Source organism: Azolla caroliniana, unplaced genomic scaffold (genome assembly GCF_043228905.1).
Source record: "Azolla caroliniana isolate FFs.n. ecotype wild unplaced genomic scaffold, voAzoCaro1.0.p SCAF_20, whole genome shotgun sequence".
NCBI classification, from domain to species: domain Eukaryota; kingdom Viridiplantae; phylum Streptophyta; class Polypodiopsida; order Salviniales; family Salviniaceae; genus Azolla; species Azolla caroliniana.
This window is the reverse complement of record NW_028230455.1, coordinates 1888054-1959906: the sequence shown is the minus strand read 5'-3', so window position 1 is coordinate 1959906 and position 71853 is coordinate 1888054. Positions and strand designations below refer to the sequence as shown.

Here is a 71853-nt window from a genome sequence, read left to right as displayed (position 1 = left end):
CGGCAATGTACACATCAGGATGATGGCTTGCATTGCATCCTCCAACGGAAACTTGATCGCCGCAAGCTGGTTCACGAATCCCATGAACGTGCTTACGTGTTCCACCATACTCTCGCCGTCCCGGTACTTGAGGTTCACTATCTTCCTCATCAGGGAGGTCCGGTTCAACGCATTCTTCCTCTCGTAGAGGCCCGACAGCTTCCGCCACATCTCATATGCGTTGGTGTCGTTCGCCACGTGTTGTAGAACGCTCACGTCGACGTATTGCCGAATGGTTGCAACGGCTTTCCGGTTCAGAAGCCTCCATTCCGTCTCAAGTACCCCCTTGGGTATTTCCGACCTGTCGATCGGTTCATACAGGTCCCGAACAATGAGCAGATCCTCCATCTTTATCTTCCAGTCGGCGTAGTTCTGCGCATTCAGCACCATCATCCCCGGCTGCCCGCTACTGCCGCCTTCCATTTTCTGTGTTACCGTCGCTCTGATACCAAATGTTGTACAACGGTGCTCGGCCACAACCGTGGAATAGGATTAACTCACAGAAAACAGGAAATACAAAATGCACGAAGACAATAGAGAGAAGGGTACACTGGATGTTTTACGTGGAAAACCCTAAATGGGAAAAACCACGGGAGTCCTCAAACTCCAACTAGCACTACAAACAGAGATGTACAATGGTGAAGCTACAAGGCAACAACCTTGAGCTCACTATCTTCGCCACAAGCGGCGGTAATACACAGAGGCAGCGACCTCTTCGTCTCTCTCTCTCACTCTCTCTCTCGGCTGCTCTCTTCACTCCCTCTAAGTGAAAACAGAAAAATGAGCAACAACCAAAACTGTTTGCCCTAAGTCATATTTATACACATATGACTTTCGGGCTATTTACAAATATAGCCTCAAGGGCCCTTGGCAAACATATTCACAAATATGTCCCCGCATCCGGATCTCTCTCCGGGTACATTCGTCATCCGGCTCCGTAGCCGGGGTCTTCATCATCTGGCTCCGTAACCGGGGTCTTCATCATCCGGCTCCGTAGCCGGGGTCTTCATCATCCGTAGCCGGGGTCTTCATCATCCGACTCCGTAGCCGGGGTCTTCATCATTCGGGTCTTCATTCCCGATTCCCGGACATCCGACCATCCCATCCGGAGGGACCGTAATCCCAACACGAAGAGCTGATGTAGTTGATCTCCTCATGTCGGCCACTCTTCTACTCGGCTCGTTGAGCCTTATCATTTTTGGCCTTGAGTGCACGGCAATCAGCTTTGATGTGTCTGGGTTTCTTGCAGTAGTTGCATACTCGATTATCCCGTGACTTGCTCCGACTTTGCTGGTTGTTCGACTGCCATGAAGAATCTCTTCCACAGTTGTTCAATCGGTCGGCCGAACCTTGTACTACGTAAGCGTTGTTTGCTGAATCGTTAGCAAATGATTTTCTCTGAGCCGCTTCAGTCAGCAAAGTACTTAATGGCAGTTGTTGACGCATTGCACACGGTTGTGACGAAAGTTTCCCACGAAGGAGGAAGACTACTCATAAGCAGCATTGCTTTTAGTTCATCCTCGATAATCGTCCCTTGGGCCGAAATTTGGGAGCTTAAGCTTTCATACTCGTTCAGGTGTGCCTGGACCGAGTCAGACTCTTTCATCCGAAGGTTATAAAAACGTTGAATGAGGTATATCTTGTTGGCGGCGACCTTCTTTTCGTAAGTGTCCAAAAGTGTCTTCCATAGTTGGAAGGCAATCGAACACGATTGCACCGTGAAGTACACGGACTCCGATAGGTGCATCCGAATGGTGGCTCGGACGATTCTGTCGAGCTTTTCCCATTCAAGCGACTTGTATCCTTCTGGAGGGTTTTCATTCTCAATGGAATCAATTTGCCCCTTGACTATTAAATAGTCTTGCATCTGCTCCTTCCAGAAGTTGAAGTTCGATCCGTTGAACTTCCTTAGACTCATCTCTGACGAGCCGGATGTTGAAGCCATCTGTGTTGGTATAATAGACTTTGTTTGGAGTTAGCTACGAACTGTGATGAAGTGCAGCAGCTTGGCTCACTCAATGTCATTCTAGCCGAAGTTGGACACAAGTCGTGTTGATTACGAATGTCGATGAATCCTATTCGGAGTGACTACTGTCAACTAACTTAGTCAACTTGAACCCGGATTTGATTGTTCGATTTTGAATGTCGATTTTCCGAGATTTCCCAGCACGAATTATGTGCGATTTTCCAAGCCGATCCTGTTTCGGGTAATTGCGACGATGAGAGGGGCGGAGCCTACTGGTCCTCCCGAATATCGTTCAACCGAATGAAACACAGATTGGGGTTGCCCCTAGAGTCGTGTTTTCTTCGAGTGGTTACAGCAAGTGAGAAGATAGCGTCATATGACCTATTCGATTTCTGCCTAACCGAGTGAGGCACGAATGTGGCCTGATCAAGAGAAGGGTCTCACTCTTAGCGATGACAATCACGGAGTCGAAGTACAATCGATTAACTTACTTCAAGGGTGATTTCGAACAGTGGAGTACTCTTACAAGATCGACACTCTTCTTCTATAAGCTCCTATAAGATCGTCAGTGGATACAAGATCGTAACCTTTTATAGCAGCAAAGACAAACAATATAACAAGTACAGTCGAAGAGAGAGAGAGAGAGAGACAGTTAGGCACAATGTAAAGAGTATATATTACAACTTAAAGCAACAACCACTAACTAGGTTACAAAGTCAATTTATATACTGACTGACTTAGGGCAACTGCCCTTCTCACTATTTTCAAAAATAGCCTAAGCCTAGTATGTACAAAAGGAGATGGTGTGAATACGTCCATTAGAAGCCCGTATTCGACACCTGCCTCATATTTATAGCCAAACCCACAAGCAAGTTCACATTTGGTTCGTAAAGGTTGTTTCAATCCCTACGATTAAAAGTAAACCTCCCTTTTGTACATTCTCAATTAACCTCACATTGTTATCCTCATGTGTAGAAAACTACTATCGAAACTACCATGGGATAAGTTATGGTTATGCCTGTAACATAATGCCTTCTCGTTCTTTGGTAAGAGTAACTCGAGATATGACTTTTCATTCTTTAGTCAGGGTAACTTTGGATTCATCTATTGATATGTCATCTTTGGACACTACATGTCCAGGTAGTCCCAACCTAATACTTGATGGGATTCAAGGACAATTGATATTACCTAAAGTAGACCAAATATAGTTCAACGTATCCCATGTGTTATCCCCACCCCCCTCAAGATGAGTTGTGGCATGACTCATCTATATATGATTCCACCTTGTTCTTGAGGTTAGAATTGATGATGTGGTTTGTCATTCGTTGGTACATGCGTAAAGTGCTTTGTGAGCCCAAAAGGCATTCTCTTGTTTTGTTTCTTATTTACTTATTAATTTATAGTATTTAATGGTTGAGTGCTCCAGTAAGGAAGTAACCATGCCTTTGACGATGAGAAATAAAGTGGGTCATGCCACAAGTTGAAATCAAGCCAAGTTTGGTGGTGGTTAGCTAACGCCAATTATTCGATAATCTTGTTTGGGTAGATTCAATGTGGTGTAGCCCAACGAGAGGCGGATTCCTTGTGGGTTCTAATGAGATTGATAGGCCTATTTACTAATTATTTTTGTCATAACATCAGGTACACTCTTTGTTGACCTTCAACACTTGTCCTTCATCCATTTATAACCTCCAAGCATAGTTCATGCAACGTGTATTATTATTTGGAACAACATACTTGGCCAATATATGCAACACATACATTTTTCTTGTATTGCATAGTCCCAAAATGTACTATCTATGTCGGATAATCCTATCCATATTTGCAAACTCACTATAGAGCCTTCTTTATTCCAATGTGTCCAACAAAAAGACTATATGCAGACTCGTTGTATTAGGCTCTTGATCACAAAAACCTATTATACATAAATTTCTCCTTGTTTCGTATGGATATGCACCATCACTAAAGCTATTGTACATCACCATGTCATTAACATGTCAATTATGGCATGGATCTCGTGTGTAGATCACTTTGCCAAAACATCCATGTCATTTAATCTATAGAAATGAAACAACAAGGTCATAATTGCTTGTCCCATAAAACTTTCAATAAACTATTTATATGCCTCCCACATTCTTACATGCAAGACCATAAATGATCATGAGATAGGTTTTCCGTAGTTTTTCTTAATCTTATGATGAGTACATGTGGGTTAATTCTGAAAGTAACAAGGGTATGAATTGTGTAATATTCAATTCTACGATGTGGGATAACTATTAAGTTTGTTATCACTTGACCACTTCACATAAAGTAGTGAAGTTTGAACACACTAGGGTCAAAGGTTTCTACCTATATAAGAAGGCTAGCTACCTTGTAATGAGAGAAGGCTTCACTTATGTTGCGACTATGAAACTATAGCTATGGCCCTTGTTAGCTAAGCATGTGCGATCCTCACAGGACCCATGTGCGACCGCCATCAACCTTCGATGGTATGGGACATCAAGGATGTTCGGGTCCATCTCAAGCTATTGTTAAGGGGTGGTCGGGTGGTTTGGCACCTTGCAACTTGGTCACTTATCAGCTAATATGTCTGATATGGGTCTTGGCACAAAGGTGTCACACCTCACCTTCGTCATGGGTCTTAGGTGTTGAGTCACATGCTATGTTGAATGTTGGAGTCACCAAGATAGAGCATTCGACATGTTCACTACTAGATAAGATTTCCATTCAAACAAAGTATTGTTTGCCATTGCTATATTTACCCGATTCTTGTTACAATTCATGAGTTAGTAAAACGTGGAGAAATGGTTGGACTTGCTTTACCATGAGAAACTATTGATAGCTCAAAATATTGATAGATTATCTATTCATTTTCTTAAAATCTCTAACCATTAGCATAACCAACTTCATGGAGCAATTCAACCTTTAGAGGGGATAATATATTGTTTTGTATAAAGGTTAGTATCTACCAATAGTTGATCATTCTCCACCATTTCAATGTCCATAGCAGCAATTGGTAAAACGTCAATCAAAATAATATTTCTCTACCACCAAATATACTCGATGACTTCCATCTAGATGGAAAAGAAAATTTCGAATTTGGATTCAATTGTATCAAAAATCTTGGCAATTGCACAAAGACTTCTTTTAGTGATACAAAAGGAGAGAATGGCCTTCATGATTATGTTGAGTCTTGACTAGTCTAAATTCATTTGTATAAGAAAGCTTGGCTTGGTAATTAAAGAAATGCTTAAATTTTTAAATGATAGAGATGGAGAGAATGGCCTTTAAGATTTGTAGACTTTGCTTCATATGCCTCCTAAGTGTTACTATATTTGGTGATAATCATCTACTTTGCCTATGTTCATCACCTCTATTTTGAAACTTGGGGTAGATAAACCATGGAAAGATTGGCTATGAGATTTTGAACCCTTGGTAGTATCCTTTTAAATGGAGAGAATGGCCTTCAAGATTTGTACACTATGTTTCATATGCCTCCTAAATGTTTCTATATTTGGTGATATAATCATCTACTTTGCCTATGTTCATCACTTCTATTTTGAAACTTGGGGTAGATAAACCATGGAAAGATTGGTTATGAGATTTTGAACGCTTGGTAGTACCATTTTAAGTTTTAAGCAAACACTCCCTCCAAAAAACAAACAAATCATTGTTAAGCTTGTGTAATGAAAAAATGAAAAATTACATGCTTTATGTTCTCTTTAACTTGTGCAACAAAAGAAATCAATAATCACGATGATCTTTCGAGATAAATCAACAAAACTTTAGGTCTTGGGTATCCTCTTCTAGAACTGCCAATTTCTTAAAAACAGTAGTATAACCATATTTGTGACTAGAAGAAGGAATGTAAAGGAGAATTCAATATGGATTTGCTAAGCGTAGTGGCACATTGTATGTTTATCAAGCTATGAATTTTAAAGTGGTGCCACAAACATCAGGATTTTGTGTTTGGAGCTCTTGGAAGCATTTATGAAAGATAGGGAAGATCAAATCATCAACAAGAGATGATTAGGGGAGTGTGACATATTATGCCATATAATTCCACCTTTTATCACAATTGAGTAATTAACTCTCCACACCATCGTAGTGGATGGGGGTATATTATGGAAACAGATTGTATTACATACACATAACCACGTACACATAACATGCTATAAAACTTCTTGAGACAGATAAAATAAAAGAACTACATACGTTATTTAGATGTAAAAGGATAAAATAACCATATTTCCAATTCTAACTTACATCGTAGTATAATATATTGGCATCCCAATATGTATGCAATTATAGGAAATGGGATGAGTCCATCGTGTGCTTTGTATAAAATAGTAGTAATTCAGGAGTGGGTGAGCGGATAACAAATAGACTAAAAGCTGCACTAGAGTCTACTCTTATATGCAATTAGAGGATGGAATTGCCTAATAAACTGAACTATGCCGAAACATACATATAAAAAGGAGAATGCAAACACTCCCTTTTGAAGCAAAGTCATGAGGAATTCTTTGATAACAAAACCTATTCTTCATGCATATATTATGAGCTTTGTCCTCAAGGAGGGAGGTATCCTTGATTCCTCTCAATCTGCACAGTAACATGACTGATATTGAATACTTGATCACAGTAAGCTAATACCTTTTTAAGAACAACGTCGGCATCAGCATCTGGATATATGTTCACATGGCAAGCTAATGATGTCTTTCCCATTGTAATCGCCCATATATGTAGCTCATGAATAGCTATCACTCCTTGTATTTCACATAGTTCTTTTTCAAGCTTCTTTACATCAATTTCTCGTGGTGTACTCTCCATCAATATCTCTACCGTATCCCTAAGTATTCTGATCGTGGTACCAAGAACAAGGACTGAAAATAAGAGACTACAGATCAAATCCACTACTTTCCATTCTGGTTTGATCCATATAATGACACCTCCAATCATCACTCCAATACTTTGAATAAGATCACCCAAAACATGTAACCAAGCTCCTCTTACATTGATATTTCCCGCATGCAAGTGTTGTTGCTTGGGCAAGACTAGTGTATCTATGCCAATATCTACAATGTAGCTTCTCTTTCTTCCAAGTTCATGTGGTGATGGCGTGCTTTTTTCTTCTTCTTCTTCTAGATTGTTCTGTTCATTGCTGCCTTTTTTTCTTCCAAGTTCTTGTGGTGAAGGTGTGCTTACTTCTCCTTCTAGATTTTGAGCACGTAGACCTTCATGAGCCTGATCATGGCTACAGACATCACCTTGTTCAACTTTTTCCTTATGGTCGCCATGGTTATGGCTATTCCTCTGATCCTCAGAATGGCTGTGATCTGAAAGAAAGCTTCTGAGTTGACCATGAGAATGATCATGCCCATGATGTCCTAGTAGAAAAACCATGATGATATTGACAAACAATCCAAAAGTAGCCACGAAAAACATAAGCCGACCATCAATCGATTCACTAGTATGCAGAATTCGATAGATAGCTTCATATACGATAATTCCAGTGAGAAGCCAAATAAGCTGGATGGAAAGAAGAGCACCTAGAATTTCTATACGATAAAATCCATATGTTTGTCGAGGCGTGGCTTCCCAACTTGATGCCCAAATCGCAAATAAAGAGATAGCAAATCCAGCTACATCTGAAAGGAGATGAGCGGCATCGGTCAGAATAGCGAGACTATTAGATATGATTCCACCAGTTATTTCTGCAGCGATGAACGCAAGGCAAAGTAATGAAGCCAGCATGAGCTTTTTCGCAGCAGTTGATCTCACAATTGCATCTTGTGCTTTGCTCTTCTCATCTGAAAATCCACAACCTACCCCACAGACTCGATCTTCAATTTCAAACATAAACCTTTGTTCAGCCAGAGATGTCTTCTCACTCTCCGGGATGAGCAAGTCTGAAGTGCTGACACTTTCCATTCTGCAATATAACTCATGATATAAGAGGGGGGACGGAGGGTAAATCAGAATCCATCTATTAGATGAGTGAGTGGAAGCTTCAGTGGAATGGATGGAATGACATGAATACACATTACTAAATCCAGACTTGTGGTTTGTGAAATGGATGGAATTTTATGAATACGCGATAGTATCAAGATATGCTTGTTTGTGAAATGAATGGAAAGACGTAAATATTCTTAATACAGATCAATTGTATGTGAAACGGATTGAATGGTCTGAATACAAAATACACATATCATATGTGAAACATACAGATCAATATGAACATTCCTCGTAAAATATATATAAATGTGCAAATGATTTGAATATGTGATTCTGATGTATTTATTATATGTTCATGAAACCGATAGATATAGGAAAAATATTTTGCAACATAATTATTTAACCCACATATAATGGCAAAGATACAATATTAGTGAGGATTTAAGGGAAAAAAAAGATCTTCTTTTCTGATTTTCCTTAAATTTTTGGAATTTCCTCCAAGCATCTATTCTTAGAAACACACAGATTCATACCTTGATATGTTAATTTCTCCCTTCGCGTATCTTTCCTAAACAAGTAAATGAAAATATGTTCAGGTGACATCTGATCATACAACGTACTAAAAAGTATCCATTTTCAGATCAACCATTTAAGGGACAAACGCAAATAAAGGATTTCATGAAGGAACAAAAGCCTAAAAACGTATTAAGAAATCCGTAGTAAATCAAGGATTTCATGTTACTAAAGCATTAAGGAGTACTCAGATAAGCAAAGATTTCATGGTACTGAAGCATCAAGAGATCCTTAGTAAATCAAGGATATCATGCTACTAAAGCATGATGGAATCCTACTAAATCAAGGACTGATGAAGTAATGAAACCCTACTAAACCATAAAGGGATTCTAGTAAATCGAGGATTTCATAAAGGAGTCCTTAAATTGCTAACTAAGTCACAGCTTTCAATAAGGAATATGGGAAACCAGACCGAAACTTCCAGCGGGCTTTAAATCTTCACTCGTGAACCACCAATTTAGCTCAATTTCAACACTGAAGGCATCTTAGATAAATATCCTTACGATTTTGGATTCATTAATACTTAATTTCACACCTCTGTTGGTTTCAGAGGCAGTCGCCCTTTTGCTACATCTTTATTGATAAAAAATAGGAGACAATACAATATGATAGCTGGTCCAAAACCTAGAAACATTGCATCCATCCAAGGCATTCTCCATTAACAATGACATCTGTGATGGGCATAGTAGAAAATACAGCAAGTAGAGGTGTTATGTGCAGATTTCAGCACTTGAAAATGACCATTAACTTGAACGATGAATTACAAGCTCCTGCTGTCAAGTGCTGCATCTTCAAAACCAATACCTTAGCCCACTTAGTTATTTCCATCAGTTTTGGAACCACACATTTCTTAACTGGCCTCACGTAGTGCCTAACCCAAGGCAATGTTATAAGCCACAAAATTGTTGAGAGTTCCAAGTAATACAATAGAAATAACATGAAACACAATTATCAAATAATGGCATTAATAATAATCGTCCTTCTGGTGACAGCATGAAATCCTACTAAAGCATTAAAGACCACCGAGAAGTTCAGGATAACATTACGTAATAAAATTCTACTAAAGCAGGAAGGAATTCCTTAACGAATCAAGGATTTCATGAAAGAAACAGACCAAAGCGTGGACAAATAGTCAACTAAAAAAATCAAAGTTTTGATGGAAGAAGCATACTGATGGTGACGAGAGGAGGGTCGCGGGTCCCACGAGAAAGAAGAAGAAGCAAAGGAAGACAAAACTTAATGGAATGGAATGTGGAACGGAATGGACTATGAACTATGGAGTCAAGAAGAGTCTGGACTATGGAATGGACTATAGATTGGAATGGAATGTGGAAAGGAATGCACTATAGAATGGTAAGGAATGTGGACTCAAATGGAATGGAATGGAATATAGACTCAAATGGGATGGAATGGAATATGGACTCAAATGGGATAGGATGGAATATGGAATGGAAGGTGGACTCAAATGAAATGGAATGGAATGTGAACTCAAATGGAATGGAAGGTGGACTCGAATGGAATGGAATGTAGACTCAAATGGAATGGAATGGAATATGGACTATGTAGTGTGATTCTTGTGCAGCGGAATAGACTAGAGATATGTGTTGTGAGTGTGAGTGTGTGTGTGTGTGTGTGTGTGTGTGTGTGTGTGTGTGTGTGAGAGAGAGAGAGAGAGAGAGAAACACAAAATAGATTTGAACAAGAATAGAATACTCAAGAGAAATGTATATTACAAAGGAGATTAACCTAACTATTACAAAGTAGGAGGAGGGAGAGTGCTTTATATAGTCACTCTCTCTCTCTCTTCATTAACTACCGAAGCTCATGGGTCATGGGGAATGTGAAAGCTCATTAGTTATGTGTCATAGAATATGATTCTATGACACATAGTTAATGTGTGGATAAGAGTGGTGACTTTTGACCTTTGAGTGCACACTCTCAAGGGTGTGTTCACACACTAGACTAGGTTGAGCTTGATTCTCAACAGACTCGAATGGGATGGAATCTGGAATGGAAAGGAATGTGGACTCAAATGGAATGGAATGTGAACTCGAACGGAATGGAATGTGGACTCAAATGGAATATGGACTTCAAATAGGATGGAATCTACAATGGAATGTGGAATGGAATGGATATGGACTCAAATGGGATGGAGTCTAGAATGGAAACCCTAAACCCTAATACTAGAAGCTTCTTACTTCCTAGTAGTAGTGGTTTGCAATAAGCCACGATGAATGCTTCGAGTAATATTGTTGAATCCTCGATTAACGATGACAAAGGATGTATTGTCCTTGAGGTATTGTTCCCTTACATGCACTTCTTGTTGAGATCTCAAGTATATTGAGAGAATCGATTCCTATAATGTAATATAGTATAATACAACGAAGTTTGATGTTCATCGATACACATATTCTTAAGTAACAAATGTTCATGTTCATGAAGGCATATTCTATTATAAGGAAATTCAACATGTGGAGACATATCTTGTGTATGAATTATGATGGCTCAAATCTTGTATAGGAATTATGATGGCTCAAATCTTGTGTAGGAATTATGGTGGCTAATTATTGAGTGTTTACCATGACTTAACATAGGCGTCGAACAACACCCTCTCAATTGGTGATATTTATTCTTTCTTCTCAGTTCCAACTAATTGATTACATGAGGATCAATTTATTTGCATTTGGGGTATCCATTGGGTATCGATGTTGGAAATATCCAACTAATTGACAAGATTGGTAGTAAATTGAAGGACAAATTTATGTACAAGAAGTCTGAATTATGGTCATTTCATTTACAACTCAAAGTGGTGCAATGTATCATGATACCCATGCTATTGTATTTTTTACCATTGCTTCCTTGGACTAAGAATGCATTACAAATATTGTTGCAACCTCTTTGGCTCATGTTGTGCCAAAAGGGAGAAACGATGGGAGTTACATGGATTTCATGGGACCATTTGGCTATTGTCAAACGGTTAAGTGGTGATGTAATGCTAGATTTTGAAATGCATTTGATAGCTCATAGATTTGCATAATTACAAGATATGTGTCAACAAGATAGACCATGGATATTTACGCTGCAATATTTTATTAAGTAAGGAGGATTGGTGCATGGAAAACTAAGATTCAAGCATTGTGGTGGATGTTGCTCAATGGATGCATTTCTCTAAAGATTCAACATTTTGTATGTGCATAACAATTGGTAAGGTCACAACAAGATGCGTGATCTTTTTTGGGGCATGCACCATCATATTATCGAGAACTTTGTAATTTATTACTAAAAATGGATTGCTCGTTTCTTTTTTATTGTTGCATTGGCATGGAAAAGAGAAATCGAGATCTCAATTTAATCATTTATTTTGATTGGGGGTTGTAGACTCAAGAGATGTAGTTGATAATGAATCTCAAATGTTTTCAGAGTTTGAAGATGCTAAACGATGGTTATGTATCCCCCCAAATTATGGATTTATTTGGGAGAAATTACAATATATACCATGGTTTCCATGGATCTTTGTTGATGAAAACAAATGTTGTGCCTTAGGTGGATCGGTTGTTAAAGGGTGTACACGCTTGTTACAAGTCACTACAAATGTATTGTATCATCATGTAACGATATCATTATCTTGGATATCATCTAAAGCAAAAAAAGTGCAGAATGTATGTGTCATGACCTAAAGCTTTGAAGAAGATGTCAATTTCGACGAAAATAAGTGTTGAGAGATCAAGCTCAATTAGAGTTAGTTATTTAGTCAACCATGTAACTTCGTAGTTACCTAGATAGAATCTAGTTAGAAGTGTTGACTATAACACCTTAAATAGGACCTTGTACTTAAGTGGGATATTCTAGATCCTCCACTCCTAAGTATAATTAATATAGGACTTACACTTTTGTACCTATATTATCCTCACACATGTGCACCCTTGCACATGAAATCTATATATACCTCATTGTAGGTATTTTTGTATTTGATGATGATAATGCTAATTTAATATACTTTTTCACTTCGGATTCATATGGACGAGTGGGCACGAAGGGTACTAGGATTTGCACCTACGATTGGTGGCTCCATATTATAAATTTTGTGTCTGTTGTTTTTAGCACAGATTTTGTTATAGAGTTGATGTTGTAACTATATTTTGGAATCCACACTAATTTTGTATAGCGAGAATCGACTCATTGTAAATCGCGAGTACTTATTAATGGAAAAGTTGTTTACAACAATTGTTTATCTCAAGTTGATTTGTTGTTTTAAACCAATCTCAAGTGTAAATCAATCTAAAGTTGGTTTGTTGTTTTAAACCAATCTCAAGTGTAAACGAATTGATTTGCAGTTTTAAGCCAATCTCTTCGAAAAACCTATTTTAAACCAATCGATCGCCCAACCCTTGTAAAAAACATAAATGGTAATAAACCAGGTTGCCCAAACCTCTTAAAATTAATCCTCTCATAATCTAGGTCGCCCAAACCTCTTAAACCTCATTCTCTCATAATCCAGGTCAACCAACCTGTTTAAATATGGAAAATAAGCAGGTCACCCAACCCTCGTAAAAAACATCGATGGTAATAAAGAAGGTCACCCAAACCTATTAAAAAACATTCTCTGTCCTAATCCAGGTCACCCAACCGTTTTAAAAAACAGTTCACGATCAAAATCCAGGTCGCCCAACCTCTTTTAATATGGTCACCCAACCATAAGCCAGGTCGCCCAACCTGTTAATCACATTCAGCCAAAAAAACGGTCATATTAACATTTAAATTAATCACATTTTAAGTCACATTAAACCCTTCACCGTCATTTTAATCAGAGCTGATTCCATCTCCAATTAATTACCTCTTAACATTAGAAATGAGAATGTAATACACCTTAAGGCATCGCCTCATCTTCAGGTTACGCACGTAGAGAAATGGAGGGAGATAGTACTGGCGTCACATTGTGGCGCATCGCACCATTCTTTGACGGGTACTCTGACAGATTGATGATACGCTCATAGATGTTCAATTGAGGTATCACACATGCTTCCGTATAGGGGCCACAAGGGGTGCACAGGTGACTAGGTATAATTGTCACCGATCCGGTGTGGCCAACAAGCAATATCCATGCACCCGACGTAGAAAGCATTCATCCTAATGTGGGTGTACTTTTCATGTGAACGCTCGAATGAATGACGAGGTTGACCATGGGACAATGACCCTTTCAATATATGGAACTCATACGGGTCATGTACTGGGAAGTAGACCAGATGCATACTATTTGCCGGTGGCTCCAAATGTTATAAGTTGTTGTAGATATGACCTTTTTGATGTTGGATGCGCACGACATGTGGCACGAATGAGCATGTGTAAGGAAGCATATCATAAGTCCAAGGCTAGTTCATTAGACCTTGTGAGTTATAGGTTCTTTATGATAACAAAGGAGGTTCATAACATGGCCAACAAGTTAAAATTTGGGAGTGCTATGTGTGAAGTTGATTGATCTTTGATGATGCAAGATGCCTATGCCCTCCGAGATCTTGGGAAGGTGGCTCATGTCCAACCCTACTTGCCTAGTGAACATGGATCTCCTGCAAGGCAACCATTCATCTTGGTGCTCCAAGATGAATGGATGTTAGAGATGTGTGAGGGATTGTCAATAAACAACTCTTGGGCAATCGACTCCACGTTTAAAACAAACCAATTTGGCTTGCCATTATATGCAACTATGGCCCCAAATGTCATGGGAGTTGGTATCCCATTATGGTACATGATATGTAGTTCTGATAAGGGGTCTAACCATGAGCAAGTAGCTTTAGAAACTTGCTTGAGGGTCATATTTGTTAAGAAAACGTGAAGAAGGCACTCGGGCTCTTCCTATGTGCGCGGCGGATCGTGGTGTGCTGGATCGTTTGGTGCGCAAACACAGAAGGGAAGGGGGAAGGAGACTTACCTCTGTAGCAGCCAAAACTTCTTCTATTTCATTACACGTAGAGCTCTACTTGCTCTCGTCTATTTCTCTCTTCTGTTCTCACTCTCTGAGTTCTTCCTCTCTATCCTCACTCTCTCTCTCAGAGTTCTACTTCATGTATATTTCTTACTTACCTACTCTCTTACTTTTTTACCTAAGTAATAAGTTACTTACATATGCAGCTAATTAGCTGTTAGTCGCTAAACAGCTGTCAGTAGCTAATTAGTTGTTTCTCCTTTATGTTCACAAGTAGCTAAATAGCTACTATAGCTTATTTCCCAATAAGCATCACATACCATGTTGAGCTTGCTTCTCAACACTCCCCCTCAAGCTCAACTTATCCTTTCTTGGGGTTATCTATCCACACTCAATCCCTTTGTGAGAATATCAACAACTTTCTGATTTGTATTCACATACACCATATCAACTTCTCCTTCAATCACTTTTTCTCTAATAAAGTGATAATGCACTTCAATGTGCTTTGTTGTTGCATGGAACACTGGGTTTTTTGCAAGCTGAATGCTACTCATATTGTCACACCAGATTGTGACAGTACCATCTATATACTCTCCCAAATCAGCAAGCAATCTTCTGATCCATACCTCTTCACAAGTGGCTATGGAGGCTCCTCTGTACTCAGCTTCAGTACTAGACAATGCAACAATAGCTTGTTTCTTGCTACTCCATGAAATACCTGCACTTCCCAATGTAAACATATATCCACTTGTGGATCTTCTATCTGTTTGGCTTCCAGCCCAATCAACATCTGTATATCCTTCCAGATTTATGTCCAAATCAGCCCTGTAAAACAATCCATAGTTCTGAGTAGCTTTTGTTAGGAAACAGGTCCCTCCGGATGGGAAGATATGGAGTACCCAACAACGGAAGACCCGGTGAGAACCGGATGACGAGTACCCGACAAGGAAGACCCGGTGAGAACCGGATGACGAGTACCCAGCAAGAAAGGCCCGGTGAGAACCAGATGACGTGTACCCGGCAAGAGCCGGATGGTGAAGGCTCAGTGAGAAGTGCTCACCGGATGAAGGGACATATTCATAAATATGTTTTCTGAGAGTCCATCGGTGCTATATTTGTAAATAGTCGAAAAGTCATATTAGTATAAAGATGACTTAGGGCAAAATTAGTATACATAGTAGTTGTCATTCTTGTTGGTGCAAGATTTGAGTGCGTAACTGTGTACAGAGAGAGAGAGAGAGAGAGAGGAAGAGGTCGTTGCCTCTGTTGTAACCGCCGCCTATGGCGAAGATAGCAAGCTCGAGGTCGTTGCCTCGGTGCTTTACTATTGTACATTGTGATATAGTGATAGTTTGCAGTCTGTGGGTTGCCGTGGTTTTTCCCCAGTTTGGGTTTTTTTTTTTCCATGTTAACATCATGTGTACTCTTCTCTTCATTGTGTCGTGCGTACATTACCCGTTTTCTGTGTTTGATCCTAGGCTCGGTTGTGGCCGAGCGTTGTTCATCGAGAGCGTGTATTCCTGTCAAACTAGTATCAGAGCGAAACGACACAGAAAAATGGACGATTCATTGGGAGGCATGTTCAAGCTCACTGGCTCCAACTATTCGGTGTGGAAGTCGAAGATGAGGGACATGCTCGTGGTTAAAGATCTTTGGTTGCCGGTTCAGTTTGGGGGCAAGAGACCGGACAAAATCAACGCCACGATATGGGAGGTGATGCACATGAAGACAACGGCGTACATACGGTGCTTCATCGACATGAGTCTATACAACAACTTCAATGAAGAGAGCAAGGCTCATGAGCTCTGGGAGAAGATCGGCATTATGTTTCAGAACAAAAATGTTGTTAATCAGGTTTTGGTATTTCGGAAGCTAGTAAGACTCTGGTACCAAGATGGTTCCAGCATGGTGGAGCACATGAATGCCTTCCAGGAGCTGATCCACTAGGCAACATCATTGGAAGTACCTCTCGCCGATGAGGTACTACCATTACTCCTGCTCGGTTCCCTCCAAGATAGCTGGGAGACGTTGGTTGTCACTTTGGGCAACGTCGGGCCGAAAGGAAAACGGTTATCCCTAGAAAGAGTGAAATCGAGCTTACTAGATGAGGAGGCGCGTCGGAAAGACAAGGATACGACCTCCGACTCCAAAGCGCTCATTACCGAATCGGAACGCGGAAGACAAAGCAACTGTAGTCCCCAAAACCTGGAGAAGTCGGGGACACGGTCAAAGTCAAGGGGGAGGCCTACCTGCTTCTATTGCGGCAAGCCGGGACACTTCCAGAAGAACTGTCAGCACTTCCGAAAAGACAAGGAAACCGACGGTACCGATTCGAAGCGGACACCGGACCAGAACGGTAAAGACCGGAGGGGAACGGACCGGAAGGGAATGACGGCAATCACGGCAAGTGAAGAAGAGTCGATGCTCATCACCGAGGAGAGTGAGATAAACCTTGCCGACGACGAGATGACCTGGGTGGTCGACTTCGGAGCGTCGTTCCACCTTACCCCGGACTGGAAATGCTTCTCATCCTACTCAGCTGGTGATCATGACTGTGTCCGGATGGGGAATGAAGGTACGTGCCGAATTGTCGGTATAGGAGACGTGTGGTTGACAACACCAACCGGATGCAAGCTGCTACTGAAGGATGTCTGACACATTCCGGAGGTTTGTCTGAACCTGATATCAGTCGGTCGGCTAGATGATGAAGGCTACACGAGTAGCATCCAGAACGGTGTTATGAAGTTAAGCAAAGGGAGCCTGATTGTGGCTCGGACCCGGAAGGTAAACACCTTGTACCTGATGAATGCCCGGTTATGCCCGGAAGAAGTGAACATGGCTTCCGACACTACCGGTGAGCTGCGGCACAAGAGGCTGTGTCACATGAGCGAGAATGGGATGAAGAGGCTTGCAAACGACAACCTCATTCCAGTGAAGAACGTGCACTTGGAGAAGTGCACTGATTGTCTGGCCGGTAAACAAAATCGGACCTCCTTCCGATCGAGGCCACCGATGAGACGTAATGCACCACTGGAGTTGGTGCATACTGATGTATGTCAAGTGGACACGAAGTCTCATGCCGGATCGCAGTACTTCATGACGTTCATAGATGACCACAGCCGGAAGCTGTGGGCCACACCTTTGAAGACGAAGGATCAGGTGTTATCCATCTTCAAAGAGCTCCACGCGAGAGTGGAAAGAGAAACCGGCTGGAAGCTGAAGGCGGTTCGAGCAGATAACAGAGGTGAATACCGGGGGCAGTTCGAGGAGTACTGTCGCTCGAAGGGAATCTGGCTCGAATTTACCGTGCCGAAGACGCCAGAACTAAACGGGCTGGCCGAGAGGATGAACCGGACCATAATGGAGAGGGTCCGGAGTATGCTGGCGCATGCAAAATTACCCAAGACGTTTTGGGTTGAGGCATTGTCAACAACGACGTATGTGATAAACAGATCACCCTCAGTGCCCTTGGATGGAGACACACTGCAGAAGGTGTGGACCGGTAAGGAAGTGTCCTACCGGCATCTGAAGGTGTTTGGGTGTCTCGTGTACGTGCATGTTGCTAAGGACCGGAGAGGAAATTTGGATCCAAAGACCCGACCATGCATATTCCTCGGATACGACGATGATGAGTTCGGCTACCGAGTGTGGGATTCGGTTGACAAGAAGGCTTTCCGGAGTCGAGATATTATCTTCATGGAGGACAAGACTCTTGCCGACTGGGAGTCGGAGAAGAAGATAATGAACTCCGATGAGATTCGGACACACCCGGCTAAGAGCCGGTTGAACTCGAGGAACCAGCCGGTTACGGTGAGGATACCGAACCGGCAGAAGAAGAAGTAGAGGAAGTTGAAATCGGAACCGACCAAGACCCCGAATCGGATTTGGATGAAGAACAAATAGTGGAGCCGGTTGCCGAAGGCCAAAGACGTAGATATCCTCTCAAAGAGAGAAGGCCCCCCCCGAGATTTCCGGATGCAGAGCATGTGCTGCTGACCGATGAGGGGGAGCCAGAAAGCTTCGAGGAAGCTAAAAGTGACGCCCACAGCCGCAAATGGTTAAGTGCCATGCAGGATGAGATGGATTCCTTGCATGAGAACCATACGTACGAATTGGTGGAGTTGCCGAAAGGAAAGCGAGCACTCTGAAACATGTGGGTGTACAAGTTGAAACCGGAAGATGCCGGCAAAACCCCGAGATACAAAGCCAGGATCTGGTGAAGGGGTTCCAGGAAAAGAAGGGCGTGGACTTCGACGAGATATTTGCCCCAGTAGTAAAGATGACCTCCATCCGGACGGTGCTGAGTATAGCGGCAAGCATGGACCTAGAGGTAGAGCAGCTGGACGTGAAGACGACATTCCTTCACGGTGACCTCGAAGCGGAGATCTACATGCAGCAACCGGAAGGATTCGTGGAGAAAGGGAAGGAGCACTTGGTTTTCTGGTTGAAGAAGAGCTTGTACGAACTGAAGCAGGCTCCCCGACAATGGTACCGAAAGTTCGACTCCTTCATGACCGATCAAGGGTACCACAAGACGCAGGCCGATCACTGCATGTTTGTGAAGAAGTTCGAAGGAGGTGGCTTCCTGATACTCCTTCTGTACGTGGACGGCATGTTGATCGTCGGACGGGACCAAGCCAAAATACGGATGCTGAAGAAGGCTCTCAACCGAACTTTCGCAATGAAAGACTTGGGTCCGGCAAGACAGATGCTGGGGATGCATATCATCCGGGACCGGCCAACGAAGCAATTGTGGCTGTCACAGGAGAAATACGTGACAAAGGTGCTTCAGCGGTTCAACATGTTAGAAGCAAAAACGGTCGGATCGACACTACCGGCAAACTGCAGCCTATCCGGTAAGCAAAGCCCGAAGATGAAAGCAGAGAAGGTTGATATGATGAAGGTTCCATATGCCTCTGCCGTCGGGAGCTTAATGTACGCAATGGTGTGTACCCGACCGGATATAGGATACGCAATCAGAGTGGTGAGCCGGTTTATGATCAATCCCGGCAAGGAGCACTGGAACATGGTCAAATGGATACTCCGGTACTTGAAGGGCACTTCGAATATGTGTCTTCGATTCGGCTCCGGTAAACCTCAACTTGACGGTTTTACTGATTCGGACATGTCGGCTGATGTGGATACCAGCTGGTCTACATCCGGGTATGTAATGACATATGCAGGGGGAGCTGTTTCGTGGTAGTCGAGGCTGTAGAAGACGGTTGCGTTGTCAACCACGGAAGCATAGTACATGGCGGTTGTGGAAGCCGGCAAGGAAATACTATGGATGAAGGACTTCATCGGAGAGCTCGGTATCCAGCAAGATGAATACCAACTCTATTGCGACAGTCAAAGTGCCATCCACCTTGCTAAGAACGCAACGTACCACTCCAGGACAAAGCACATCCAGCATAGGTATCACTGGATTCGGGAGCGAGTAGAAGATCGAGAGTTCGCGCTGACGAAGATCCACACGGCCGAGAACGGGTCAGATATGTTGACCAAAGTACTGATACCCGACAAGCTGGATGCATGTCAGAAGCGGATCGGACTAGTAAGACATCCCATGCCAGAGTGAAGGGGGAGTTTGTTAGGAAACAGGTCCCTTCGGATGGGAAGTGAGAAGAACAGTGTTGATGAGCAAACTCGGCCGAGACCGATAGGCCGAGGCCGAAACTGGATGTGGAGTACCCGGCAACGGAAGACCCGGTGAGAACCGGATGACGAGTACCCAGCAAGGAAGGCCCGGTGAGAACCGGATGACGAGTACCTGGCAAGAGCCGGATGGTGACGGCCCGGTGAGAAGTGCTCACCAGATGAAGGGACATATTCGTAAATATGTTTTTTGAGAGTCCATCGGGGCTATATTTGTAAATAGCCGAAAAGTCATATTAGTATAAAGATGACTTAGGGCAAACTTAGTATACATAGTAGTTGTCATTCTTGTTGGTGCAAGATTTGAGTGCGTAACTGTGTACAGAGAGAGAGAGAGAGAGAGAGAGGAAGAGGTCGTTGCCTCTGTTGTAACCGCCGCCTGTGGCGAAGATAGCAAGCTCGAGGTCGTTGCCTCGGTGCTTTACTATTGTACATTGTGATATAGTGATAGTTTGCAGTCTGTGGGCTGCCGTGGTTTTTCCCCAATTTGGGGTTTTTTTTTCCACGTTAACATCCTGTGTACTCTTCTCTTCATTGTGTCGTGCGTACATTACCCGTTTTCTGTGTTTGATCCTAGGCTCAGTTGTGGCCGAGCGTTGTTCATCGGGAGTGTGTATTCCTGTCAGCTTTTACATACCTCAAAATTCTTTTAATGCAGTCCAAATGCGGCTTTGTTGGCTGTTGCATAAATTGGCTGACTAATCCAACTGCATAACTCAAATCAGGTCTTGTTATGGTCAAATAAATAAGGTTGCCCACCATAGACCTGTACATGTTTACATCTTCTATTTTGGCTCCCAAATCAGCCCTCAATTTGCAGTTTTTATCTAGTGGTACTCCAATAGGTTTGCATCCAAGCATACCATACTTTTTCAACATAGTTGTTGCATATTGTCTTTGCAACACATATATACCACTTTCAAATCTGATGATTTCAATACCCAAAAAATATCTCAGATCTCCCAAATCTTTCATATGAAACTGGATTTCCAAATTCCTTTTCAGCTTACTTATTTCATCCATGGAATCACCTCCAATGATGAGATCATCAACATAAATCAGAATCACAACAATACAATCATCTTTCCTTTTAACATAAAATGATGAATCAGCCTTTGACATTTTGAAGTCAAGTTTTTTCAGATAATCTGAAAGTTCTTTGTGCCATGCTCTTGGTGCCTGTTTCAGTCCATAGAGAGCCTTTTTTAGCTTACATACATAATCTGGATGCTTCCTATCTTCAAAACCTGGTGATTGACACATATACACTTCTTCTTCGAACTTACTATGTAAAAAGGCATTTTTTACATCCATATGATGAAGAAACCATCTTCTGGCTGCACCTATAGCCAGTAATGTCCTCAATGTTGCCATCTTTGCAACCAGTGCAAATGTCTCATCATAATCAATTCCTTGCATTTGGGCATATCCCTTTGCAACCAATCTTGCATTATGTCTACTTACATTCCCACTGGAATCATGCTTTGTCTTGTAGACCCATTTGCAACCTACCATATTCTTTCCTTTTGGTAACTTCACCAAATCCCATGTTCTGTTTTCAGCCAATGCATCAATCTCTTCTTGCATTGCATCCACCCATTTCTTCTCAGTTTTAGCCTCATCAAAACTACTTGGATCAGGGATCTGTACCACCTTAGACATATATGCATAATGCATAGCCATATATGTATCATAACCAAATCTTTCAACAGTTTTTTTCTCTCTATCTGATCTTCTCAGTTTCTGATTTGCATCCTTCAATGCTTTTTCCATACCATGGAATTTCAATCCTCTTATACCAAGAAAATCATCCAATGACATATCTGAATCCTCATCTTCCATGTTTTTAGACAAGTCATCCAACATTTCATACTCTAGCATTTTCTGTTTTCCTTTTTTATCATCACATTTTTTGTGTCCTCCACTTTTTCCACTCCAAGAATTCGAATCAGATTTACCATCTGAGCTTTTTGATGGTCCAGAACATTCTGTTGATGTTGGACTTTGTTGTCCAACCTTGCTTCCATCTCTGCGGCAGACTTCTACATTTTCAGATTTGTCTCTGTCTTCAATCTCATTGTCTTCATCAGTCTCTGGATTCTGTTTTGGACTGTACTAGCTGGCTAACTCATCAAAGATTACATCCCTACTTGTCACAATCTTCTTTGTTACAGGGTTATAGCATCTATACCCTTTTTGTTCTTCTGAATAGCCAACAAAAATACATTTTTCTGCTTTTGGATCTAGCTTACTTCTTACTTTTGCAGACACATGTACATATGCAAGCCATCCAAACACTTTTAAGTGTTCTAAACTAGGTTTCCTTCCATAGAAACACTCTTCAGGAGTTGCTTCATGTACTCCCAATGTTATACATCTATTTAGAATATAATTGGTTGTATTTACAGCTTTTGCCCAATAGTACAATGGCATATTCTTCTCTGTCATCAAAGCCCTTGTAATGTTCACCAATGTTCTGTTTTTCCTCTCAGCAACTCCATTTTGCTGTGGAGTATATCTACAAGTGAAATGTCTTCTTATTCCCTGATTGCATAGAAAATCAGAAAATTCATTGGAGAAATACTCTCCTCCTCCATCAGATCTTAAACATTTTATTCTTGTACCAGCCTGCTTTTCTACTATGCATTTAAACTTACGAAAACATTCAAACACTTCACTTTTATCTTTCCTGAAGTACACCTATGTTTTCCTTGAGCAATCATCAATAAAAGTTACATAGAATCTGTAAAAAGTAATGTGCGGAAGCAAGTATGAAGACCGAACAGAAGGAAGAAAACTCAGGTTTAATGGAGAGCTTGAGCTTACGCAGTATACGCGGGAGAGACAGAGAGAGTGAGAGAGAAAACACAAGAACTATATATTCAACAAAAGATCTCTATTCACTACTCTATACATATGTGTGTTGCATGAACACTTTTATACAAGTCCTCGAAGGATTGACCGAAGTACTGACCGTACTTCAATGCTCTTTAAGAGCTCCTACACTAACTCCCAAATATATTCCTCACGGAATATCTTTCCTAACGGCCTCCCGGTTTACGCGCTCGGCCTAACCGATCGGTCCCAACCGATCCGGTCCTCGGCTTCTTCAGCCGATCTGGCCGATGTTGAGCTTGTCTCTCAACACTCCCCCTCAAGCTCAACTCGAGGCTCTTCGGGATCCTTGGGCTCACAGCTCCGGTTCCTACTGGCTTCACGCCTCGCTCGCGCTCCTCGACCAGTTCGACTCCGCGCGCTTCGACCCTTCCGGTCGGCTTGTCTGCTCATGCAGCCCTTATCAGCTCTTTTGTTGTTGCGGTGTTGACGCTTCTCCTACTGCCTTTTCTTCCGCTTGGGCCTCGGTTGATTCAGCGTATCTGAATCAAACATCCGAACCGACTCGGCTACCTCTGATCGGTTTTCGCTCCCGTCCGAGTTGGCTGTCTCCAACTCGTCTTCGGTCTTCTCGCCCTTGGTGGCGTCATCTTCCCCATGCGTGGTTGGATTCGGCTCTCTCCTTCGGCTGCTCCCCTTCTGTCCGCTTTCGGACTTTTCCGCGGGTCCGCCCTCGGCTTCTTCAGCCGATCCGAAGTCGAACTCGACAACCGAGTCAACAACCGAGTCAACCGACTCGGTGTCGCGGCCTCCGCTCCTTTCTTGCTGCTTTGCTTGGTCGTTCGGGACTGTTCTCCCCCTCAAGTTTGGCACGTCGAGGTGACGCAATCCGAGCACACCGGAGAATTGCCGTAACTTGTCTAGACCAAGGGGCTTCGTGAAGATGTCGGCAATCTGCCGATCCGTCGGAATGTACTGAAGTTCGACTTCACCGGAAAGGACACGCTCACAGAAGAAATGGTAGTGCACCTCAATGTGCTTGGTCCGTGCGTGGAAAAAGGGGTTTTTCGCGAGCTGGATGCTTTTGAGGTTGTCGCAGTAGATCTTCGTCGGATCTGACACCTCCTCTTGCAGGTCCTTAAGTAGCCGCTTCAACCATATGGCTTTGCATGTCGCGACAGCAGCTCCTCGGTACTCAGCTTCGGTGCTCGACAATGCAACTGTCGGCTGCTTCTTACTGCTCCACGCGATCGCGGCACTCCCGAGGGAGAACGCGTATCCGGACGTGGATCGGCGATCGGCGGCGTTGCCAGCCCAATCAGCATCGGTGTAGCCGACTAACTGCGCGGCTGCACCGGTCCGATATAGCAGTCCCCAGTCCTTAGTGTCGTTGACATACTGAAGTATGCGTTGCGCACACTGAAGGTGCTCCTCGGTAGGTCGCGCCATGAACTGACTGATCACTCCGACCGGATAACTGAGGTCGGGTCGGGTGATGGTCAAGTATATGAGGTTTCCGACAATTTGTAGGAACCTCGTAGGGTCGCATACCGTTCCCGTATCGGGACGAAGCTTGACGGTTCTATCCAGAGGAGTCGAAACTGACTTACAGTCGGCCATCCCGAATTTGAAGAGCATACTCAGCACGTAGTGACGTTGGCTGATCAATATGCCTTCGAGGGTACGGATCACTTCGATCCCGAGGAAGTAATGAAGGTCCCCCAGATCCTTCATGTCGAACGATGCTGCAAGCTGGAGCTTCATGCGGTCGATTTCACGTAGGTCGGCGCCGGTGATGACCAAGTCATCAACATATAGTAAAATACTAACCGGTCCGAGTCAACCTTTCCGGATGAACAGGGAAGAGTCCGATTTTGACGTGACGAAGCCCATCCGACGCAGTTGTTGCGTGATCTTCGTGTTCCAGGCACGCGGGGCTTGCTTCAGTCCGTAAAGGGACTTCTTCAGTCGGCATACCGCCGAGGAGTTCGTTCCGGAGTGAAATCCGGGGGGTTGTACCATGTACACCTGTTCCTCAAGGTCACCTTGCAGGAACGCATTCTTTACATCCATTTGATGTAAGTGCCACCCCTTCACCGCCGCTACTGCGAGCAAAACACGGACGGTAGTCATTTTCGCGACCGGCGCAAACATCTCATCGTAGTCGATGCCGTGTTTCTACGCGTAGCCCTTTGCCACTAGCCGAGCCTTGTACCGGTTGACCGAGCCATCGGTGTTGTACTTGACCTTGTACACCCACCTACACCCGATCGGTTTTACCCCTCTTGGTGCATCAACCAGGTCCCAGGTCTCGTTCTCTGCCAATACGTGCATCTCTTCCTCCATCGCGGCACGCCAATTCGTGTCTTTAGCCGCTTCTGCGTAGCTCTCTGGCTCACGCACTTCCGCTACACGGGTCATGTACGCATAATGATGCGCCATGTACTCGTTGTATCCGAACCGCAAAACAGGATTCTTCTGGCTAGTAGATCGGCGTAATCTCACATTAGCCGATGTCGAGGCCTTCTCGGTCGACACGGTCTTCACCTTTAAAGACCCGTCACCGGTTCCCTCGGAGTCGGACTCGCGTCGATCTGACTTGTTCCTATCTGTGCTGGAATCCGACACCTTCTTCTTCCCTTTCTCTTTGCGCGTAAGCCGTCTCCTCGGCTTCCTTCGTGGGGAATGCACAGCCGAGTCTCCACTACTCGCCGGCTCTTCATCGGACTGGTCGTACAGACTCAGTCGTCCAATCGGTCCACTTAAACGGAGTGAAATCGGACTCTCTTCGCGGGTCTCGATTTCGGGCTCATCCGGAAGCATCTCGGCCTCACTGACCTCATCGTCAGAGCTCGGATTGGAGTCGGGGTTCGGAGTTGGGGGCTGGTACTAGTACGCGGACTCATCAAACACAACGTCGCGGCTAACACGCGCTTGTTTGGTGCTAGGGTTATAACAGTTATAACCCTTCTGCTCGTCCGAGTAACCAACCACGATGCATTTCTCGGCCTTTGCATCCAGCTTCCTCCTTTTCTCCTTCGGTACATGCACATACGCAATGCTACCGAACACCCTCAAGTGTCGCAAGTTCGGCTTCGTTCCGAAATACATCTCGTGCGCCAACACTTTGTCTCTGATCCGGTTCTGGATGTATACCGCGGTCCTTACCGCCTCGGCCCAGTAGAACTTGGGCAAGCTCTTCTCCTCCAACATTGACCGTGCCGCTTCCACAACTGACCGATTCATCCTCTCGGCCACGCCATTCTACTCTGGCGTGTATCTACAACTGAATTTGCGGCGAATTCCCATTTGTTGTAGGTAACCGTTGAATTGACCAGAAAAGTACTCTTTCCCGCCATCCGACCGCAGGCACTAGATCTTTCGTCCCGTTTCCGTTTCCACGAACCCTTTGAGGTCCCGGAAACAGTCGAAGACTTCGCTCTTCCTCTCAATGAGGTAGATCCACGTGTGCCGCGTGTGGTCGTCGATGAAGGAGACGAAATATCGGCTCCCGCCAAGACTAACGTTTTGTGCCGGCCCCCATACATCGGAGTGTATAAGGTCGAGCTTATTCCGGCTCCAGTTTTGCTCGTTTGGGAAAGGAAGTCGGTGTTGCTTCCCGAGCTGGCAGGCTTCACAAATTTTTGCCTTTCGGCCACTGAATTTGGGCAATCCAAACACTACCTGTTTCGATTGCAGATCTTGAAGCCGCTGGTAGTTGACGTGGCCTATCCACTTGTGCCACAAGTCGATGTCCGACTCGGTTTTTCTTCCCTTCGCGAACATTGCGATGCCGCCGTCAGTGGAGTCGAGGATGAACATCCTCTCGTCTCTGCGCCCTTGCGCAATCACACAGCCTTCTTCCTCAATGAAGCACCCGAGGTGTGTAAATCGAACCTCCATCCCTTGGTCGACGATCTGTCCGACCTAGACCAAGTTCTTCGTGATTGTCGGAACGTGCAACACGTTCATGAGTTTCCCTTTCTGCCCGACATGGCTAAGGGGAACTTTTCCGACATTCGCGATCGGATGCGGAGTGTCGTCTCCAGTTGCGACTACTCCAGGTTGTATCGGTTTTTTCAAGGTACGAGAACCACTCCTTATGGCTCGTCATGTGGTTTGACGCACCGGAGTCTACGTACCACACGTCATCCGATCTCGGGGTGATCCGTTTCATTGACTTTGCTTCGTGTATCGTCACGAGGGCAGACCCTTCTCTAGCTCTCCCGGAGTCTTCGGCGTAGTGTGATCGCTGCCGATTTCCCTTGTCGGTATGTCCGGAGCCGTTTCCGGAACCGGTTCTCTCCGAATCAACGCGCTTCTTCCAGCACTCACTTTCCCTATGGCCTTTCTTGCCACAGTACCAACACTCCGCGATGGCCTTCCCTTGCCGGTTCTCATCGCTTTGACTCCCCCTGTTTCCGGAGGGTCCGAAGTTGCTGTCGGCATCACTTCGGTGCCTTCTTCCTTGATCTCGTCGGCCGCCTCCATTGCGCGCCGACTCGCCTCGTCCTCCACGTTCACGGGGCCTACCTCCCTCCGTGTACAACATTCTGCTGTCGGTGTGCGTGCTTGTAGACGCACCCACGTGGTTCTCCTCTACCAGGAGCATTGAGTGTAAGTCGAAAAAGGACGGCGTATTCTCCCGGGTACACACAGCCGTTCGGAACGCTCCGCACTTCGACGCCAAACCTCCGAGACAGATCTGGTCCATCTCACTCTCCTCGATGTTCACCTCTATGGAGGCGAGGGAGTCGCAGATATCCTTGATCTTCGAGGTATAGTCCGCCACCGACAAGTCGCGTTGTCGTAGGTTGCTCAACTCTTGTCGGAGCTGAAGCTTCCTGGCTGTGGTGCTCACGGCGAAGATCTTCTTCAGATTTTCCACGCACCCTTCTAATTTTCCCACAAAGCTAAATAGTTGTTCGCCCACACACGACGCGAAGCAGTATAATACCCTGCTCGCTGATTGCTCCCACGACGGGAAGTCTCTGTGTGTCGATTCGGGTGCCGCGTCATTAGCTCCTTCGACATAACTCCAGTAGCCGTGCCTGAGCAGGTACTGGTGCATCTTGTAGGACCAAGAGGCGTAGTTGGTTCTGTCGAGCTTCTCTTTTGGAAGTGAGCTCGCCATGCCTCTATCCATCGTTCTTCTTGTTCTTCTTCGTCAAGCTGTGTCGGCTGTAGAGAGGTTCTCAACCCTCGCGCTCTGATACCATGTAGAAAGTAGCGTTCGGAAGCTATTATGAAGACCGAACAGAAGGAAGAAAACTCAGGTTTAATGGAGAGCTTGAGCTTACGCAGTATTATGAAGACCGAACAGAAGGAAGAAAACTCAGGTTTAATGGAGAGCTTGAGCTTACGCAATATACGGGGGAGAGACAGAGAGAGTGAGAGAGAGAGAACACAAGAACTATATATTCAACAAAAGATCTCTATTCACTACTCTATACATATGTGTGTTGCATGAACACTTTTATACAAGTCCTTGAAGGACTGACCGAAGTACTAACCGTACTTCAATGCTCTTTAAGAGCTCCTACACTAACTCCCAAATATATTCCTCACGGAATATCTTTCCTAACGGCCTCCCGGTTTACGCACTCGGCCTAACCGATCGGTCCCAACCGATCCGGTCCTCGGCTTCTTCAGCCGATCCGGCCGATGTTGAGCTTTTCTCTCAACAGAATCTGCAGCCACCGATAGATGCATTCTTAGTTGGTTCCCATACATTTGTATGTACCAAATCCAATGAATTTTTTCTTACATGTCTTTCATGAGGGAATGCTTCACATATCTTTCCTAGTTCACAATTTTTCAGTTTTGGCAGTTCTACCACTGCATCTTTTCTCAACATATTCTTTAGGGTTTGCCTACTTATCTGGCCAATCCTTTTATGCCACATTTCCACATCTGAGACTACACTGATTGTAAAAAGTAACGTGCGGAAGCAAGTATGAAGAGAGAACAGAAGGAAGAACAATCAGGTTTAATGGAGAGCTTGAGCTTAAGCAGTATACACGGGAGAGACAGAGAGAGTGAGAGAGAAAACACAAGAACTATATTAAAGACTCTATTCACCACACTCTATACATATATGTGTTCCATGAACACTTTTATACAAGTCCTCGAAGGACTGACCGAAGTACTGACCGTACTTCAATGCTCTTTAAGAGCTCCTACACTAACTCCCAAATATATTCCTCACGTAATATCTTTCCTAACGGCCTCCCGGTTTACGCACTCGGCCTAACCGATCGGTCCCAACCGATCCGGTCCTCGGCTTCTTCAGCCGATCCGGCCAATGTTGAGCTTGTCTCTCAACACTCCCCCTCAAGCTCAACTCGAGGCTCTTCGGGATCCTCGGGCTCACAGCTCCGGTTCCTCCTGGATTCACGCCTCGCTCATGCTCCTCAACCTGTTCGACTCCGCGCGCTTCGACCCTTCCGATCGGCTTGTCTGCTCATGTGGCCCTTATAAGCTCTTCTGCTGTTGTAGTGTTGACGCTTCTCCTACTGCCTTTTCTTCCGCTTGGGCCTCGGTTGATTCAGCGTATCTGAATCAAACATCCGAACTGACTCGTCTACCTCCGATCGGTTTTCGCTCCCGTCCGAGTTGGCTGTCTCCAACTCGTCTTCGGTCTTCTCGCCCTTGATGGCGTCATCTTCCCCATGCGTGGTTGGCTTCGGCTCTCTCCTTCGGTTGCTCCCCTTCTGTCCTCTTCCGAACTTTTCCGTGGGTACGCCCTCGGCTTCTTCAGCCGATCCGAAGTTGAACTCGTCAACCGACTCGGTGGTGTCGTGGTCTCCGCTCCTTTCCTGCTGCCTTGGGACTGTTCTCCCCCTCAAGTTTGGCACGTCGAGGTGACGCAATCCGAGCGCACCTGAGAATTGCCGCAAATTGTCCAGACCAAGAGGCTTGGTGAAGATGTCGGCAGTCTGCCGATCCGTCGGAACGTACTGAAGTTCGACTTCACCGGAAAGGACACACTCATGGACGAAATGGTAGTGCACCTCAATGTGCTTGGTCCGTGCGTGGAAGACGAGGTTCTTCGCGAGTTGGATGTTGCTGAGGTTGTCGCAGTAGATCGTTGCTGGATCGGACACCTCCTCTTGCAGGTCCTTAAGTAGCTGCTTCAACCATATGGCTTCGCATGTCGCGACAACCGCTCCTCGGTACTCAGCTTCGGTGCTCGACAGTGCAACTGTCGGCTGCTTCTTACTACTCCACGCGATCGCGGCACTCCCGAGGGAGAACGCGTATCCAGACGTGGATCGGCGATCGGCGGCGTTGCCAGCCCAATCAGCATCGGTGTAGCCGACTAACTGCGCGGCTGCACCGGTCCGATATAGCAGTCCCCGGTCCTTAGTGCCGTTGACATACCGAAGTATGCGTTGCGCACACTGAAGGTGCTCCTCGGTAGGTCGCGCCATGAACTGACTGATCACTCTGACCGGATAACTGAGGTCGGGTCGGGTGATGGTCAAGTATATGAGGCTTCTGACAATTTATTGGAACCTCGTCGGGTCGCATACCTTTCCCGTATCAGGACGAAGCTTGACGGTTCAGTCCAAAGGAGTCGAGACGGACTTACAGTCGGCCATCCCGAATTTGAAGAGCATACTCAACACGTAATTACGTTGGCTGATCAATATGCCTTCGGGGGTACGGATCACTTCGATCCCGAGGAAGTAATGAAGGTCCCCCAGATCCTTCATGTCGAACGATGCCGCAAGCTGGAGCTTCACGCGGTCGATTTCACGTAGGTCGGCGCCTGTGATGACCAAGTCATCAACATATAGTAAAATACTAACCGGTCCGAGTCAACCTTTCCGGATGAACAGGGAAGAGTCCGATTTTGATGTGACGAAGCCCATCCGACGCAGTTGTTGCGTGATCTTCGCGTTCCAGGCTCGCGGGGCTTGCTTCAGTCCGTAAAGGGACTTCTTTAGTCGGCATACTGCCGAGGAGTTCGTTTCGGAGTGAAATCCGGGAGGCTGTACCATGTACACATGTTCCTCAAGGTCACCTTGCAGGAACGCATTCTTTACATCCTCTCGGCCACGCCGTTCTGCTCTGGCGTGTATCTACAACTGAATTCGCGCCGAATTCCCATTTGTTGTAGATAACCGTTGAATTGACCAGAAAAGTACTCTTTCTCGCCATCCGACCGCAGGCACTAGATCTTTCGTCCCATTTTCGTTTCCAGGAACCCTTTGAGGTCCCGGAAACAGTCGAAGACTTCGCTCTTCCTCTCAATGAGGTAGATCCACGTGTGCCGCGTGTGGTCGTCGATGAAGGAGACGAAGTATCGGCTCCCGCCAAGACTAACGTTTTGTGCCGGCCCCCATACATTGGAGTGTATAAGGTCGAGCTTGTTCCGGCTCCGGTTTCGCTCATTGGGGAAAGGAAGTCGGTGTTGCTTCCCGAGCTGGCAGGCTTCACAAATTTTGTCTTTTGGCCACTAAATTTGGGCAATCCTAACACTACTTGTTTCGATTGCAGATCTTGAAGCCGTTGGTAGTTGACGTGGCCAATCCGCTTGTGCCACAAGTCGATGTCCGATTCAGATTTTTGTCCCTTCACGAACATTGTGGTGTCGCCGTCAGTGGAATCGAGGATGAACATCCTCCCGTCTCTGCGCCCTTGCGCAATCACACGGCCTTCTTCCTCAATGAAGCACCCAAGGTGTGTAAACCGAACCTCCATCCCTTGGTCGACAATCTGTCCGACCGAGACCAAGTTCTTCGTGATTGTCGGAACGTGCAGCACGTTCATGAGTTTCCCTTTCTGCCCGACATGGCTAAGGGGAACTTCTCTGACATTCGCTATCAGATGTGGAGTGTCGTCTCCAGTTGCGACTACTCCAGGTTGTATCGGATTTTCAAGGTACGAGAACCACTCCTTATGGCTCGTCATGTGATTTGACGCGCCGGAGTCTACGTACCACACCTCGTCTGATCTCGGGGTGTTCTGTTTCATTGAGTTTGCTTCATGTCTCGTCACGAAGACAGACCCTTCTCCGGCTCTCCCGTAGTCTTCGGCGCAGTGTGATCGCTGCCGATTTCCCTTGTCGGTATGTCCGGAGCCGTTTCCGGAACCGGTTCTCTCCGAGTCGGTGCGCTTCTTCCAGCACTCACTTTCCCTATGGCCTTTCTTGCCACAGTACCAGCACTCCGCGATGGCCTTCCCTTGCCGGTTCTCATCGCTTCGACGCCCCCTGTTTCCGGAGGGTCCGGAGTTGCTGTCGGCATCACTTCAATGCCTTCTTCCTTGATCTCGTCGGCCGCCTCCATTGCGCGCCGACTCGCCTCGTCCTCCACGTCCACGGGGCCTAACTCCCTCCGTGTACAACATTCTGCTGTCGGTGTGCGTGCTTGTAGACGCACCCACGTGGTTCTCCTCTACCAGAAGCATTGACTGTAAGTCGAAAAAGGACGGCGTATTCTCCCGGGTACACACAGCCATTCGGAACGCTCCGAACTTCGACGCCAAACCTCCGAGACAGATCTGGACCATCTCGCTCTCCTCGATGTTCACCTCTATGGAGGCGAGGGAGTCGCAGATATCCTTGATCTTCGAGGTATAGTCCGCCACCGACAAGTCGCGTTGTCGTAGGTTGTTCAACTCCTGTCGGAGCTGAAGCTTCCTGACTGTGGTGCTCGCGGCGTAGATCTTCTTCAGATTTTCCCACGCACCCTTCGGCGTCTTTGCATCCCGAACATAGCTAAATAGTTGTTCGCCCACACACGACGCGAAGCAGTATAATACCCTGCTCGCTGATTGCTCCCACGACGGGAAGTCTCTGTGTGTCGATTCGGGTGCCGCGTCATTAGCTCCTTCGACATAACTCCAGTAGCCGTGCCTGAGCAGGTACTGGTGCATCTTGTAGGACCAAGAGGCGTAGTTGGTTCTGTCGAGCTTCTCTGTTGGAAGCGAGCTCGCCATGCCTCTATCCATCGTTCTTCTTGTTCTTCTTCGTCAAGCTGTGTCGGCTGTAGAGAGGTTCTCAACCCTCGCGCTCTGATACCATGTAAAAAGTAACGTGCGGAAGCAAGTATGAAGACAGAACAGAAGGAAGAACAATCAGGTTTAATGGAGAGCTTGAGCTTAAGTAGTATACACGGGAGAGACAGAGAGAGTGAGAGAGAAAACACAAGAACTATATTAAAGACTCTATTCACCACACTCTATACATATATGTGTTCCATGAACACTTTTATACAAGTCCTCGAAGGACTGACCGAAGTACTAACCGTACTTTAATGCTCTTTAAGAGCTCCTAGACTAACTCCCAAATATATTCCTCACGGAATATCTTTCCTAACGGCCTCCCGGTTTACGCACTCGGCCTAACCGATCGGTCCCAATTGATCCGGTCCTTGGCTTCTTCAGCCGATCCGGCTGATGTTGAGCTTGTCTCTCAACACTCATTCCATTTGCAAACATAGCTGAAATCTGTTTAGGCATGTCAACATCCAAAATAAACATTCTTCCTTATCGTTTTCCTTTTGCAATGAGCTTCCCATTCTTTTCTATATAGCATCCACTTTGCTTAAACTTTACTTGCATACCTTGCTCTACTATCTGTCCAACAGAAATCAGATTCTTACCAAGATTTGGAACATGCATTACATTCAACATATACTTAGTCTTTCCTTTTTCTTCCCACAATGGGATATCTCCAACATGTTCTCTTTGGTGAGTACTATTATCACCCGTCTGTACATAGCCAGGAATCTCTGGTTCTCTTAACCTTTCAAACAAGTTTGCATGTCCAATCATATGGTTAGATGCCCCCGACTCTACATACCATGTAAACTCTTCATCACATTTCTGTGAGCTTTCAGCCACTGTTGCTATCTCATGTTGTACCACAAATGCACCATCTTTTTCACAATCTTCACTAGTTTGGGCATAGTTATTCTACTGTCTCTTTCCTCTTTGCTCATCATTTTGCTTCTTGTAACATTCAGCCTGTGTGTGGCTTGGTTTTCCACAATACCAACAACCATCATCATTTACATATGTTTGCTTACCTCTACCTTGGTTGCTCCCCCTGCCTCTGTTGTTGTTTCTTCCTCTAATGGTTTGTTGTCCTCTTCCTTGATAACCATTATTGTTGGTTCTTGCTGAGCCAAATCTTTCATGGCCTCTTCCAGCACTATTATATAGGGCTTGCCTCTCATTCTCAAGATTTCCTTTATTTACATCATCCATCTGATTCCTTTCTTCTACTACAAGCATTGAAACCAGATCTGGAATACTTGGAATACTATCCCTTGTAAGCATAGAGGTTTTAAAGCTTTTGTATTGAGGTCCTAAGCCTCTAAAGCATATTTCTACCTTATCATCATCTTCTATCTTTACATTGATAAAAGCAAGTGGTTCACATATGCTCTTTATTTTCAAAGCATACTCATTTATTGACATCTTACCTTTTTCTAAGGTATTTAGCTCAGTCTTCAACTGTAGCTTTCTAGCTTTTGTGTTTATTGCAAACAGTTTTACCAAACTGTCCCAAGCTTCTTTTGGGAGCATAGCATCCTATATGTGCCCAAGCATCGAATTTGAGATGCTAAGTGAGAGCCAATGCATTACCTTCCTTGCCCCTTGATTCCAATCTTTGAATGCTTTAATCTGTGCTACTGTGGAATTTTCTTCTAGGATCTTCGGAGCCTCTTCTAGGTCTCCTTCAATGTAATCCCAGTATCCTTTCCCCATCAGGAAATTTGTCATTCTAAATTTCCACGCCGGGAAATTGTTTTTATCTAGTTTCTCTGTAACTATTTGGCCCGCATTCTCTGCAGCCATTATCTCTTCCAAACTAGGGTTTCTGCTACGATTACTTCAACAAGTAACTTTCTAATTCAGATCAGCAAATAGAGAAATACCTTTCTCAGATCTATGCACTTCCGTACTCTTCTTTATGAGCAACTTGCTCTGATACCATGTTAAGAAAACGTGAAGAAGGCACTCGGGCTCTTCTTATGTGCGCGGCGGATCGTCGTTTGGTGCTCAAACACAGAAGGGAAGGGGGAAGGAGACTTACTTCTGTAGCAACCAAAACTTCTTCTATTTCATTACACGTAGAGCTCTACTTGCTCTCATCTGTTTCTCTCTTCTGCTCTCACTCTCTGAGTTCTTCCTCTCTATCCTCACTCTCTCTCTCAGAGTTCTACTTCCTGTATATTTCTTACTTACCTACTCTCTTACTTTTTTACCTAAGTAATAAGTTACTTACATATGCAGCTAATTAGCTGTCAATCGCTAAATAGCTGTCTGTAGCTAATTAGTTGTTTCTCCTTATGTTCACAAGTAGCTAAATAGCTACTATAGCTTATTTCCCAATAAGCATCACATACCATGTTGAGCTTGCTTCTCAACAATATTTGCACGGATGCCCGATGTGAGGCCAAATGCCATAGTCATCGATAAAAGTTGGACATCATATAATGCCATAAGTAATGTGGTTGCAATAGACCGATTATCTTGGATAGTTACAAATGGGAAAAGGTCACAAACACATTGTCGACTTTTGTTGTGTCAGTTCCATGCAAAAAAAATATGGCTGGACAACTTGTTGCCAAAGGTAAGTGCAACTGAGAGAAACCATCTTTATAATCGGATGTGCCAACTCATGCAATGCATTACGGAATCCACAATTCAATGCCCAATGTGAGGAGTTAAAGGTAGAATATGCAAACAAGCCAAGTGTTTGGCAATATATAGAAGGAGGATGGTGTGGCTTGACATGTGTGTGGAGGAAACTGTGGCCCAAATTTGGTAGAATGTTCAACTACAAACATGTTGACACTACCAATCTTGTGGAGAGACATTGGCAGTTTATCAAATATATTGGCTTGAGAGGGAGGATAAACTGATCAATTATCGATCTTGTGCATGTTTTAATTGGGGACAATCAAACTGGCACTTGTATCGGGGGTACTATTATTGAATGGTACAAGCAACAATAAGAAATATGTGAGAGTGGTAGATTTGCACCCTGTGCAATTTATAGGGATCAAACAACAAGACTTGAAGAGGCAGAGAGTCTACTAGAGAGGTATGAAACTAATGATGCAACAATGCATATTGTGGACGAGCCCCGATATTGGTTTAAAATATTGAGCTTGACAAAACCGAATGTATGGTATAATGTATTGCTCCAATGCTCATATTGTGATTGCCAAGACCCTACGAGTAAATGTAAGCATATATTTGGCATCAAGATGATTATTGAGAGGCACATGCCACATCTATGTGGGTCATTGCCTTTTATAGATCATGCAACCCATATGTGCAATGACCATTTCATAGAGACGGAAGTGGAGACAGAGGTAGAACTAGTCGAGGAGACAAACCCTATAACATCACAAATGGAGGAATAGGAGTCAAAATTACAAACGGCTGAGGGGGCTATTCAGTGTCTTAGGCAAGGGTTACGATCCCTCGACCGTGCAACAATTTTGGCATGTATGGAGTCCATTGAAGAAATGAGTCAGATGGTGGTGTATCCCGCAGGTGCACCGAAACCAACCAATGAAGAAGACCGTGGATCCGTAAGGCGTAAGCAAGCAATTGGTGCAAAAAGGGGAGCATCAGTTAACATTTCACAATATCTTATTGGCAGCTCCCCAAACACTTCCAAGGCACACACTGAAAAAATGCAAAGAGGCGCAAGTCGAGCTAAGAGGCGGTTGCCAATATGTGTGACAAAGAAGATTCGATGCTTGCATTGCGATGCCTTGACCTTTAGATCAAGGGACTCAAATGTTGATTGTTGCAAGAATTGTGGCCGCATCTTGCCATCATTTCCAGATGAGCCATAAACATAGCTTGAGTGGTTTTGCGGACTAGTGCATTTGGGTTTACAATGTTTAAAGTGGATTTATGTTGATTTATGAGTGCATTTGGGAGTATGTCATCTGTTGATTTATGTTTTAAGTTTCCTGTTTCAAGTATGTCACATGTTGATTTGGGTTTACGATGTTTAAAGCGGATTTACGTTCAAAGGATGTCATATGTTGATTTATTTTTCAAGTATGTCATATGTTGATTTATGTTTTAAGTTTTATGTTTCAAATATGTCGTATGTAGATTTATGTTTCAAGTATGTCATATTTTGATTCATGTTTCAAGTATGTTATAAGTTGATCTCTGTTTTAAGTTTTATGTTTTTTAACTTTTAACTTTTATGTTTTAAGATGATTATTTGTTTTATGTTAAGTATGGTGAAGATTGTTGATTTTGAATAATTTAAGGCTGGATTTTGTGACTCTTTGATGTGTTATTGTAAGTTTTAAGGGTAATGATCAAGCTTATTTGAAGATTTTGGTCGAAATGATACATTTGGTTGGGCAACACGGTTGGGCGACCTGCAAAGGTCAGGGTTGGGTGACCTACAACGGTTGGGCGACTTGCAACGATCAAAGTTGGGCGACCAATTGTGGTTGGGCGACCTCTGACAGGGTTGGGCGACCAACGACTCAGAGTTGGGCAACCTCTGACAGGTTTTTTTTTCGCGCCTTCTTCCTTATCGAAATCTGACGGTGCAGATCGCACGCGCCTTCCTCTAAGCGACCTGCACTGTTTGTGGCCGTGATTCGCTCACCAGCCCTCTTTATGATTTGATGTAGCATAGACACGAGCATATATGTATGTATGTGTATATGTATATGTATATGTATATGTATACACTATATATGTATGTGTATATGTATGTGTATATACACTATGTATGTACATGTACATGTACATGTACATGCATGTGCATACCTATCTATGCTCAGAGAATCAGATTTTTGCTTGGTGGGGCCATGGCCGATTCAGCTATGGCGTTAGGAGCTCCCCATTGCACGTCTACCCCTGCCTTCTTCCATCACCACAGACATTTCTGCTTCTTAAGTTCAACGCCGAGAAACTATCTCAACATAAGAAGAAGAATAACCGCTTCATCATCATCATCATCATCATCTTCTTCTTCTTCTCATCCTTCTTCCGGTTCCATTGATCCGATCTATGAAGAAAAACCGCTGTCGATAGATTTGGAAATCATCCGCAGCGAAGAACAGTTTGAAGAGGCCATGGCTGAAGCTTCGTATCCTAAAATCATCAACTGGTAACAGCCTCTTTTCTTTTTCTTCTTATGTAGAGATGAAGAAAGAGATATTGCGTTAAAACCTTAGAAATTCCATGGTCTACGCATGAAGAAAAGGAGCGCTATTTTTTTCTGTTTCTCTATCTCTTCTTTTTTCATAGTTTCCTTTGATGAAAGGATGGCAGCGTGGTGCCGGAAGTGTATATATTTGAAGCCAAAACTCGAAAAGCTTGCGGCTGAGTATCCCGGGTATGTGTGTGTTTCATAACTGGTTTGCTCTTATGTTTCTGAATGTGGATTTGTTTTCATAATTTTTATGTTTCTCAATGTGAATTAGATGGTTTCTTTCCTTACTTTGTTTTTCTTTTCATTTTTTTCCTGTATTTGTGAATGTGGCTTTGGGCCCTAAGTTTCTGGGGAAAAAAGAAATTATACTTCGGAATGTGGAATGGGTTCTCTTGTTTTATCCATTATTTCTTTGCTTTCTTTGCTTTTTGTGGGTACATATTGGACATTTAACTTCTGACATTTTTTCCCCCTTTTTTGGATATTGGACATAAAAAATGCAGGGTGAAGTTCTACTGTGTCGATGTCAATTCTGTGCCTCAAACGTTGGTTAGGCGAGCCGATGTTACGGTATGTTTATATTTCTTTTCTTCTCATTGTTGTATTTGAATAAGAATGATTTTTAATCAATAGATATCAATCAGTTCCTTCACATGGAAATCCTTAGCCAAGCATGTATATGCTATAGTTCTATCTGGTGCTCTTTGTTTTTTTAGATCAAATGTTTGTTTTTGGATTTCCTGTACGAGTAATTCAATATGATCATGAAGCATGCAAGACAATCCATATTATGAACACTTGGTTGGTTCTAGAAAAAGTTTGAAAGAACTGAAATAATAATCTCTCAGAGACATAAGAAACGAAGAAATGAAACAATATCAAAACCCGAATACAAAATTTAATGGAACTATCATGCATATATATATATATATGCCCTTATTTTGGTGTCTTATACTCTATGCATTATTATTTCATCTAGTTATTCTCCATTTTAGCGGTTCCCTTTGCTTTAACACTCTTAAATTCCAGTCGCATGTCAAGGAATGTGACAAGTTCAAGGGATGCTCAACATTTCTACATGCCCTTTCTTTCTGAGGCGGAAGAGATTATTATGATTTGAGACAACCAAAACTAGTAAGAACTGTCAGAGCACAAGCTTACTATTTCTAGAATGTTATCCCTCTTCATTTATGACCACTGTTTCTCAAGCCAACCCAGAACTCCTAAAATTTGAGGATCACAATATGTGCCATATGAAAGTTGCTTTCAATATTGCAAAATACAATGCAAAACCTCAAGAAGGGATATCTATGCTAAGATGTCTATGAGTTAAACTTCAGGCAAGATATGCATCAAATACTAGTTCCATAATCGTGCCATCTTATCAATTTCTATTTGTTAATCTACTCTGTGGAGTTTGCCCTCCAATATCCATTACTTTCATTGCAGAAAGCTGCCTGATGTGATGAAGTCGCTGCACTTGTTTACTATGTTAAATCAGTGAAATTCCAGCTCCTGATGTGTCACGATGTGATTAAAGCTGGGTCATCAAACTTGCAGCACCTGCACATGAGATCCAGATATGGCAAGCTCTTATTTAAATTAAGTTAGTGTTCATGAGACTAAGATCCATTATGGTGATGCTGATGTATTAATATCTGCCTCACTATCCAGTGAATGAGTTGTGTCCAAGCTTCTCGTGATGGTTTCTCAAGTCAGATGAACCACATATGCACACAGACAAAAATATGCTGATAAAATAAAGTTCTATTCATTGTTACTGTCAAGGGACCAAATTTGTCATTAGAATTTCTAAAATACAATGGTATCTTGGGAGACCATCAAGCCAGTTTCTATACTGTGATTTTAGATACCAATTCCCATTTTATTAAGAATTCTATGATTTTGAGCATCTTCAGTAAAATTATGAAATTAAATTGGTGAACCCTTGTCATAGCATTCATCCTTCCTGTTTTTATGCATTTTGAATCGTAGCTGTTAACCAAATTATTCAATGTGAATGTGGAAATTAGTGATGCTCGAAGATCTTCACAAGTAGATTGCCTCATTTTGTGTTTAGGGACAAATTAGTGGTGTTCTTGTTATTAGAATCTAGGAAGAAATTTGCAAATAAAGTTGTTTTACTATCTACTCATTATTTTCATACCTTTTATTTGTTACATGTCTGTTGCGGCTCATGATCAAAGAAAATGCCTACAATACAGGTGACTAGATACCTTATATGCTTGCAGTACCTAAAATCATTGTTGAAGAATTTTACTCAATAGACTATTTCTTGCATAGTTATGGAAAGATGGAGAGAAGTATGACGAAGTAATTGGAGGCCATAAGGCTTGGCTTGTTATCAATGAAGTTCGTGAGATGCTTCAAAACCATAATCTATAGTAAAAATGTCAATGAGAACGACGAAGATTTCACAGACTGGCCGATGCTGCGCTATTGTAAAAATTATTTATATGACATTGTCAATCATGATCTCTCATTACTTAATGTGTTGCATTCTCAGTACATTTTTGGATTAGGAAATCTACCTTGATTATTTACATTGACTAATAATATCAGTCAACCTTGATCTATTAGTCAACAGTGATGTTTTTTATTTTATTGAAGTATTTATCAAGGAGTTCTATGCATCTAAAGATTCATTTGCTCACCATTGAAGTTTGGGATTTGACCAATTTGAATCAACATTTGAACCTTATTGAAGTTGGTAAAATCGAACAATGGACCAGAAACATAACCAGAGCCCTACATAGGGTTTGTGAAGGGTAATAAACTTGTTTATTGAAGTATTTATCATGGAGTTCTATGCATTTGAAGATTTGTTTGCTCGACATTAAAGTCTGAGATTTGAGCAAATTTGTGTCAACAATTAAACCTTAATGAAGTTGGTTAGATCGAACAATTTACCACTCACATATAACAATCGGCAACGGTTCGGTTTGAGAGGGTCCAAACCGAACCGTTTAAAAATTTTGAAACCTGAACCAAACCATGAAACCGTTAAACCAATTTCAAACCATTAAACTGCGGTTTCGTGGTTCGGTTTTGGTTTTCAACATATGTCTAATTTTTAAATTTTAATTTATTACAATTTATAATATTTCATTTTAAAATTTTTTTAAAATTTTTAAGATGTTCCTAAAATGTAAATGTGAGAAGGTCTAAAAATGAAAAGATTGTTTAAAAACAATTGTTTTTAATTTTTTTTTTAAAAATAAAAAAAATAAAAAACCTTTAAACTGTAGTTTTTGACTATTGAAACCGAACCGAAACCGATAATAAAAACTTTAACCTAAACTGAACCGTTGAAACCGTTAAACCGTGGTTTAGCGGTTCGGTTCGGTTCAAACCGAACGATTGCCGATTGTTACTCACATAGCTAATGCCTTACATAGGGTCTTGAAAGGGTAATAAAGTTGTTTTGTAAGTCAATAAAAGATTGTGCCACTGGGAAGATGATGCCATTTTTATTCATAACATCAATGCATTGTGAAAAATGAATATTTGTTTTTGGTTGTTTACAATGTAGAAATAGAGAACTTAGTAATTATTTTTTTCATTGGGTTTTGCATAAGACTCATGATAAAAACTCTTTGATGATCCCTTGATTGGCTTTAATAGATCTCTTGATGCAATCTCAAGCTCTCCAGACAAAGTTTGTAGTTATAGGATTTTTGCTAGGGATAGAGGCTTGGAAGGGTATGTTGCTTAATCATCTGATGCAATTATCTTCCAAGATGGGAGGAAACTGGTTGCCTTCTTTGAAATGGATTTTCTTGATAGATGTACAAACACCGAGATGGAATTTGACATTCAATATAGTTCTCTTGGGAATCGTCAGAGTATGGGATGTAATCAAGGATTTTCATACACAAACAAATGCTTCAAACATGGGATGGCTGGATGAATCAACCTCATCTTACAACAGATATTTCAACGACTTTCTCGTAGGCCTCAATGCAATTTCTGCCAATGCAGGAGCATATTTGGTTTGGTTGCCTTATGAATGGCATGATGCTCTCTAATCTTATTTACTATCCATTAGGTATGGAATAAAGTTATTTCTTTATTCATGACAATTAATGCAGACTACCCCTTCTCTTAGGGATCAGTGGTATGGAATGTACCCTCCTAGTCTCTTGTTGTATGAGATAGATGATGCTCCAGAGGCTATAACAGTCATCAATAGGCATCTAATTTATGTCTCCCCCTTTCAGCAACCTCAAAAGCAAGTGCATGCAACCCATGTATGGAAAACAGTACGAATGATTACCTTATGGATCTTATGGACGTATCGTTGTAAAAGATGCTATGAACTCCTCTTCTCTCAAATATATTGCCAAAACTATGGGAGAGCTTATTGATAGTGATGTGTGGGCAAAATGACACTATGCATGGCTCTTTGGAGGTTGTTCCTAAGAAAAACAAAAAATTACTGCAATTATGGAGGAAGCTACCTCTGTTCATAATCTCCTCTCAAGAACCAATTTGGAATTACCATCACCCTTGGTCCTTGCTCTAACCATCTCCTTCGTACATAATACTTTCTAATTGTACATTTTGTGGCCTTCCAACATTTTTCTTAATACTAATGAAGGAAATTTTTGGGGAACAAAAAAGAACTCTTTGATGATTATAAGAAGAGGTGAAAGAGAAACTCTCCATTCCAACTCCTAACATATTCGAGAGAGGGTTTGGTATTGATATTACATCCCAATCTTTTGTAATAGAACATGAAATATTAGGACCCAATATTTTGCTAATGTTCAATGAGCCAAGTGTCTCAATGTGTGATGTGCTATTTTTACTAGACCTATTTCATTCATTTCCACTACCCCTTGTGCAAATATCTATGTTCTTGATTCATAAATTCCCTTGACACTTACATTCCCATCAGATTATTGATCGTCTCCAAGAATTTCAATGCTCTTGTAGATGAGATAGAGACGGTAAGACTAAATGTGCCTACAAACATGAGGTATTTGTTTTCCATGACCCGTATATGAGAATCTAACAAGCAAACTCTACACATTATGGATACAAAAGAGCCATTGAATTATGGTGTGAATGGTAATGACAAATTGAATCCATCTGAATGGAAAAATAACTTCAATCAAGTCGCGGCCACTTTCATTATTGTATATATTTATAGAACATTTATTTTGCAAGACCAGACATAATAAATAGACTTCCTTCAACAAGAGGTAACATATATCGCAAGATTTGACTGTTGAACAACAAAACCATTTCTCTCATCACAATTACAGCACCAACAGGTAAACCAAGGATCTCACATTCTATCTTCTACTTTATTCTTGTGTATAGATTACCTATCATGAAGCACATCATTAACTTGTGTAGACTACCTTCTATATAGGCTAACTAATTAATTAGACAATGTCAACTTACAGCAATAAATTGCTAAGAAATAAAAAGCAAGTGGTATGGCATATGCACACAGAATAAAAATAAAAAATTCGTCTTCCCGCATATCAAGTCCATCCAAACCTTTCTTCAAGGAAAGAAGGAAATTGTTTATTGTGGATTAAGTCTATGGCATTGTTGGTCAAGCACATTGTGTTCATTTTACACAGCTCTATGTGGAATAAGTAACCTCTTCGTTATTCCTAGCGTATCTTCCATTTTAATTATGCCTATACTCATGCATCCTCATTGCCCAACAATGATCATTCTCGACCATACCTAGAAGACTGTAGCACACATGTCATAAAATGAAGATAAATCAGTGAATCAAGCCAATAATATTTCAGTTGAATATCTAGCACCATCTTCAAAATTGAAGGATCCATCCAAAAACAAGTAGCAAATGTACAGAAAATGCATAAAAAAGTGGAAGTTAATTCTCCAATACGGACACACTATGTACAGAGCATGCTACTTAACATTAGTCAAGATGACATGAAACATGGAGCCACCCTCACATCAAATATATGCTTACATACAATAAAAGTAAGATGGATAGGAAATCTCAAGACTCCATACCATTATCAATATGATGCCTAGCCTGAGATATGACGTCCCATCAATACACTATTCCCTTGTTAATTCAAAATTATCACCTCAATTCCTGTGGCAACCACATTAATATTTAGCAAACTCCAATACTTGGTTAAATATCTCTAAAAAAGCGAAAAGCATTGACTCCATCAAGAATTAAGGGTTGGAATTTAATGGTATAACCTTTCTAACACCATGCAATCGAAGTGTCTGGATTTTCTGGTTATGCTGTACAGCCCAAAAACCAAAAAATTGGCATATTTTAAAAACCTCAAGAGAACAAAGGAGAAAAACATCTGAAATACCCCCTTTCCTTTATTTCTCACACCTGCCCAAAGTATTTGTTATTCCCCCAAATGCCCTTGATCAAGCCTTATATTATCTCTCTTTTGGGTTTTGACCCGGGGCTTCTGGGGAAGTAGAGAAATAACGGAAAACTTGGGTATTCTGGAGTTCATCTCCAAATAAAAACAAAAAGAGCTGCTTGTTACCTGTGCAACTAGATCTGCAAGATCCATTTCAGGCTTGCTACTTTTCCCACTGATAGATTCAGCCACAGCAGAGTCCCTGGTCTCGACTCTCTTGTTCTGGTTTATACCACAACTTCCATTCTGCAAAATAATGGGTTACATCAGAAATTCAAATGAATGATGGTAGCAACAATGATCATGAACAGACAAGATAATTATAATACCAAATTCTGTACTACTCTACTCTTGGCAGAGGATTTTCCCACATTGGATTGAGGTGCTCCTCTTGAGCTAGATCTGATTGGACCCAGCTTTACATTAGTCTTTCTCGTGTTTGCAAGTTCTGACGAGCTAACATTTTTGCAGGTATGTCTACCACTCTTACTATCGATTTCTGGGTTTTTGTTCTCTTTCCCAGTTGAAGAGAAATGCCTTTGGGAGGAATCTGCAAGACTGTGAGAAAAATGTCTCTCTGTCTTTCTGTCTTTATCATTAGCTTCATACTTAACAACTCTTTTAACCATTTGATGGACAGATATGGCACTCATCTTCTTTGTCCTCATTGTGATGGAGTCTGCTGCAGGCTCATCATACACTTGACTATTATCTTTCAAATTATCACCAAACTTTCTGACATGTGTATTTCTTTCCTCAGAAATAGTGGCGGCATTCTCTTCAACATATGATGATGTTGAATCAACTGTTAGGACAGAATCTCCAGGTGATTGTCCATCTTGCCAACTACTGTTAACACTCAATCTTTCGCTGCAAGATCTCCGGTACTTGTAGAAGGAGCTGTTCACCGAAATGCCACTACAACCAGAAAAACTAGACTGCGATCCAGAACGTCTGTTTGATGAACTGGAAGCCCTGCGTCAAAACAATATTCTCCTTCAGGAATGTGTTTCCATCTCAAGAAAGCAAAATGAAGAACGACGTACAAACAATCTTCAACATATGGTACTGATGTAAAGGCAAACTTCATTTTCAAGAAAGCAAAGCGAAACTGTAGATTTCGAAGACAACATGTTTACACAATTAGGCCTTCAAATACCTTACAATTCATGAAGTCTGCTGTAGACCTAATATTTCCTCCCAGAGAAGATAGTAAGACAGTCAACAGGAAAAAAGAATTTCGCAAAACAATGGATTATTTTTTAGAGATTTTCCTGAGTGCACGATTTAGAACTCCCAACAAGTTGGCAAATTTTGAGCAGCAAGAGATACCTGTTTGCATAGTTATCACCTGAGCAAGCTATTTGTTTCTGTAGCAATCTTGTTTTGAATGGATCCTGAGAACCAATCTTTTTCTGCAGTTCAACATTTGTTTTCCCAGTTGATTTGGGTGCTGCTTGTTGCCATTTCTTAATAGCATTCCGTGGTAAAGAAGCCACTTCCACTTCATCGGCCCTTTTGGACTTATTCAATCGAAGCCATGCCATATCAGAATTCTTTCCTGCAAGTGAAAGTACATGATGCCTAGTTTTGCAAACAAAACAAACGAGAATGAGGATCAAACAAAGCGTGCACAATGGCAACATATAAATTTCCAAAGGATGTCAAAACAACAAGATATAATTTTGACTGACAACAAAGAAGAAAAGTGGTACCTGTGGCTCTCGTCAAACCAAGGATCATCATACCTGCATGAATCCCATATAATATGAAGTGTTGATCATCGACTAAAATTAGATATTCGGAATAACAGACTAAACAACTATTGAGATTAGTCGATTTCAATAACAAGTTACAACGACTTAGAAAACCATAAAAAGTGGGGAATATATAGAGTTACATAGAGATCCAGAACCATTGCTAGGTACAGGAAACCTTGTATGAAATAACTTTTTCTACAATGAAGATAGAACTACAGAAATCTCATGACTGAACATAGCACAATAAGAAATGAATTTATTATCCCAATAGCTACTTAAATGTAACATTGCACAAATCTACTTCTCATGGATTTAGATTAGAAACATTGATTCATTATCCGATGCAAGATATGCATTCCTGAAGCTCAGGTGATGGTAAAGATAAAAGTTACCTTTCATTGTCCATTGATAAGGTTGCCTCTTCTGACAAATCAATCCATTGTGGAGCTTCGATCAAGTCCTAAATCCGAGTCGGTGCCAGAATGAGCACCAAAAGAACACGAAATAATTCAAAACAGTAAGTTCCAAAATGAAAGAAAAGAAAAGAAAACGAGAACCATTCAATACGATTTTTTCATATCAGCACTCTCACAGACCCAAATGGGTATGCAACAGGAAAGAAATGTGGGCAGTCTTCTCCAAAACCGAAATGGAATAGAGACAAATAGGCAGAGGAAAAGAAAAGTAAACAAGGGAAAATACGGTCAATAAACAGAGATTTGAGCACAGTGTCGGAATGCGACCGATACAGGTTCAGAATGACACACAGAGAATTACGTATTCGATGATATCCTTACAAAATATCAGAACATGATGCTAAACACTGCACAGATTCCGAATAAGGGGAAGAAAAAACCAGAAAAAACAAAGGAACGGGATTGGAGTACCATGATTAAGCGGTGTTCTCGGGATGCAACTAGAGCAGAAAAATGTATCAGAATAGGATGCTAGAGAGAGAGAGAGAGAAGAGAAGTGATAGATTTTATACCAGGAAGGACCAAGGATCGGAGGAGTGGAGAGAGGTAGGGTGGATCTGCTTCTTGGAGGTGCAATGCTGCTTGCTGCTTTGCATCGTGGCCTTCGTAGTCTTGGCCTGCTTCAACGCCATAGCTGAGAGAGACAGAGACAGAGAGATCGATCGATAGCAGGCTCAAAAAAGGCACGCAGAGGAGGTCTTCTTCTTCTTTGTCTTCTGCTTACTTAATCCCCGCCACGGCCATGGCCATGGCAAGGAGGAGCTTGAAGCTTGGCCATGGCAAACACAGAGACAGAGAGAGAGAGAGAGAGAGAGAGAGAGAGAGAGTGAGAGTGAGGCAAATAACGGCGATGTATTTGAATTCCTTCTTCTTCTATTTCTTCTATCTATTTTCTTCTATCTATTTCTTCATAGATTTTCTTCTTCTAATTTCTTCATAGATTTTCTTCTTCTATTTTCTTCTTCATTCATTTTTGGAGGCCTTTTTGGTGGGTTTGGTGGGTGGGTGGGGTCAAGTGGGCACAAATGTGAGGAAATCAATCGGACAGGACACGTAGTCTCTAGTCTCTGTCTGTCCGCGGACAGTAGCATACGAACATGTGAGCCGGCAATATCCTCCTTCCTCTCCACATCTTTTACTACCTTGGCTCTGTGATTCGAAACGTTATTGTCAATATTTTGTAGTTTATTCTCTCTATGTTGTTTTAGCTCTGACATATAACTGCCTAATTTCTTTATATCTAGAGTATCTAATAGTTTAGGGAGTGTGAGAGAGGGACTTAGTATGTCTCAGTATTTTGCCCTTATCTCGGCGTAAGTTGGACACGTGCATGTAAAATGGTACTCATCCTCTATCTCTATGTGACATAATCTACATATCCTTTCCTCTCTACAAACTCTATTAGGACAACCGTTCTCAATCTCAAGTTGGTGAGATGATATTCTAACTTGTCCAATGGCAACCCTTAGTGCATTTGGTAAGAATGCATCTAGATATTGTGGTCGTGTAATAAAACCTAACTTAGAGAAGTGCATGAAGTGTTCATTATAGTACAACATTTTAGATGGGAGTGGCTCTAGTGGGATGATCCATTTATATTGAGTGTAAATTTGCCATATTTTTTGGCGTATTACTTTATTACAGTCCTCATGAGAGATTAAAGTGTTATCAATTGTGTGGTTGTACCTAAGGGGCGGTAGGTTACTAACGTCTACACCGTTTGCAAGAAGCCAACTCACCATCATGCCATACCATGAGCTAGTATAGCCAGACTCATATAGTGATCGAGATGCCTCAATAGCTTGATGAGATATCATATCATGTGGCTGGCTATGCATCCTATGAATAAAAACTACAAGTTGAAAAAGTGTCTCACGCTCTTACTCGCACTCTCTCTCTCTCTCACCCCCTCTTCCTAGAGGCGTGTTTGTGAACACGAGGCCCGTTTGTGCTCTCCTTGAAGGCGCATTAGTGCTCTCCTTTTTGAAGGGTGTTCGTGTCTGGGGTGTTCGAGTGCTCGTGCTCGTGCTCGTCTTCTTCATCGTTCGGTGATCGTCTTCTTCACGTTGGGGTGCTCGTGTTCTAGTGTTAGTGCTCGTCTTTGTCATTGCTTGGTGCTCGTGCTTTGTTCCTGCATTCGCCATCGCAAGCCTATGTGCTCGCCATTCGCGTGGTTCGAGGTTCATGGTTTGCAGTTCATGTGATGTGTGGCGGTGAGTTTGTGCTTCCGTTGTGTTCGAGGTTGCACTAGGAGTGCTCGTGCTTGGTGATTGTGGTGGTTGTTGGAAGCCCATCTCCCTCCCTATCTTTTGCCCTACTATTGTTTCCCTCTACTTCAGCTTGAGTCCGGCTCGAGTGTTGTTATGGTAATTCCATTGTAACTTGAGCTTATAAAGCAATTTGTTTGGTGTATTCGGTGGTGTCCAATTTGTCAGCCTCTCTCGTACTTGTCGGTTTTGGTTGTGTGTTGTGTCTATGATAGAGGAGTCGTCTTCGTGACGTCATCGATCGAGGGCGGCAACTGACACATGTCAAGCACGTAAAACTTGTGAGAAATAGTGCTTGGCCACGACCGAGTCTCAAACACTCAATGGAAGATCAAAACAAAAATGGAGATTAATACACTTACACAGACAACAGAGAGGACACAGGATGTTAACATGGAATACCCTAAATGGGAAAAACCCATAGGAGCCCACAAGACTCCAACTACCACTATAAGAGGAAAGGTACAATGCGAGACTACGAGGCAACGACCTCGAGCTCTATGACTTCGCCAACCGACGATTACAACATAAGATACTTTATGTTTCTCTCTTGCTCTCACTATGTCTCTCTTTATACAACAATAATGACATTCACACATTTCCGTTGTTGATAGTGCAACAGACTTTTGTAGCCTCGATTGCGACGATACGGCTCCCCCGGCATATGTAACATATTCGGACGTTGACCGGCTGGTATCCACATCAACCACCATATCCGAATCCGTGAACCCTTCAAGTTGGGGTTTTCCTGAGCCTAATCAGAGGCACATACTCGAGGTGCCTTTCAAGTACCAGAGTATCCACTTTACTACAGTCCAGTGCTCCTTTCCCGGATTTCTCATAAACCGGATGACCACTCCGACATCATATCCGATATCCGATCGGGTACACACCATTGCGTACATCAAGGTTCTGATGGCAGAAGCATATGGTATCTTCACCATCTCTGACTTCTTCGTCTTGGTCTTCAGATTTTACTTTCAGGACAAGTTGCAGTTTGCCAGAAGTGTCGACCCGACCAACTTAACATCCAACATGTTGAACCTTTGAAGCACCTTTGTCGCGTACTTTTCCTGTGACAGCCACAATTGCTTCTTTGACCGGTCCCGGATTATGTGCATCCCTAGGATCTGTCTCGCCGAACCCAGATCTTTCATTGGGAAGGTTCGGTTCAAGGCCTTCTTCAGATTTTTTATTTTGGTTCGGTTTGGTCGAACGATTAGCATGTCGTTCACATATAGTAGGAGTATCAAGAATTTGCCTCCATCGAAACTCTTCACGAACACGCAATGGTTGGCCTGCGTCTTGTGGTATCCTTGGTCGGTCATGAAGGAGTCAAACTTCCGGTACCATTGCCGGGGGCTTGCTTTAGTCCATATAAGCTCTCCTTCAACCGGCACACCAGGTGCTCCTTTCCTTTCTTGACAAACCCTTCTAGTTATTGCATGTAGATCTCTTCTTCGAGGTCGCCATGTAGGAATGTCGTCTTGACGTCTATTTGCTCTACCTCGAGGTCCATGCTCGCCGTTATACTCAACACCGTCTGGATGGATGTCATCTTCACTACTGGGGAAAAGATCTCATCGAAATCCACTCCTTTCTTCTACTGGAAGCCCTTCACCATAATGCGGGCCTTATACCTTGGTGGATTTCCGACATCTCCCGATTTCAACTTGTACACCCACTTATTCCGGAGCACTCTCTTTCCTTTCAGTAGCTCCATCAATTCATCTGTGTGGTTCTCATGCAGGGAATCCATCTCGTCCTACATGGCACTTAACCACTGCTGTTGTGGGTGTCTTTCTTAACTTCTTCAATGTTTTCCGACTCCCCCTCGTCTGTCAGCAACCAATGCTCTGCATCTGGAAATCTCCGGGGGGCTCTTCTCTCCTTGAGGGGATTGTTGAATACAGGCTTCTAATAGACGTATTCACACCATCTCCTTTGTACACACTAGGCTTAGTCTACTTATGTAAATAGTGAGAAGGGCAATTGCCCTAAGTCAGTCAATATATAAATTGACTTTGTAACCTAGTTATAGTTGTTGCCTTTTTGTGGCTATTGCAAGATTATTGAGTTGTGCCTAACTCTCTCTCTCTCTCTCTCTCTCTCTCTCTCTCTAACGCACTAGTTGCATTCATGTTTTTTTTGTCTGCATTGTCATCAATACATTGTGATCTTGTATCTACTTATGATCTTCCACACAAGGAGCGTTGATCTTGTTCCGCATCAGATGACGGCACTCCCAACATATGGTATCAGAGTGTGGTTTTGTTTGTTTCTACCGCCACCATCTATCTAACCTCCATCAACAACTCTTCTCTTGCACACCTTGAAGATCTCGATTAGCAACTCCTGTTGAAATCACATTTGGCGAAGAGAGACAACTGAAGGCCACACCTGTGCCTCACTCGGTTAGGCGGAAATCGAATAGGTCATCTGACGTTATCCCCTCACTCGTCGTAACCACTCGAAGCAAACACGACTCCAGGGACAACCCCAAATCTATGTTTCATTCGGCTGAACGATTCTCGGGAGGACCAGTTGGCTCCGTCCCTCTCAGTGGTGCAGTTACCCGAAAAAGGATTCACCTGGAGAATCACACATAATCCGTGTTGGGAAATCTCGGAAAATCAATATTTGAAACTGACACAACCTGTGTCTGGCAAATACGGTTCAATTCGACCAAGTCAGTTGACTGTAGCCACTCCGAATAAGATTCATCTAGATATTCGAAACCGACATGATTTGTGCCCAAGTCCAGCTAAAACGACATTGAGTAAGCCTAGCTGTTGCACTCCACCACAGTTCGTAGCTAACTCCGGACAAAGTCTATTAAACCAACATAAATGGCATCAACATCCAGCTCGTTAGAGATGAGTCTAAGGAAGTTCAACAGATCGAACTTCAACTTCTGGAAGGAGCAGATGTAGGACTATTTAATAGTCAAGGGGCAAATTGACCCCATTGAGAATGAAGACCCTCAAGAAGGATACAAGCCGCTTGAATGGGAAAAGCTCGACAGAATTGTCCGAGCCACCATTCGAATGCACCTATTGGAGTCTGTGTACGTCACAGTACAATCGTGTTCGACTGCCTTCCAACTATGGAAGACACTTTCAGACACTTACAAAAAGAAGATCGCCACCACCAAGATATACCTGATTCAGCACCAAGAGTCTGGCTCAGTCCAGGCACACCTGAACGAGTATGAAAGCTTAAGCTCCCAAATTGCGGCCCAAGGGATGACTATCGAGGATGAACTAAAAGCAATGCTACTTATGAGTAGTCTCCCTCCTTCTAGGGAAACTTTTATTACAACCGTATGCAATGCGTCGATAGTTGTCGTCAAGTACTCCTCAGTCACGAGTGCAATTCTGACTGAACCAGCTTAGAGAAAATCGTTTGCAAACGATTCAGCCAACAACGCCTACGTAGTACAAGGTTCGACTGACTGATCGAACAATCGTGTAAGAGGTTCTTCACGGCAGCCGAACAACCAACGAAGTCGGAGCAAGTCCCGGGATAATCGATTTTGCAACTATTGCAAGAAACTTGGACACATCAAAGCTGATTGCCCTGCACTCAAGGCAAAAAATGATAAAGCTGAACGAGCTGATCAGAAGAGTGGCCTACATGAGGACATCAACTATGTCGGCTCTACAGCCGAAGTATTATCAAACAGACCAAACATACTAACAATTGAGAACCTAGTTGAATCAGAAGTTCTGCTTACGACTGAAGAATCGAGCACATGGCTCTTAGATTCGGGTGCGTCCTTTCATGTGACTCCTCATCGATCCCAATTCTGGAATTACACGGCCTGACATTTCGACCCAGTTCAAGTAGGAAATTCGCAACATTGTGACATAATTAGAATCGGCTTGATAGAGCTCAACCTTGCGGGTACCTCTACATTAGTACTACGCAATGTCCGACATGTGCCTGAGCTCTCCAGACCACTGATCTCAGTCGGACAATTGGATGAAGAGGGTATTCGTGATGGCTTCTCATCAGGAGGGTGGACGCTCCACAAGGGGAATCTCCTGCTTGCTCGAGGACCGAAGATACACTCATTGTATCCTTTGCACATCACACTTAGAGGGGAATCTCCTGCATGGACGACTTAGACACCTTAGCAAGGCTGGCATCACGCACTTATCTAGAGCCGGATACATCTCCAAACTCTCCTTCTCGGATCATCAGTTCTGCGAGCATTGCCAATACGGCAAACATACAACCACAACACACTTGTCATCCGCCTTGAGAGAATCAAGTCCGCTCGATTTGGTCCACTCGGACGTTTGTGGTCCTATGCCACATCAGTCTCTTGGTAGTGCTTCGTACTTCGCCAGCTTCATTGACGACTCAACTCGGAAGGCGTGGGCTTATCCGATCAAAACTAAAGATCAAGTGTTCTCGGTCTTCTCTGATTGGCTCGCTATGGTTGAGACCTAGTCCGGCCAAAAATTGAAATGCTTTCGGACCAATAACGGGGGAGAGTTCAAATCAAAGGAATTCGTCAAATTTTGCTGACAACGTGGCATAAGACGTGAATTTACGGCACCCCAAAGTCCGAAGCAAAATGGTGTTACCGTACGACGAGATGTATGGGTGATTTATAAGTGTGATAAATGAGGGTGAAAAATGTAGTGTGTTGATATGCATGTGTAATGTTATACGATTATGAGAGTGAATTTAAGTGTGAGTGTGGTGGATACAAATAGGTGTGAGTGGGTGACTAGGTGTGAATGGCCAAGGGGCTTGCACCCTTGTGTATCTACCCCTTTGTACCTATTTAACCCCTTATGGGGAATGAATGAATACAATGATCATTTCTCTAAAATAAAATAAAAAGATCATCATGCATAGGCGAGGAGCGAACAGACACCTCGAAAAGGCGTGCACTGCTATTTAAAGCCTAGTTAAAGCGCACCACGTGTCACACAGTTGCTATTATAGTACACGACGTGCATGCGCGGGAACATGAAACCTCCACCTCGTAGAGTCTCTCTCATTTCGCGAACACAGAGCATTGAGAGCACAAAGGACAATACAAGTGAGCAGATGGATGCAAGAAGCACATACAAGCACATCGGCCCTACCCACCCCCGCAAAACCAGACGACAAGATGGAACCTATGGCACTTTCCGAAACAGCCAAGAAGTGGTCCAACCAACATGGGTTGGGAGGCTTCCTGAGGATAACAGAGGCACCACCGCATGACGAAGCAGAAGAAGTTGTGCATAAAATCGACATGGAAGTCATAACGGAGGAAGCCATCCGCGTTCTATTCGTATTGTCGGAAGGGGGCATCTACTCCATCGAGAACCCTTCTCTGGAAACGTTAACCAAGTTTTTTGGCGAGTATTCCCCTGCCAGCAAGGCTCATCGGACACAGGGCAACGAGGACCCCTTGTTCAGAGAAGTGGCTCATGTCCTCCACGAGTATGGGTTCGTGTACCCTCGACCCTCGACAATGCCAAAGAACAAAGCCGGTTTCATCATTGCTACATACACAGGGGTGCAAGTGGATTGGTCTGTAATCATCGCCGATTGCTTGCAGAAGGCGATAGAATCAGTGCAAAACGGCAAGAAATTATGGATGATTGTGGCTCAATGGCTGACTCTCTTGGTGCCCCGGTGGAGCCAGTAAAGACTAAGAAGCGAGTTCGAGTAACGGAGATCACGCCCAACAAACCTTCAAAATGGTAGCAACTCTTGGCCAAGCACACGCTGTTGTGAAGAATTTCGGCCAGAGGCGGAAACCGGGAAACATTGTCGACATCGGCGGGGTGCATCGTGAATATCGAGGGCGCCTTTATGGCGCCGAAGAGTGGTCAAGTCGGGACAGACAATCCCATGTAAGTCGGGATTTGTCCCACATTGTAACGCATCCCTTTCCTTGTTCTATAAAAGGAGGGGAACGCCCTTTGTGTAAGGGTTGCCCATTTTGCATTAGAGGGTATACCGTTAGATTTAGAGTTAGTTTCTTCTTCTTCTTCTTCTCCTTCGTGTTCGCTTAGGGTTTGCTTCAACTCGTCTCCTGCGCAAGACCCCGCTCGGCGCGACGAGCCCGTGAGCTCCCCGACGGCGGCTTGGCAGCTGACGACTACTGTAACCTGCCTTGGAACGGCTCGAAGCCGGGAATGTATTCTACTTTATATACATATATACGTTTGCGTCTATCTGTGTATATTCGCGTCTTCGTTGTTGTCGAGTGCTTCCCCTTTCCTGCGTTTTCTGTACATAAGGGCGTGAGTCGGGTTGGGCTGTGTGTGTGTGTGCGTGCGTGCGTGTGTGTGTGTGCGGGAGTCGGTGTAAAGCTCTCTCTCTTTCTCCCTTCGGTTGCTTCCGGCGTGTTTCTGGGATGCCCCAGAAGTGAAGCGCGACATCCTACGCTCCATCACTCCCTAGTCCAAGACCCCCGTGGTCCCGCCTTTCTCCACGCACGCGCGTAACAACGCGACATATTTGGTGAACCCGACATGAAAGGAGGCAAGGGAGGATGGAGTCGAAAGACGACGACCTTGGGGAGATGGTAGCCGACATGGTGTTGGAGTCGGCACGAGTGGTGATGAGGCGAGAAGCAGCGCAACAAGCGGTGGAGCGAGTGGTCGAAAGAGTCGGCCGTTTCAACGGGGACAAAGTCCCATCTTACTTGGAAGCCTACAACGCGGAAATGGAGGAGCGTAGCGTAGACGAGGCGTTAAGGTTGGAGTTCTTCTGTCGGGTCGTAGCTGTCCGGATGCATGCGGGCTCCTGAAGGCATACGGAGGACGGCGGAAGAGCCGGGGACGACACGACTTCGACCAGTGGGTAGCATCGGCAAAGACCCATCGGGGCGCGACCAAGGCGTTCCGAGAGTTCGAGCGACGGCTTGCTCGGCTCCCAAAGCGGGAACAAGGTTAGGTGGGGGCGGACAAGGTCCTATTGTTCATCAGGTCGATCAACCGAGCGGAACGGGAGGCCGTCGGGATTGAGCTCGAAGACGATGACAGAGCGAATGGGCTTACGGAGGACTGGTCGAAGGTCGGAAGGGTGTGCCAATGGCTAGACAACGAGCGAGCCGAGAAGGCTAAGAGGAAGGTATGCGACGGCGTGCCATCACAGCGGGAAGAGGCCGAACGGCAAAGAGAGTCGGCAAGGGTCGGCATTGGGGCCAGGATTGCGGAGGCGTACGCAGCTCTCGAGGCGATGCTCGAGGAAGAGGAAAGACGGAGGCCGCAAGCCGAGATTGAGGAGACGGACTTGCCCCACGCGAGAGAGGGTGCGGAACGAAACGCCCTCTCGACTTGCGGAGATAGAACGGCGAAGGACGAGGCCGAGATACAGATCGCGGAACCGGAACGTTGGGACCAGCGGTTTCGGGCGTGTCAGCCTGAGATCCCGGTCATTGGGGAAGCAAGCCCAGATGGGGCTTGCGCGATCGGTAAGAAGACGACCGCCAACCACGAAGAGTCGGTGGCTATGGACAAGGGCGTAAAAGGGACGGGCGATTCTTTGTGTCTTCCCACACTTGCTCCCGAGACGAAGGCAGTCGGGCCCGAGTGCCCACGTGAGTCCCAAGCGGAGGAAGGCGGCGGCGAAAGGCCAAGAATCACCGGCGAGACGATACGGGGAAGGAACGAACGAAAGCCCACGGACCCAATTCCGGAGAACTCGGCATTCGGGCCCGTATACCCATGTAAGACCGAGGAGATGGATGGCGGTACTGAGGAGTCCTGGCACAATGCCAACGAAGCCGGATGGGAAACGGCCCGCGAGGAGGCCGAGGACGGACGCAAGACGAGGAGATCGGCATTCTGATACGGGTGGAGCGTAATCCGGTCGTGGATCGTTCGATCGGGGCCGGACTCGGCATAAAGGTGCCGATACGGGAGAGGGTGCGGGACGAGCCGCCCTCTTTTACATGGGGAGAAAGACCGACCGGGCAAAGGTCGAGATTCGGAAATAGAATGAAAGCCGGTCCTATGGGATTCCTTACACCGATCCGACTGTAGGCCCGAGTGCCGGCGTGAGTCCTATAAGAGAGATCGGTGGCGACAGGAGAACGGGACTCGGCAATCCGGAGAAGGACGAACGGACCCGGACGAGAACCGGGCGGAGCGGACTCCCGGATGACCATTCCGGGAGGGAGGAAGAGAGCAGGCCTACGAAGAGGCCGAGGACTTGGTACGTCGATACTACGGGAGAGGGTGCGGAGTAAAACGCCCTCTCGGCATGCGGAAAGGGACAACTCGGGACAGGGTCAAGAAGGCGATGAACGCCCAAGGAGGATCCTTCACACCGGTTCTAGAGACTTCGGCAGTCGGCAACGCGGTCGACGTAAGACCAAGATACTGACGGTGGCGGCGAGGTGACGAAGGCAAAGGGGCTACAGATGGGCGGTCTACGGAGGATCCTTCACACCGGTTCTAGAGACTTCGGCAGTCGGCAACGCGGTCGACGTAAGACCAAGATACTGACGGTGGTGGCGAGGTGACGAAGGCAATGGGCGTAAGGAAGTCCGGTCCTACGGGATCCCCACACCGGTTCCGGAGACTCCGGCTGTTCTGCCAACGCGGTCGACGTAAGACCAAGATACTGATGGTGGTGGAGAGGTGACGAAGGCATGACTACAGATGGGCGGTCTACGGAGGATCCTTCACACCGGTTCTAGAGACTTCGGCAGTCGGCAACGCGGTCGACGTAAGACCAAGATACTGACGGTGGTGGCGAGGTGACGAAGGCAATGGGCGTAAGGAAGTCTGGTCCTACGGGATCCCCACACCGGTTCCGGAGACTCCGGCTGTTCTGTCAACGTGGCAACGTAAGACCGAGGGAGAAGGAAGGTGGCGGCGGGAAACGGGACCCGACTATGCGGAAGACACGAGGAGAGTCCGGGAGGGACTCAAACAAAAGACACCCGAATTTCGGCAAGCATAGAAATGGAGTCCGGTCCTATGGGACCCTCACACCGATCCGGAGACTTCGGCTGTTCGGCCAGAGTGGCAACGTAAGACCGAGGGAGAAGGACGGTGGCAGCAGGGAACGGGACCCGACGACACGAGGTTTCGGAAGGAGCCGATAGTGGCAAACACGGGGAGGTGTGTCAGGCCGGAAAGGCACACCTTGGATAGAACAAGAGTCTCGCAAATGGCCATCGCGGGCCGGATCAAAGCGTGACTACGGGACAGTGTTCGGCACGGGCAGTGCCGAACGAAGGAAGAGAAGGACGACACGAGGTGCTGGCAACGAGGTGACAAGTGCCTAGTGGACTGCACAGGGTCGGAGTCAGGGGATGGCAAGAGAGGCCGGAGGAGGATCCTCCACACTCGCTTCATAGATCTCGGTAGCTCCGTCGAAGTAGCGAAGACTGACACGGCAAGCCCGGGGTGACAAGCTGGTGGGGACGAGGAGACGATGGCAAGCGGAAGACTCGGGACCTATTGCAGCAGCACGAAGACGAGAAGGGCCAAGCGGGCTACTACGGGGTGTTCCTCGGATGCAAAGGACACCGGTACGCGGGTAAGCGGCGATGCACGATCAGGTCGGAAAGGGATCTTCCACGCTATTCCGGAGCCCATGGCGGTTCGAGCCGACGCGGCGATGTAAGACCATGGAGAAGGAAGGTGGCGGTGGAAGGACGAAGGCAACGCGAAACACCATCGGGACATCACGATTGGACAATGGAGGCCAAGCGGGCCACTACGGGCATGCCTCAAGCGGAGGACATCGGGCATACGGCGGGAAGCGGGGCGTTCATATGGCCGAACAAGGGCCAATGGAAGTACGCGTACTATGGAGATTGCGGCAGAGGACCCATCGACGGGTCGAACGAGCCTACAGGGAGGCGAGCGCGAAGGAAGACTCGAAGCCGACGGATCAAACCGGCAACGAGCCGAGATGCGGATCACGGGAGACCGGTTTCTCACCGGCCGAAATCTCTCACCCTTCAACCAAATTTGGCACGTACCAGTGGACGTGCAGTTAGGTGGCGGCGGATGTCGTGAAGAATTTCGGCCAAAGGCGGAAACCGGGAAACATTGTCTACATCGGCGGGGTGCAGCGTGTATACACACCCGTGTACATTTAGTGTGAATATCGAGGGCGCCTTTATGGCACCGAAGAGTGGTCAAGTCGGGACAGACGATCCCATGTAAGTCGGGATTTGTCCCACATTGTAACGCATCCCTTTCCTTGTTCTATAAAAGGAGGGGAACGCCCTTTGTGTAAGGGTTGCCCATTTTGCATTAGAGGGTATACCGTTAGGTTTAGAGTTAGTTTCTTCTTCTTCTTCTTCTCCTTCGTGTTCGCTTAGGGTTTGCTTCAGCTCGTCTCCTGCGCAAGACCCCGCTCAGCGCGACGAGCCCGTGAGCTCCCCGACGGCGGCTTGGCAGCTGACGACTACTGTAACCTACCTTGGAACGGCTCGAAGCCGGGAATGTATTCTTCTTTATATACATATATACGTTTGCGTCTATCTGTGTATATTCGCGTCTTCGTTGTTGTCGGGTGTTTCCCCTTTCCTGCGTTTTCCGTACATAAGGGCGTGAGTCGGGTTGGGCTATGTGTGCGTGTGTGCGTGTGTGTGTGTGCGGGAGTCGGTGTTAAGCTCTCTCTCTCTCTCTCTCTCTCTCTCTCTCTCTCTCTCTCTCTCCTTCGGTTGCTTCCGGCGTGTTTCTGGGATGCCCTAGAAGTGAAGCGCGACGTCCTACGCTCCATCACTCCCTAGTCCAAGACCCCCGTGGTCCCGCCTTTCTCCACGCACGCGCGTAACAACGTGACAACGCCCGGATGGAAAGAGGGAAGTACCTCGCAACAAGGGAAAGAACCGCCTAGCCGGAAGAGGCAAGCAGAGACAGAGACACCGGTGGAGCCACCAATAAGGCCTCTTAAAATCAAGTTGCGCTTACCGGAACAAGAGCCGGACCCCTTGGCAATGAAGATCAATATCAGAACCCAAGAGGAGGAGGCAGAGGAAGACCCCGCCAATAACCTCCTACATCGCCAGAAGCGTAGCGATGCGGAGCAGAAGGGGGACGAATTGGGTCTGGTGAAGAACAACGCACTGACACCCCATTCCGAGGGATGGGAGCCAAGGAAGGAGGCGGAACTGGTTCAACCAGAATTGATGAAAGATTTACATGTGCGGCAAGAAGCAACAATGTTGGTGGTTCAAGAACCGGTAATCGAATTGCCTACCTCATCGAGGCTGTAAGCACCGCAAGAGCAGGAGTTGTTGTTGTAGTCAACAATCCAAAAAGGGCTTCAGGCGAGAACAGTGGCCACGCCACAACCAGAACCGGCACGACAACAAGGCACCGACAATCAATGGCTACGGTGGATCAACGAACAGGTGGCTGGGGTCGTGTGCCAAATAGAAATGGAGGAGAGAGCACAGGGGGGCCGGTTGTTCGCCACAACTGAAGAACTTGAGAATGCCCGGTCGAGGATCCGGAGCATGGAAGAAGAAATTGCGCAAGCCAAAGCAGAGGTGGCTAAGCAGGTCATAGAAGGACCAATACTACCGAAACCGGTGGCACCGGTGAATGTACAGACCAATAAGATGTTGGTAACTGAAATAGCACCAGATGCAATTAAGGCACAAGAACAAGAACTTGCCACTCTAAGAGAGGAATTAGCAGCCCAAGAGGCCTTAAGGGCTAGAGAACGAGACCTGAAGAAGGTGGCGGAGGAGGAACAACGGAAAACGGGAGAGAACCTCTGAAAAGCCGAGGACAATCTACGGAAGGGTCATCAAGCATATGACCAATTGAAGGAAGAAAAAGAAAAGTTGTTGCAAGAAAAGGACAAACTCCGGCGATCAGTGGAAGTCGAGATCGAGCAGTTCCAAGAAGAACTCCGACAACAGAAGGACCGGGCCCGACGCCAAGTCAATCAGAGGCTAAAATAGAAAACAGAGGATTTTGACAGGTTGCACCGGGATCACAATCACCTAGAGGTGGAACACAAGAAATTGATGGCAGAAGGTGACTGGCAAACAAGAGAAGATGCGAGAACTCCGGGATGAAAGTCAACAGGACGGCAGTGGCATTGGCAGAAGAAAGGACCAAGGGAGTCGAAGCGGCAAAGATGCTGGCAGAAGCGGCGAATGACAGAATGGAGCTTACCCGGCAGCATCATGAGGAGATGGAACGAGCAAAGATGGCTTTGAACAGAGTTCAAACAACTTATCAGACGCAACTGATGCAGTATCAGGGACAAGTTGAGGTAACCGCGATCCTCATAAAGCAATTAAAGGATGAAAAGCAGGACGCGGAGGATAAGTCAAAGATGGGACTTGGCCATATTCGAGACATTGTACTGACATGGAGGGACCGGACGAAGAGGTTAGTTGAAGAAAGTTTAGTACAGTGGTGGTCCAAATGGGCAAAACAGGCAGCTGAGTTGCAAGTCCTGCGAGCGGATGCGGAGAACCGGCAAAAGGATGGCGATAACTTCTACAAACTGGATGCGGAAAGCATTGTGACCATAAGGGAGGAGTTATCAAATGACTTCATGTCCTTGGCCGGAGAACAACTGGTGGTAGTGGGCCGACTAGTGGGACAAATGAATGACGACCAACTTGATACCCAACTCCAGTTCGAGCAATACGAACACGAGCAGAGATGGCAAACGGCGGCTAGAAGAACATCGACAATTAACGTTAATGATGAAGAGCAATCTTCGGAGTAGATGCCGAACGCAACCGAAACCAAAGGGAGCCAGCCAAATGTAGCTCAAGTGGAGCAACCGAAGGTAGCCAACCTGCAAGAGCCAGTGCAAGCCGGACGTCAGTAGCAAGAGGAGCCCAGAATAGATGAGTCGGAGACGGAAGCCCGGAAGGGACTGGAGCCAGAAAGGAGGAATAGGCCGGAGAGCAAGAGCAAGAGCAAGAGCAACCACCACAACAAACGGAGCAACTACCCAAAGAACCTCTAGAACCCTTGGACCAAAGCATTCTGGACATTTTGATGGACGATTGAAAAGGGCTAATCGTGGGTTCGACGTACAATGTATTGTCCCACGGGCCTGCTATGTGTTGGCCGGCAAGGCCAAAGGGCCAATTAGAGTCCAGAATGCGAAAGGGGTATTTAATTAGGGATAGGGAGTTGTAATTAATAAATATTATGTTATTTTGAGAAGCGGGCGGACGGACCAGAATCAGTATGCTGATTCGGATCCAGACCGGATCGTTGCCGGTTGGCACCGATTTGTAACTCAGTTAGAGACCTATAAAAGGACCCAACAAGAATGTAATCAGGGACGGATAATTAATAGAAGCGTTGTTGTTTTACATATTGTCTAGTGTCTATTTGGTTATCGTCCTGTGCTTAATATAATTAATCTTACGCGTGTGTTACGATCATTAACAGTGCCGGTTAGTAACCGGTTAAGACCCATTCGACACCACGGTCCATCCAAATCTCACCGTACCACCCTTTGGTGAAGTGTTCCATAGGGACACCGTGTGTTAGGGCTTGTTTAGCCTAAAGGATAACAAATGGAATTGTCGAGCAAATGAATCGAACAATTCAAGAAAGGATAGTTTCCATGCTCCAACACTTCAGATTGTCGAATGGCTTATGGGCAGAGACCCTACTTATGGTAGTACACATAATCAAGATGTCGCCGAGTAGGCCTCTAGGACTTCGGATCCCTTAGAAATTATGGACCGGCAGTAAGCCGAATTACGACAAGTTGAGGATTTTTGGAAGCGAGGCGTACACCCTCATCCCGAAAGATGATCGCCGCAAACTTGCACCAACGTCCAAGAAATGTATTTTCCTCGGTTTTGGACCATATGGCGAAATGGGATACCGACTCTGGGACCCCGAACACAGACAAATCGTCCGAAGTTCGGATGTCGTGTTCAATGAATCGACCATGCATCAATCTGTCCAAAAGCCAAGCGAAGTCATACCTCGATGATTGAGAGATTGTCACAACCCCCAGAGAGATACTCTCCTATATCTTCTTTACGGACACCGGAGAACCAACGTCATACGAAGACGCATCGGCATCAGCCGACTCGGCCACCTGGCATTTGGCAATGGAATCCGAAATGAACTCCATTCGTGCAAACAACACTTGAGGCTTGGTCGAAATACCGAAGAATCGACGTGCTCTTCTGTGTAAGTGGGTCTATCGAGTTAAGGAGACGTTGTCGTGAAGAATTTCGGCCAGAGGCGGAAACCGGGAAACATTGGCTACATCGACGGGGTGTGGCATGTGTGTTCACCCTTGTACATTTAGTGTGAATAACGAGGGCGCCTTTATGGCGCCGAAGAGTAGTCAAGTCGGGACAGATGATCCCATGTAAGTCGGGATTTATCCCACATTGTAACACATCCCTCTCCTTGTTCTATAAAAGGAAGGGAGCGCCCTTTGAGAAAGGGGTTGCCCATTTTGCGTTAGAGGGTATACCGCTAGATTTAGGGTTTCTTCTTCTTCTTCCCCTTCGTGTTCGCTTAGGGTTGGCTTCAGCTCGTCTCCTGCGCAAGACCCCGCTCGACGCGACAAGCCCGTGAGCTCCCGACCTACGGCTTGGCAGCCGACGACTACTGTAACCTACCTTGGTCCGGCTCGAAGCCGGGAATGTATTCCTCCTTTTATATATATACATTTGCGTCTGTCTGTGTATATTGGTGTCTCTGTTGGTGTCGGGTGCTTCCCCTTTCCTGCGTTTCCAGTACATAAGGGCGTGAGTCGGGTCGGCCTGTGTGTGTGTGTGTGCGAGTCGGTGTCAAGCGCGCACTCCCTCTCTTTCTCCCTCTCCCTTCGGTTGCTTCCGGTGTCCTTCTGGGATGCCTCGGAAACGGTGAAGTACGACTTCCTACGCTTCGTCACCCCCTAGTCCAAGACCCCCGTGGTCCCGCCTTTCTCCATGCACGCGCGTAACAACGCGACATATTTGGTGAACCCGACGTGAAAGGCGGCAAGGGAGGATGGAGTCGGAAGACGATGACCTCGCGGTGATGGTGGCCGAAGTGGTGTTGGAGTCGGCACGAGTGGTGATGAGGCGAGAAGCAGCGCAACAAGCGGTGGAGCGAGTGGTCGAAAGAGTCGGCCGTTTCAACGGGGACAAAGTCCCATCTTACTTGGAAGCCTACAATGCGGAAATGGAGGAGCGTGGCGTAGACGAGTCGTTGAGGCTGGAGTTCTTCTGTTGGGTCGTAGCTGTCCGGATGCGTGCGGAAGTAAAGGAGCTTTGTGAGGCTCATAGTTCGTGGGAGGCCTTCGAAGAGGCGCTCCTGAAGGCATACGGAGGACGGCGGAAGAGACGGGGACGACACAACTTTGACCAGTGGGTAGCATCGGCAAAGACCCACCGGGACGCGACCAAGGCGTTCCGAGAGTTTGAGCGACGGCTTGCTCGGCTCCCGGAGCGGGAACAAGGTTTGGTGGGGGCGGACAAGGTCCTATTGTTCGTCAGGTCGATCGACCGAGCGGAACGGGAGGACATCGGGATTGAGCTCGAAGACGATGATGGAGCGAATGGGCTTACGGAGGCCTGGTCGAAGGTCGGAAGGGTGTTCCAACGGCTAGACAACGAGCGAGCCGAGAAGGCTAAGAGGAAGGTACGCGACGGCGTGCCATCATAGCGGGAAGAGGCCGAACGGCAAAGAGAGTCGGCAAGGGTCGGCGTTGGGGCCAGGATTGCGGAGGCGTACGCAACTCTTGAGGTGATGCTCGAGGAAGAGGAAAGACCAAGGCCGCAAGCCGAGACTGAAGAGACGGACTTGCCCCACGTGACGGCGGAAGATTGGTACAACGGTACCACAGGAGAGGGTGCGGAACAAAACGCCCTCTCGACTTGCGGAGATAGAACGGCCAAGGACGAGGCCGAGATACAGATCGCGGAACCGGATAGTTGGGACCAGCGGTTTCGGGCGTGTCAGCCCAAAACCCCGGAAATCGGAGAAGCAAGCCCAGGTGGGGCTTGCGCGATCGGTAAGAAGACGACCGCTGACCACGAAGAGTCGGTGGCTACGGACAAGGGCGTAAAACGGACGGGCGATTCTTTGTGTCTTCCCACACTTGCTCCCGAGATGAAGGCAGTCGGGCCCGAGTGCCCACGTGAGTCCCAAGCGGAGGAAGGCGGTTGCGAAAGACCAAGAATCACCGGCGAGACGATACGGGGAAGGAACGGACGAAAGCCCTCGGACCCGATTCGGGCCCGTATGCCCATGTAAGACCGAGGAGATGGATGGCGGTACCGAGGAGTCCTGGCATGATGCCAACGAAGATGGATGGGAAACGGCCTGTGAGGAGGCTGAGGACGGACGCGGCACGAGGAGATCGGCATTCCGATGCGGATGGAGCAGAATCCAGTCGTGGATTGTTCGATCGGGGCCGGATTCGGCATGAAAGTGCCGATACGAAAGAGGGTGCGGGACGAGCCGCCCTCTTTTACATGGGGAGAAAGACCGACCAGGCGAAGGTCGGGAATTGGAAAGGAAGGTGATCAAAGGTTTGGAACGAGTCTGGCAAGATCGGCATCAGAGCCTTCCAGTAAGGTCAGTGGGCGTAAGGAAGTCCGGTCCTACGGGATCCCCACACCGAACCAGAGACTTCGGCAGTTCGGCCAACGTGGCAACATGAGACCGAGAGAGAAGGATGGTGGCGGTGGGAAACGGGACCCGACTACGCAGAAGACACCCAGATCTCGACAACCGACGAAACGAAGACCAGTCCTATGGGACCCTCACACCGATCTGGAGACCTCGGCAGCTCGGCCAACGTGGCAGAGTGAGACCTAGGGAGAAGGACGATGGCGGCAGGGAACGGGACCCGGTGACACGAGATATCGGTTCGGGAGCCGGTAAGACGGGGCGGACGAAGTGCGAAACCCTCACCGGCCGGTTACGGTTTCGGAAGGAGCCGGTAGGGGCAAACACAAGGAGGTATGTCGGGCCGGAAAGGCACACCTTGGGCGGAACAAGAGTCTTGCCAGTGGCCATCGCGGGTCGGATCGAAGCGTGACTACGGGACAGTGTTCGGCACGGGTGGTGCCGAACGAAGGAAGCAGAAGACGGCACAAGGGAGGTGTCGAATACAAGTGTATAATGGACGTATTCACACTATCCTTTTGTATAGCTCAAGTTTGGGCCATTTGTGTAATTAGCATAAAGGGTAGTTGCCCTAAGTTTGTCACTATATAAAGTGACCTTGTAACCTTTTTGTAAGGTTGGTTGTATTATTGTTTCTATTGAATAGAAAGTCTTTTGTGCCTCTCTCTCTCTCTCTCTCTCTCTCTCTCTCTCTCTCTCTATGTGCACGATCTTGGAAACTACCATACGCAGGTACTCAGAACAGAATCGAATGCTTCTTGATCTTCCGCATAGACGACCTTGTCTCCAACATTTGGTATCAGAGCCTGCACAGTATTCGGTCCTTCAATCCGCTGTCGGCCGTCGTCTCAGCCTGCACAGCATTCGGTTTCCTGCGTCATTCGAAGAAGAGAGAAGAAGAAGAAAAACGAGGCTTGCATCTCATCGCGTTAGATCATCTTCGCTTGGAGTAAGCCAGCCGGTTGTACTCTGTTTCTTGTGATCGTAACCGCTCGAGGTGAAATCCCCTTGTGCAACATTGACACGATCGTGCTCCACTCGGTTAAACGGCATCGGAAGAGGTCATCAAACGCTGCTCGCCGCTCATTGTAACCACTCGGTGCAGATCGTTCTCAAGACAACAACCCCAATTCGTGCTTCATCCGGCTGATCGACATTCGGGAGGATCAGTTGGATCCGTCTCTCTCGTTGCTGCAGTCACCCGAAGCAGAATCGGTCCAGACAATCGGTTTCAATAATCGGTATTTGGCATATATATTCGGAAGCGAACCGGGCTCACTCCGACTCGGCAACATTCGGGAAGACCAGTCGGTTCTGTCCCTCAAGTTACCCGAGTCAATTCGAGCAAGTTCAACAATACACCTATCGGAATCGGTATACTTTACGGTGCAATCGTGTACGACAGCATTCGAACTGTGGAAAACTCTGTCGGACACTTACGAAAAGAAGGTCGCTGCAACGAAGATGTTTCTGATTCGGCGCCTCTACAACTTGCGAATGAAAGAATCAGATTCGGTTCAAGCACATCTCAATGAGTACGAAAGCATAAGCTCCCAAATCTCATCTCAGGGGACGGCAATCGAGGATGAACTCAGAGCAATGATACTCATGAGTAGCCTTCCCTCATCATGGGAAACTTTCGTCACAACCGTGTGCAACGCGTCAACCACAGCTGTTAAATACTCCGAAGTCACGAGCGCAATCCTGACCGAAGCAGCTCGGAGAAAGTCTTTCGCCAAAGACTCAACAGACGACGCTTATGTAGTACAAGGTTCGACAGACCGATCGAACATACGAGGAAGAGATTCCTCATGGCAGCCGAACAATCAGCGAAGACGGAGCCAGTCACGGGATAATCGAATCTGCAACTATTGCAAGAAACCCGGACACATCAAAGCCGACTGCCGCGCACTCAAGAACAAGAACGACAAGTCTCAAAAATCAGACAAGAAGAGTGGCCGGCATGAGGAGATCAATTACGTCAGCTTCTCAGCTGATGTGCTACCAAACGACCCGAATATACTGTCAATCGAAAATCCAGTCGGATCAGAAGTTCTGCTCACGACTGAAGAATCGAGCACATGGCTCTTAGATTCGGGCGTGTCATTTCACGTGACTCCTCATAGATCCCAATTTCGGCAATATACGATCCGTCACTCCGACTCAGTTCGAGTCGGCAACTCGCAACACTGTGACATCATTGGAATCGGCACAGTAGAGCTCAACCTTGCAGGTGGCTCTACACTTGTACTTCACAATGTCCGACATGTACCCGAGCTCTCAAGGCCATTGATCTCAGTCGGACAACTAGATGAAGACGGCATTCGTGCCGGTTTTTCTTCGGGAGGGTGGACACTCCACAGGGGGAACCTCCTGCTTGCTAGAGGACCCAAGATACACTCACTGTATCCGTTACATGTTACGCTCAGAGAGGGTAACCTGTTTTTGGTGGATATTCCTGTGTCATCACTATGGCACAGAAGATTAGGACACCTCAGCAAGGCCGGCATTACGCATCTATCTAGAGCCGGATACATCCCTAAACTCTCCTTCTCCGACCATCAATTCTGCGAGCATTGCCAGTATGGCAAACAAGCAGCCGCATCACACCCGACATCAGCACCAAGAGAAACGAGACCTCTCGATTTAGTCCACTCGGACGTCTGTGGCCCAATGCCGCATCAGTCTCTCGGCGGTGCCTCTTACTTCGTCAGTTTTATTGACGATTCGACTCGAAAGGTGTGGGCTTATCCAATTCGCACCAAAGATCGTGTCTTCTCGATCTTCTCCGATTGGCTCGCTATGGTAGAAAATCAAACCGACCGAAAACTGAAATGCTTTCGGACCGACAATGGGGGAGAGTTCAAATCAGAAGAATTCGTCAAATTCTGCCGACAACGCGGCATCCGACGTGAATTTACGGCACCACACAGTCCGGAGCAAAACGGGATTGCCGAACGCATGAATCGGACAATCCAAGAACGGATAGTTTCCATGCTCCAACACTCCGGACTGTCGGATGGCTTCTGGGCAGAGGCTCTACTCACGGCAGTACACATAATCAATATGTCGCCAAGCAGACCTCTAGGACTTCAAATTCCTCAGGAACTATGGATCGGCAGTAAGCCGAATTATGACAAGCTGAGGATCTTCGGATGCGAGGCATACGCCCTTATTCCGAAAGATGATCGCCGAAAACTTGCACCTCGGTCCAGGAAATGCATTTTCCTTGGATATGGATCAGACGGCGAAATGGGATACCAACTCTGGGACCCCGAACGCAGACAAATCGTTCGAAGTTCGGACGTTGTGTTCAACGAGTCGGCTATGAATCCATCAGTCGAAAAACCGATCGAAGTCCGAAGGGTAACATTTTCCGATGTGCCGACCCTTCAAGAAGGCCCCGCTCTTAACACACGGTCAGCTTCACGGGTAGCTGAACCTTACACTACCGACTCGGACAACTCTGACTCGGCACAGCAGAATAATTCGCTTTCGGACCATCCGACCTCGATACCCGATGCGACCAGTCCACTCATACCTCGACGATCCGAGAGACTGTCGCAACCTCCGGAGAGGTATTCTCCTGGAATTTTCTTCACCGACGCCGGCGAACCGACGTCTTACGAAGAAGCATCGACATCTGTCGATTCAGCCACCTGGCATCTGGCGATGGAGTCGGAAATGCACTCCATTCGGGCAAACAAGACTTGGGATCTGGTCGAATTACCTAGGAACCGACGTGCTCTTCCTTGCAAGTGGGTTTATCGACTAAAAGAGATGTCTGATTCGACCACCCCAAAGTACAAGGCCAGATTAGTTGCGAAGGGCTTCCGACAAGAATATGGCGTCGACTTCGACGAGATTTTTTCACCAGTGGTGAAAATGACAACCCTTCGTTTTCTACTCGGCGTAGTGGCAGCCGACAACTTGGAGCTGATTCAGCTAGATGTCAAAACAGCCTTCCTCCATGGTGATCTTGAAGAGGAAATTTATATGGAGCAGCCAAAAGGCTTCGTGGCAACTGGCCAAGAACATCTAGTCTGCCGACTCAGGAAGAGTCTATACGGCCTCAAACAGGCACCGCGACAATGGTACAAGAAGTTCGACGACTTCATCCAATCGATCGGCTTCTCAAAAAGCGATGAGGACCATTGTCTTTTTACCAACACAGCTCAAGATGGCTCACCCATCTTCCTCATCATTTACGTGGACGACATGCTAATTTCTGGACGCCACGCGGGCGAACTTGCCGATCTCATTCGGCAACTGCGGTTGAAGTTTGCCATGAAGGACCTCGGTCCGGCACGACACATACTTGGCATGAAGATTAGTCGGCATCGCGATAAACGACATCTTTTCTTGTCTCAGACCGACTATATCGGACGTGTCTTGGAACGCTTCAACATGCAATCAGCCAAATCTGCTTCAACCCCGCTCCCCATGAATCTTCGGCTCTCTCAGCGAGACTGCCCGACATCCGGCCCGGAGGGGGAAGATATGAAGTCGGTACCGTATGCACCGGCAGTCAGCTCCCTTATGTACCTGATGGTCGCGATACGGCCTGATATTTCTCATGCCGTAGGAGTCGTCAGCAGATTTATGCACAATCCTGGCCGATCGCATTGGAACGCAGTCAAGCATGTGTTCAAATATCTAGCTGGCACAAAAGACCACGGCATTCTTTTCGGTCCGAACTCAATCTCAGGCGTAGTCGGTTACACCGACTCGGACTTCGCCGGCTGTATAGACAGTCGGAAATCAACAACTGGATACTGCTTCAAATTCGGCAATGGAGCAATTTCGTGGAAGTCGAAACTTCAGGAGTGCACAGCGACCTCAACGACCGAAGCAGAATATGTAGCTGCGTCCGACGCTGCAAAAGAAGCTTTGTGGCTCGGCCGGCTGGCGCACACGTTTCGGCAAGTCGACCATGACTCGGCTCCAGTTGTCTATAGCGACAGTCAAGGTGCTGTTGCCTTGTCGAGAAATCCGGTTCACCACAACGCCTCCAAACATATCGACGTTCGATATCACTTCGTTCGGGACTGCGTCATTTCAGGGAAAATCGGTCTAGAGAAAATATCCACAACCGACAATGTCGCAGATGGAATGACCAAGTGTCTTTCGGCAGACCGCTTTCGGTCTCTTCGGCATCAGATGGGCGTAACGACAAACCAGTCCGGTTAGAGCCGGACACAGCGCAGGATGGTTTCGGACAACCGACATCAGTTCCTTAATGATCGGCTTCAACTCTTCCGACCCGACCAGTCCGGTCTTCTGCCTTCGGACACTGCCGACTCGAACAAAACTGATATGTCCGAGAACCTAGGTTTATACCTGTAATCTTAGACAACCCATGTATACGCCCATTACGGGGGAGTGTCGAATACAAGTGTATAATGGACGTATTCACACTATCCTTTTGTATAGCTCAAGTTTGGGCCATTTGTGTAATTAGCATAAAGGGTAGTTGCCCTAAGTTTGTCACTATATAAAGTGACCTTGTAACCTTTTTGTAAGGTTGGTTGTATTATTGTTTCTATTGAATAGAAAGTCTTTTGTGCCTCTCTCTCTCTCTCTCTCTCTCTCTCTCTCTCTCTGTGCACGATCTTGGAAACTGCCATACGCAGGTACTCAGAACAGAATCGAATGCTTCTTGATCTTCCGCATAGACGACCTTGTCTCCAACAGGAGGTGCCGAGAACGAGGTGACAAGTGCCTAGTGGACTGCATAGGGTCGGAGTTAGGGGATGGCAAGAGAGGCCGGAGGAGGATCCTCCACACTCGCTTCGTAGATCTCGGTAGCTCCGTCGAAGTAGCGAAGACTGACACGGCAAGCCCGGGGTGACAAGCTGGTGGGGGCGAGGGGACGATGGCAAGTGGAGGACTCAGGACCTGTTGCAGCAGCACGAAAACGGGAGGCCAGGCGGGCCACTACGGGCGTTCCTCAACGGAGGACATCGGGCATACGGCGGGGAGCGGGGCGTTCATACGGCCAAACAAGGGCCAACGGAAGTACGCGTACTACGGAGATCACGGCAGAGGACCCATCGACGGGTCGAACGAGCCTACGGGGAGGTAAGCGCGAAGGAAGAACCAAAGCTGACGGATCAAACCGGCAGCGAGCCGGGGTGCGGATTACGGAAGACCGGTTTCTCACCGGCCGAAATATCTCACCCTTCACCGGGTTTGGCACGTACCGGTGGACGTGCGGTTAGGTGGGGGCGGATGTCGTGAAGAATTTCGACCAGAGGCGGAAACCGGGAAACATT

General features: G+C 45.6%; 3 protein-coding genes across 6 annotated transcripts; 1 reads left to right on the top strand and 2 right to left on the bottom strand.

Annotated features, from left to right (window-relative positions):
• Positions 1 to 6201: 6201 nt before the first annotated feature.
• On the bottom strand, positions 6202 to 7936 carry LOC147850774 (metal tolerance protein A1-like). The gene is made up of 2 exons (XM_087335918.1): positions 7268 to 7936; positions 6202 to 7156 (listed from the first exon to the last, which is right to left on the bottom strand). The coding sequence occupies exons 1-2, from the start codon at positions 7934 to 7936 to the stop codon at positions 6575 to 6577; spliced, it is 1251 nt and encodes a 416-aa protein (XP_087192044.1). The 3' UTR covers positions 6202 to 6574.
• Positions 7937 to 37716: 29780 nt separating this feature from the next.
• On the top strand, positions 37717 to 40714 carry LOC147850773 (thioredoxin-like 3-1, chloroplastic). 3 transcript variants are annotated; one of them, XM_087336035.1, is made up of 5 exons: positions 37718 to 38064; positions 38221 to 38292; positions 38613 to 38679; positions 40317 to 40334; positions 40414 to 40714. In XM_087336035.1, exons 1-5 carry the CDS (start codon positions 37763 to 37765, stop codon positions 40513 to 40515), a joined length of 561 nt encoding a protein of 186 aa, XP_087192161.1. In that variant the 5' UTR covers positions 37718 to 37762; the 3' UTR covers positions 40516 to 40714. The 3 variants fall into 3 exon arrangements, with proteins under 3 accessions (XP_087192162.1, XP_087192163.1, XP_087192161.1); XM_087336036.1 differs by lacking the exon at positions 40317 to 40334 and having other exon boundaries at positions 37717 to 38064; XM_087336037.1 differs by lacking the exons at positions 40317 to 40334; positions 40414 to 40714 and adding an exon at positions 39151 to 39524 and having other exon boundaries at positions 37717 to 38064.
• A 3184-nt stretch (positions 40715 to 43898) lies between these two features.
• Positions 43899 to 47399, bottom strand: LOC147850772 (uncharacterized). 2 transcript variants are annotated; one of them, XM_087335940.1, is made up of 8 exons: positions 47265 to 47399; positions 46667 to 46736; positions 46232 to 46259; positions 45849 to 46100; positions 44846 to 45491; positions 44643 to 44762; positions 44335 to 44379; positions 43899 to 44221 (listed from the first exon to the last, which is right to left on the bottom strand). In XM_087335940.1, exons 1-8 carry the CDS (start codon positions 47382 to 47384, stop codon positions 44210 to 44212), a joined length of 1293 nt encoding a protein of 430 aa, XP_087192066.1. In that variant the 5' UTR covers positions 47385 to 47399; the 3' UTR covers positions 43899 to 44209. The 2 variants fall into 2 exon arrangements, with proteins under 2 accessions (XP_087192066.1, XP_087192067.1); XM_087335941.1 differs by having other exon boundaries at positions 45849 to 46077; positions 47265 to 47355.
• Positions 47400 to 71853: the final 24454 nt, after the last annotated feature.

Excerpts from the sequence above, each read along its gene's own strand:
- LOC147850774 (XM_087335918.1), bottom strand. The coding sequence starts at position 7,936 with ATGGAAAGTGTCAGCACTTCAGACTTGCTCATCCCGGAGAGTGAGAAG. Across the intron at positions 7,157-7,267 it reads AAAAAGTTGAACAAGGTGAT|AACAATCTAGAAGAAGAAGA; the intron begins GTCTGTAGCCAT and ends AGCAATGAACAG.
- LOC147850773 (XM_087336035.1), top strand. The coding sequence starts at position 37,763 with ATGGCCGATTCAGCTATGGCGTTAGGAGCTCCCCATTGCACGTCTACC. Across the intron at positions 38,065-38,220 it reads TATCCTAAAATCATCAACTG|GATGGCAGCGTGGTGCCGGA; the intron begins GTAACAGCCTCT and ends CTTTGATGAAAG. Across the intron at positions 38,293-38,612 it reads CTTGCGGCTGAGTATCCCGG|GGTGAAGTTCTACTGTGTCG; the intron begins GTATGTGTGTGT and ends TAAAAAATGCAG.
- LOC147850772 (XM_087335940.1), bottom strand. The coding sequence starts at position 47,384 with ATGGCGTTGAAGCAGGCCAAGACTACGAAGGCCACGATGCAAAGCAGC. Across the intron at positions 46,737-47,264 it reads CCGATCCTTGGTCCTTCCTG|GACTTGATCGAAGCTCCACA; the intron begins GTATAAAATCTA and ends ACTCGGATTTAG. Across the intron at positions 46,101-46,231 it reads TGGTTTGACGAGAGCCACAG|GCATCATGTACTTTCACTTG; the intron begins GTACCACTTTTC and ends TTGCAAAACTAG.